Here is a 70554-nt window from a genome sequence, read left to right as displayed (position 1 = left end):
CTGATTAGTTTAAGCTTGAGCAAAATGGCATCCGTAAGGGGCGATGAAGAGGGTTTCACTGTAAGATCAGCTAATAAATAAGAGAACACCAAGGCTAATAAAATGAGTCTAGAATGTAAATAACCTTGCGATAACTTTTTAAGACTTGCATTAACAAGGTTTTTGGATATAGGAAGTAAGTGGATCTCTGATGTTATATTAGAGTAGCTAATGCTGACCTGGTGGTGCCTGCTGGTATAGCTTGTAAGTGGATCTCTGATGCTATATAAGAGTAGTTGATGCTGACCTGGTGGTGCCTGCTGGTGTAGGATGTAAGTGGATCTCTGATGTTATATGAGAGTAGTTGATGCTGACCTGGTGGTGCCTATTGGTATAGGGGGTAAGTGGATCTCTGATGTTATATGAGAGTAGCTGATGCTGACCTGGTGGTGCCTATTGGTATAGCGGGTAAGTGGATCTCTGATGCTATATGAGAGTAGCTGATGCTGACCTGGTGGTGCCTATTGGTATAGCGGGTAAGTGGATCTCTATTTGTATAAACGTATTATTGATATTTCTTAAACTAATATGAGCGTAGTCCGATGACTGGAATCACCACTACGATAATGTCTGCGCCCAAGAATTCGTTGGAAAATGGCTCGAACAATTTCGTACGTTATTGAGGTCAACAGCTCCGACGCAATTCTGCACCGACTGCAGTGCCATGCTATTCTCCGGAGGCAATGTCAATGCCTGTAACCTGCGTATCGCTGTGGATTCTTGCCAGCTGCGTGATGGACCTCGTATTTTCAGGCTCTGTTCAGACCTAGGTTAGTATCTTCGATCCACAAATATTTCGTAGGTCAAGACTTGCTAAATGTCCTCTCTTAGTGTCCTTGAAAGGGTCTGGCGACCGAGCTCCGGTCGGCTTCCCAGTCTTGCCTCATCCTCTGCGCTTCGCACCGCTTCGCGCATGGCTCCAACGCTGTGACGAGAGCCACGATCTTTGCAAGCGGCCCGATAATAAGCCGACAATGCCGACAAGACTTCTCCACGTGGTTAACTCAGATAACTTACGACTCATTTCCAGTAAGGAAATAGGAGCAGAGAAGTATATTGCGTTGTCACATTGTTGGGGCATGCTTGAGCCCGAGACGGTGCCAGGATATTGCACAACCATAAGCAATATTAGCGATCGGGAAAAAGGGTTCAAGATCGCGGATCTGCCACAGACTTTCCAAGACGCTATCGAGGTGGCGAGGGAGCTGGAGGTGCATTACCTCTGGATTGACTCGCTCTGTATCAAGCAGGGGCCCGACGGAGACTGGAAAGACGAAGCTAAGCGCATGGAAGATGTCTATTCTTCGGCTTACTGCACCCTCGCTGCAACATCGGCTGTCGATTCGAACGCGGGATTCCTTAAGCGAGACGCCAGCAGTGTCGACGTTCAAGATGGTTCAGGGCGACACATCTATGTGTCCACCGATACGTGCGATTTCGATGAGGAAGTGGAGCAGGCTACGCTCAACAAGCGAGCTTGGGCTATGCAAGAGAGGCTCTTATCTTGCCGAACCATCCATTTCGGCGTACGGCAGATGTATTTCGAATGTGGCGACGGTGTATACTGCGAGGATATGACTCGATTGACGAGGTAAAGACCTGTGAACCGCCGGAAATTGATGCGTTCTAACTGGAACGACTCTTTAGCTCGAATGGCAAGAAAAAGTATTTCAAACTCGACCCAGACTTTCCGAATCGGCTCCGCACATCCGGATTCCGCAGTACTATTTCTTTCCTTCAGTCCTTCTTAGAGGATTACTCAAAGCGTGGCCTCTCGGAACCTACCGACAGAGCTGTTACAATATCTGGCTTAGCGCAGCGTATCGAAAGAGCTCTATCGTGTGAAGCACGGTACGGCGTATTTGAGTTCTTCTTTCACAGAAGCCTTCTTTGGCAACGGTCGGACCTGGAGAAGACAGAGCGGATCAAGTACGAAGAATCTGATAAAGTGCCATCGTGGTCCTGGATGGCATACCCGGGAGGTATCAAGTTCATTGAGTTTGAGGAGGTCAATTACGGCAAGTTGGACCTATTCGACAAACTCAAGTTCGACCGAGAAGATAAGAGAGCTTTGATCACCGATATATGGACGTTCCCAGATTGCCATCTGAATCGGGAGGAAAGGTCAGACACCGGGCGTTACGAGGTATTAGATTCGGGCGAAGCGGTACGTGGATGGGCCATTTATGACGTCAAACATGGGGAAGACTTTGACAATGAACGGGCTGTTGTCATAGGCAGGACAAGCCCTGAAAAGAGTCCCGCGAGACAAGAATATCACATATTAGTTGTGAGGCTGAAGGCAGGGTCGAAAGCAGAGAACGAGTACGAAAGAGTTGGAATTGGAAGAGTTCAAGTGGAGTACCTATCACGGCGACAATCCGGCGTCCGAGTTGTTTGAATAACCACGAACTGCGGCTCTGGAAGGAAGCGGAGAAGGAAAAGGCCTTGGGACTGTCGCAGCACGATCTCCTTACGTATTTCTTGCCTGACTTTCATATACATGCCCGGTTTATGCGGCGAGATATTTCAATCTCTGCATTGCGTCCACCATGCTCTGGTCTAGCTTGTTTCCGATGAAGCCGATTGGTCGTATAGGACAGAGAAGCTTGATGCCCTGTGGTGTCGTACACCTAGACAGCTGCACATAGAGACTGGTAAAGTCGCATTGGAGGGTTGGCCATTGATCGTTCGGTTTCCCCGCAGCTCTAGGACCACGTCCGTGAAGCTTTTCCTTTGGGATTTGTAGCTAGTAAATAAGGACAAATGCGGGGGACAACAGGCAATCGACGTCGAGTCGCGGGACAATGGTTGCATTCGGTGAGACACCTCGCTGTCGGACGTGGAAGAGTCAGCAGAAATCTGACCTCGGTCGCATCGTCACTTGGCTAGTCATTCACAATGCCTAGGATGAGATTGCGGCAATTTTACGATTCTACGTAATCGGGTGGGGAATGTGTGGCCTGGATGGAGTTTGGAGGTCGATGTACTTGGGTTGCTCATGGAAAGTAGCGAGACAGGCGACTCGCCCTGGACTTGCACCCCGGCTTGCGGGTACTTGCGATACTTAAAAGTACTTCTGCCTGTAGCCAAAAATTGCTGACTGTCAGATAGAGGGTCTATTTCTAACAAAACGTCCGCTTATGGGATAGAGCCATGTACCTTAAAGTACCTACCCTAGACTCCATAAAGAGCTTGTTATTTTGAACAGGAAGCTGTGAGTGCTCGATACTGTATAGGCTTGTATAATATCGCTCAACTGTTAGAGATCCTAGGAGCATTCTCCCGGAAAATATTGTGGGGCCCTGAACGTCTTGTGTGTTGGTTAAGATATGAGAGTCGATAGCAGTAAGAACTGTAGAATGAACCTTTAAGGAGGATGGCTTTCCACTTGATAATCTCGATATCAGGTTGAGTGCTTCTCCCGTACAATGTCTTAGACAACCAGTGACCCCAAACCTTTATCCATGCATTCCTCGCGAGTGTAAAATGGACTTTGGTGTGTCGCTCAACCTCCTTTCACATGTCTGTGCTGTCCCCTAACAGTCGGTTTACTTGGCGGAGGACGGATGCTAAAAGCCTTGCAAATTTGCTCCCATGAGTAGCCTCCTTGTAGGCTACGCGGGTTGATGCCGTAGCATCTTCGTTGTTTAGGTGACCTCTCAATACCATCATCATCTGAGCCCGCCAGTCCTCTTCCAAAGGGGGAATAAGGCCAAGGGCAATCGTGAACTGCCTGAGGCCTGGATGTCCATGTAGGAGCTCCTAAAGTCCGTGAGTATGCTGCACCTAAAGAGACATAACTGTGACTTGATCTCGAAAGGCTTCGAGGAACACGTCCGTTTCCAAGTGAGGCGTCAAGAAATCTTCGAAGAGATGAGCAGAGTAATGAAGTGAGTCTGGTACATATTCAAAATCATCATGCGATTGGCCTAATGACAGGCCCAAAACTTCGATAGATGCCAACATCAAAGCGACACTATTGGCTAGTTTAGAGAACTTCTCTTATCGTAGTTGTTCCTCATCAACAAGAGCTCGCTCAGGCCAATCCGATTATCGGAGAGGGCAGTCAATATCAAGAAGACGAGCGTCCACTCCGAACGAGTCCTCCAACGGCCATAACAACTATAGCAGCCATGCGACTCCACAACCAAAGGCCAAAGGGCAACTCTCAACTAGTTCTTCAGGGGATCTTCTAGCGGCATCAGCACCGGCCTTTTGATCTGGTATTTTTTCATCGCTCATTTCACCCAGGTCATTCATCCATGTGGTGAACTCCCTATCCTCGCCCCGTTTGTTGTCACCGTCGTCTTCCTTGCCGCAGCATTGCCGCGTAGCCGCCCTCAGCTGACTTTTGGGTAGATTGGTGACATAACTTAGGCACACGTATGGGCTGAAACAAGTCATGCTCAGCTCCAGCACCTCACGAGCCGCTCCAATTCAACAGGTGCCTATGCCCTGTTCAGCCTAGCGTTGCCCGTAATGTAGCCATTCAAGATAGAAGACGGGTGCCATTCGGCTGTTGCGAAGTAGGCAGCATCTTGGGACAGCGATGAGCAGGAAGCTGAGCCTAACAAATGAGTGGGTGGGAAAACCTCCAAAGGTAGAGACTAAGACCAGGTCAAAGCACTCTACGGCCAATCAGGGAAGGGCGGCACAAGTGACGAAATATTCTGAGCGTATCGAGTCCAATAAAGACTTGACAACTGAGCGCGTACTTGACCAATAAACGTCGTTCCCATGTGCCAGGTTATCACGCGCTTCACTAACCATGCGTGACTTATGTCTCGTACACCGAGGGACTTCGCCTCCGCTCGGCAGGTATGATCTGGTTGAGCAACATATCAAGTGCTCGGCTAACAGAGTTCTCCATTCTCCATCCAGCTTCTCAAACGTGAGAACGAACATGTGAAGGATGCATTCCAACGCGATCGTGACCAGCCCCTATCGCTGTTGCCCGCCCCGTGCCACAAGGAAGCGCCAATATGTCACGGCCTGTTTTGAGAAGGAGCTCGACCAGCAGCGGCTCATCAGCATGCAGGCCCTGGCTCTGGACTGCGGGTCTGCCCATGTCGCCACGCCGCGTTCGCTGCATCACCAGACACTGCCAAGCGGGGAGATCCTTGTCAAGGAGCGGCTGAATATGCATCTCGTCTGGTCCGATGTTCCTCAAGCCGACGCCCCGCTTCCTCTGAGAGCCGAGTTCAACGGTGAACGAATGGATGTATGTGAGAGTCCAGCTGGTAAGAACCTCTCGTACGCTTTGATCAGTTTTCGCCAGCTTTGAGCTCGTCATAGGCATGGTTCCAAAAGTCGCTCTCGTGGACTCGGCAGCAACGAGGTATCGGAATCCGTGAGGTAGGTGGAGAAGAGGTTGGCTGAAATGTCGGCCGAGTGGTTAGTTGGGATGCAGGCTGAGACAGCGTTTGCGAAGGTGTGGCTACCGAGGCAGATTCTTGGGGAGAGGCTTGCAACAACCTTCTGGCCTTGGATTTCGTTTTCTCAAACAAGCTCTGCGCTATCTTCACCGACAATAGGATACCTTGGTCTTGCTGCGGGTTATCATAGTATTATCGAGGCGGCTTCTGCCCCAATCGATGAGTCGGGATGACGATGGAACGTCACGACTGACAACTTGGGCAGCAACATCTGCGGGATTTCTCGTGCGGGGAAGGGAAGCGTCAGCAGCTGAAAAAGACCCCTGCAGCTCGGCGCAGCTGATGAAGCCAGTAGGGTTGCCAAGTAATGGGATGTGCAGCTGCGCCAGGTCAATCGCAGGGCTCTGCCGTGTTGGGAGTGGGATGAGGGAGAGAGGTGAGAACAGGCTGGCACGATTTGACTCCGTGTGCATGGCCGGTTGTCAGATCATGTCGGGCGGGTAGCTTACCCCTGACCATTCACAAGACAGCTCCAAGGGGACTGCACCAAGGAAACAGCACTAAAAATTAACGTTATCGGCTCCGATTGTTTCTTTCGGCAACGCCTCCCCAGCTTTTCGCTAAAGAGCATAGCAGCCGGCGGTAGCATGGCGGTTGCCAGTCGTAAATGCGGGTTCACCCGTCGTCTCGGCGTCCATGTCTGCAATTAGCCGCCACCCCAAGTCGTTGTTGATGTGGGGCATGGAGCGCTATGGATGTGTTGCTAATTCAGGAGATCGAGCAGGATCGAGGCAGGCCATCGAGAAAGCGTAAAGCTATTGCCAAAAATATGGATAAGAGCTGATTGATGGGAGATAATGGCGCAAAATAATTGGCCCGCACTGGTCGTCGGAAGGACATATGGCGTGCTGGCCCGTGACTAGAGTCAAAGATACTGCTTCTAGATAAGCGAGCCCAGGCAGGGCGTCGCCCCGGCGGTGGAGTACCAGAGGCAGATAATGACGATGGCAATTACGGTGAGTCCTACCGCCTGGGCCATAACAAACCATGATATTCTAATAGTCAGTGATGAGTCTTTGAAGGTGGTTTAGCTTGTCGACCAGGAGCTCGCGACGAAAGAATGCGTGGTGGCTCTGTTCATAGGGAACTACGGTAGATGCGTCACCAGGCCGTGGTGTGGCAGAGTCGTTTCGGGGGCATTCCTCTCAAACATAGTCATTCAGGCGTAGCACCTTTTGTATGTCGCAACCTCAACTCATCAGACATGCAAATAGTCTCGTGCTAAGCTTAAGTCCGTCAAGACTAGACATCAAGGTAACCTGAATCACCACAGGATCACTCCTCTAACCGTGATCCATCCTCACATCCACCTGGCGTACTTGGCCCTATGAGGTGCGTCCTTCCGGGCGGAATAAATTTCGTTTATTCATTCATGCCTCGCAGTCGACATGCTGCCACCCCTCAGCTCTTGGACATGCCCCGACGTCGACATGCCCAAGCGACAACGGCCCCAAAGACACTCCCAAGGAGTTGCCGCCGTGTGATGGGCCAAAACTTGAATTTTTCGAGCACCATAGATGCCGCATTCGATAGCTTGAGAGGCTCAACAAGGATGACACGATAAGGATTCGCCTGCAGAGGGCTATGTCTTTCGCGCAAAGACTCGCAGTCGAGAATACGCAATCAAAGTTGTAAGAGGCAAGCAGTCGTTGGACATGAAGCATTGTAACAGTCTTAAACTCAAAGATTATCAAGACACGCCGCAAATACCCGCCCTTTCCGGTTAGGGTGTTGATGATACCTGCTGAAAGCTTTATTTTCCCACTCTAGTGAAGTGCATCTACACGAATGAAGTGGCACAACATCGATCCAACTGAGCCATGCTTGGTCTATAAATTTCAGTATTACTGAAGATACAGTCTCGGGCTTTCTACATTGGGTGACATGACACTAAAAGTTCAATGAGAATTAGCACTCTGCCTTGGTATTGAAGAAATGAGATGGGCGGTGTTGAGGCCTAGGTTGCTCTGCACCATCACCATTTGGGCGGCCCACCAAAGGGCAACACTTCATCTTGATGTCAACATACATGCCAGATAGCCTAAATATTGAGTTCTCGGATGCAGATACTGATTCAATGTCCCATTTCGGTAAACGGCATCCCGCACGTAATGTGAATATGCTTGGAAGCTTTGAATCTCGGGGCTGTAAGCCCCCTTATTGCGACCTGGCCTCTGAAATGGATAACCTTCCAAGCTAGTCTTGCCATCATCCACAACTGTTATAAAGTTGGCGCATAGCCCCTCGGAAGTCTTTTCAGTCTACCGTTTAGTACGTACACCAACCATGTTTCGTATTCATTTCCTCCTCTCGCAAAGATGACTTACGTTCACGGCGACTTGAAGACAATGACCAAGGCCGATTTGGACTACCTTGTCCATCACATCCTCTTGCCTACCAAACTTCCAGGCGGCGACGACAGTTCAGCCGATAATGAGATGCTACTGGTCGACTTTGTCCTGGACCCCTTGGTGTGTTTTCTTGGAGAAGGCACCTGAGTTGACTCGCGAAATCCTGATTAGGCTAGTGCGTGACCGCGAAAATCAAATGAAGTTAGTGTGCGACCGCTCCATCTTGGTTGGCTAGAGGCTTTAAGCACCAAGTCTAAAATAGGCTAGCGTGTTGACCGCGAAACTCAAAAAGGCAATTTCGACTGACCCAATGGCTTCGTACATAAGGCATATCACGGGGTGTAGAATGAGTAGAAGACAGATCGTTTGGGTGCCTTAGTTTCCATTGCCGAAAGGCCCTTTCTTGGTATTTATTCTCTGCACGATCGCAGGCGGGAAAAAGAGCGCGAAATTTACGAGCACTCCACGAAAATTACCCATCTACCGACGATAACGAGCTTCGCTGAGCAATGACGCGCCTCCTGTAGTGCGACGACGATGCCCAAACATTTCCAACACCGTCTTCTTCCAAACAAATATGCGGCCACATATGGGGCTTCGTCGGTCGACCCATCTACTCGTCAACGTTTGTGACGTCTCACTATGCCGAGATGTTGGACAGAGCGGTATCACCTTTGGCGCGACCGAACACCACACGCCCGGCATGCTACAAACGCTGCCACACAATAATACGATTCCCAGATTCAGAAATAGTGCATGTGTTCCTGCGATCGTTGTAGGCAAAGATAACGTCAAGGCGCCAAAGCTGGATATAACGCAAGTGGTTCTTCCTGCCTCTTTACATAGCCGGGCATGTGAAATGTCAACCACCTTATATCACTATACTTCTTCAAAAGCAGGTTCAATTGATCCCCAATACGCGTGTCTCACTCGTGTTCCTCGTCGCTATCTTCCTCGCCTTCATCCCCGGTGGACAGGCCAACACAGTCTTCGCCGTATTTACAATGCTTATCCTCGTCATCGCTATCTCCCTCATCGTAACCGGACTCGCTTGAAGACTCGCTCGCGTCGTCGTCGAGAAATTTGAGGCGTTTGCTCTTGTGGTCATCGCTGTCCCAATCTCGAGCCCGCTTGCCACCCACATAAAGGTCTGGCGCATCTATATCACAAGTCGTGGTAAGACCAAAGCCAAAAGGAGAACCGCGTCGGAACTCCTACCCTGCGCAAGATCGGGAATCTCGTCCTCGGTGAGGTCGACTGTCTCGTCTGACGTTTCGTCGTCGGTGTCTATAAGAATTGCAAGGAGTTAGCGGGATCGGGGAAGACTTGTTCCCTTGAGAACTCATACCAGTCGTGAGGTCGATAATATTGTAAATTTTATAATAATTATTGTGATTATTGCCTAGCTGGATACTTGCACGGTCAGAAGCTTGGAGAGTCCGTGCTGTGTTGGATGCCATATTGCTGTCGATCATCACGTCAACTGGCGCGTTTTGGCGGGTAGTGTTATGCGAAGCGCCGCACGAAAGACGGCGCAAAGAGAGTCAACGAGGTTTGGATGCCAACGCGCACGAGACGCGTTGGGCCGTCAGCACACCAACCCGGCTACAATCCTGGTGAAGGACCGGATAGTTCTCCCCGGCTTGTGGGGAAGTGGGGTTCTGCTGGAGAGGCGCTTGTACACAGGCTTCAACATCGGTTGGACACCCATCCTGTCTACGGACCTGAGCTAACTTTGCGTATGAGTCTTCCCACATCCTAATAGCTGACTCAACTCCATCCTCAACTCCATACTCGACTCTTCGGTGGAAATGCAGCTGATACAGATGGAGCTGAACGTCGAAGAAGAACCACTGGCTCCCCCACTCATCCGTTTGGGGGAAGGGGTACACGTGCATGGATAACTGGTGCTCCGTTGTTACGGTTAGCAAGCCCAGGAACACCGTTTGAGTACTACCTGGAACAGAACCGGCCTCGGTTTGTCGTGGCCTCACGCGTCTGGCGGTTGGTACGTAGCTGACGACACACAGTATGGCTGTTGTGGATAGTAGAGCGGGGAGGCATTCGCGGGGTAGTCGCAAGACTGCTCTCATCTTGGACGATGCTGCAGGTGGGACGTGGCGCGTAGCCAAACCAATTGTGGACGCCATTTTGTTGCGATTACTCTCCAGGGAAATCTGAGGATAGGCTGGGGAATGAGGTAGCCCAACAATGTAGGCCAGAAGCCGGAAGCCGGAAGCTGGGCTGTAGTATGGTCGCCGCATCGTCGCGTCCAACGCGACAGGTGCAAGCCGGGGCCGTGTTTGTGACAGGGCTCACTCCACCCTGTGTGCATCAAGTCAACACTATCTCGAGGTAGTCAGCTAACGGCAACAGAGACGCCCACTTGAGTGCTGACACGGGATATACATTGTATGGTACTAGTCGCGCTTCTATGCCCTGGGCCTGACTGGCGGGAAGGTTCCATCATCGATTAGGGACGAAATAAGGTCATGAGATGGCCTTAATCGAAGATATCCCGCCCGCCGTTCTGATTCTCTATCTGTACCACGGACGTACCCTTCGCCGTTAATAGACCATGCTTCAGCTGCTGGGGATAGGATGCTGAACACTTGGAGAAATCGGCCTTCAAGCAGGCCTGTCAAGCAGAGTCAAGCAAGCGGGGCTGGAAAGGAGACGAGCTGGCAAGAGTGGGGCTCTGTTGGGTGGTGCGGACGAACAGCGGGGAAGCGAAGACAGCTTAGCGTAGCCACCGGCCCTATGAGATCCGTTCTCCCGGGCGTAATAAATACTGATGCTGATACTGATATTGGGCCCTAAGAGCGGCCTCTAGACCTTTCAGAGCCCCTATTGCTTCAGTATCAAAGACTTTTGCCAGACCTAGACGTCCTGATCCAGAAGGAATGGAGAGGCCGTTTTCGTGGACAGTGAAGCCATACGCAGCAGCCCCCTCAGTGGACAAGAAGCCGTCTGGGTATATGTTGAAACCGTATGACTAGATGGTCCAATCTGCTGGTAGCTGGGATGTGGATACCATGTAAGGAGCTGTGCTCCTCTCAGGCACATGTAACTTAGACCTTTCAACAACTTCTACCTACTCCCACAGTATTGCTTTATCAGTATACGATCAAGGTGCTTGTTAGCACCGATCGTAGCCATTAATGGAGGGCCGTTGCCGATTCTTCCTTTGAATCTATCTGCAAGGGCATCATTTGTTCACCGCCGAAGCGCTGCGGGATGAGAAACATCATTTAACAGTCGACCTCCGAGAACACCATAGGGTAAGGTAGAGGTGGGTTCTATACCTACCCTGCACCCTCGGCTAAACCACGGTACATTGGCCGCTGCCGTGGAAACCAAGTCGCCCAAATAAACCCAAACCTCTTAACACGTCATTGCCAACACAACTACCAATTGCGACTCCAACGTCATCGTCGCACCGTCGCCGCCATTCAACCCATCGAGCTCCATCGCCAACATTCTGACCGCCTGCTTCCTATTTGTCTTCCGATGCCCGTACGGCCGCCGCTCGAGCCCCTCCCCTGACACAGACACCGGCGAACCCAACTACGTCGACATCCGGCATCCTGCCTACCCCGACAGCGAGCCGGCGCTGCTGCGCTTCGCTGCGATCGATGGCGATGATGGAGATGGGGTCGACTTTGAGGTCGCGCTGGTTGCATGTGGGATCATCACGGGCAATACCTGGCACTCTGGGTACATTGCGGAGATGGACGCTGGGGGGGAGTACGTGAAGATCGACCGGTCTACGACCGACGTTCTAAGAGGACGGACATATTACTATTTTGTTGATGAACAACCACCAGGTTGTAGGTCTATCTCATGGCCCTTCTTTGTTATGACTGGGGAGCTGACACCGTTCGCGACAGACAAGTACCCCGTCATCCCCTCGTTCGATCACTGGCGTTTCCCACATGGAAACCTCCCTTTCGACTGGAGCAACATCAACATACCACAAGCGAGCCGTTCGAAGCTCAAGAGGAAGATTGCTGCGCAGGACAGAGATGAGACATGCCGTATCTCGAGACACGCAAGCGCTCTCGAGGTGGCGCATTTCGTGCCCGTGGCAGACGAGAAGTGGTTCGTATCTAATAAAATGGACCAGTATGTTGTCGAGCCTTTGAACTTCACCCCTGCTGACAAGTCTGCCTAGATATGTCAAGTCCAGCTCCGAAACACAGCCCACAGAAGACCCATCCAACCTAATCACCCTCCGCCGTGACCTCCATTACCTCTTCGATACCCGCCGCTTTACATTCGTTCCAAAACATGACACAGCTAGCCAAGGGTGGAGTCTAGCCCTCCATGTTTTCTCCCCAGACGACAACCCAGACCTTATTCCTCTCTACCATAATCGGTCTCCCGCACCGCTCTCGGGCATTTCCATCGAGCATGTCTTCGCGCGGTTCGCATGGACAATCTTTTCCGACAAGACGCTGCGCTTCTTTAAGGGCGTGGCCGAGTATGCGGTCTTTCTGTTCGACCCTCAGGCAGGCAAGATGATCGAGACCAAGCTCAGATCGCCTGAGGTACGGATGTCGCTTAAGATCTTTGGTTCGTCGAGTCGCACGCCGAGTCCGAAAAAGAGGCCGCGGGATCGGTCTATGGAAGACGATCAGTTCTGGGCAGACGAGGTGGAAGATGATGTATCTGTTGCTTCAGATTGGGAACCACCGCGTGGACGACGGCGGAAGCGCAGTTGGGATTACTTCAACAGTGATAGTCCGCCGGAGTTGGTCCAGTCGTTTATCTCGACGGAGTCAGATCGGAGTGAGAGTCAAGACGGTGTTGCCGAGAGGTCAGAGGTGGAAGTGCGGCCCCATGACTCTCCTGATGCCGCGGCGATTCGTCATTACACAGCACCTGGGAAGATCACTCGTAGCGATGTAATGGACCGGCCACGGAAGCGAGTCGATATGGGGCCGACGAGGGATGAGAGCTGAATGATCCAATAAACTAACGTACTCCATAACCAAGTGCAACAAACAAGCGAGTGCAACAAAAATCCCTAAAACTCTCATCCTTTCATTTGATCATCTATAGAGGAAATTACAGGTAACTAATTTGTTATTGTGGCTTCGAGAGTCACGGCAGTGTATAACACAATCCAATTTCGACAGTTGCTTTCTTCAAAGGAAGAAAGTTCGGTGGCTTGATTAAACGGAGGCAGGGCGCAAAAGTCCTTCCCGAATAGTCAACACCACGACCTTCAATCCTTGGCAGTTGTTCATGACTACATCTCTTTCCAATCAGCCTAACGGCGGCCTCTGCCGGATGCCCTGTAGCTTCAAGATAAATAGCAAATGTTTGAATGAGATTGACTCATAGGATCTAGCTATGATATGGCGGCATCCAAGTGTCGAGCGAGTTAGGTTGAAGTATTTATTGTATCTACCAGCGTTGCGACATTGTTGCTTTTCCCTACGCAGCAACTTCCAGGGAGCCTCCGATAAGATAAAGAACATGTGAGAGTACCTTATTGTATGCTAGGATTCTACGCTTAGTAGTTTTATTACAGATTCAGAGTCTAGTTTGAGTCAGGTAAAATACGATAGTGGTGGGAGCGGAAGGTACTCTCTGGTGCGCTGGCAAAGCGATCGTAGTACCATTGTGCACCAGACCGCTGCGGGACTTATCCTGAGGAGGCAGCTGGCCATGAATCGAGTTGATCACGCGGACAACAGGGCAAGTAGAACACTCCTGACGAACCAAGTTTTGTCGTCTCTGCTGCTGTCGCTGCTGCTGTCGACGGTACCGGTTTCTCGCTCGCTCGCGTTCGCTCTCGATCTTGGATGGGTTTGTGAAGGCTCGGCGACCCATATTCGACCAAGTGCTCGTTGTTGACGATTTGATCATCCATCTTTTCCATCGTATTACCTAGAGTTGCCCTTTTTTTTATTCAATTGGGACGCCAGCTTTCTGATGAGCCTATGTGTTTGTGTTTGATTAATACAACGGCAATTGCGAATCACATCACCCACCAAGTAGCAGTCATCACATGGTGAGCATGGGTAGCGATTGGTCCTAAACACGACGCGAGAACGCGGATCGTGTTTGTTTGCGATCCCAGTGCCCATCATTGATTAAATTAACCATGCGAAACGCTCCTTATGCATGCTAATTCACAAATCAGTCGGAAGTAGATACCTGCAGGGATACTTCCATTTTAATCCAGCTTTCATTGGCTCATGGGGAAGAAGCAGGGATACTCTACACTTTAAACAGTCTCTGGTTGGCTACCGTCTGACAGTGGGAAAGTGCTCGATTTACCAGCGACTTACCCTATAGAAGCCTTACAATCATCTTTTTGGTCGATACAGATCGCCTTGAATGAGAAAAATGTAGTTTCTCTCAATAAATCAATTGATAAAATATTCCCCTACATTTTGGTATACTTTTTACCCCGTGTATCGCCGTGGTTGGGACCTTGGGCGTTGAGCTTCATTTTCTTGTCCTTCCCGAACACAAATGTCAACCCGGACCCCTCTAGCCATCATAGATGGCAGTCGTTGTAGCATCCTTGAAATTTGATAAGTTGTTCTGCTAGCTCTTGTGCGAGGTGCCCAACTGGATCTGGCTCGCTGTTCTCCATTTGTGGTGAGATCTCCGAGGTCGTATCGAAAGTAACGGCCTGGCCCACGCCCGGGCTCTCGTGTCTCGGGCTAGATACCACATCTGTAGCCTCTGCGAAAGTCCCAACATCGGTCATAACATCCTCTTCTATGTCTTGTAACGGTTGAGGATCAACTGGGGGTAGGAACCGAGAGATGTCTGTTATGTCTGGCTCTGGTGTATCGGTGGGATTGGTTGGGTTACAGAAGTCGCTGAATACGTTCACCCATCCGGCGCCTCCTCTTGACGGTAGAGGAAGCAGAGGGAAAACTAGGCTGTGAGAGTTGGCGTGTACCGTATCGCGTGGCACGGGTGCCGCATTCTGCCGTCTCGCCCGTCTCCGCTTTACACCCGCCGCAGCCTTGGCTTCAGATGTGGAATACCTTCGAGGCCTACCATGATTACACTGTGCTACAGTGGCGGCCACCTCCAGAGGCCGCCCAGCTTTCTACGTAAAGCCTTTGAGCACGACGGACCTTGTCGTGGCTAATGTGGCTTACTACAGTGCACAGCTTGCCTCATCAGGACTGTGATAATCCACTCCACCTCCTCAGAATTCCGGTTGCAGTCACATGCTGTCATTGAGCACGGCCGCTTACGGCCGTAGGAAGCATTGACATCTGTCATCTTCCATCCCACACGACGCGTCCAAAATATGCCACTTCGGACCCAACATGGCTCCCCGACTCGCTGATGCTGACTACGAGACGCCTGACGCGATGATTATACAGTACAGCGCATGTAGGAATAGGCCGTCAGTCAGGTGAAACCTGGCTCCTGTTACAGTGCTGACCACCTCCAGAGGCTGCCCAGCTTTCTCCATAAAGTCTTTAAGCACGGACCTCGGCGTGGCTAGTGTGGCTTATCGACAGTGCGTTTTGGTTGTGATAAAACTATGGTAATCTACCCCACCTTGCCAAAGATGCTTATTGATGTCACGTATCATCAAGCACGGTCGCTTATGGCCATGGAAAACACTGACGTCCATCATCGTCCCCTATACCGCGTCGAGAATACCTGAAGTAGTCGATCTTCATTCCCGTATTTGCTTTTAGTCTTATTTAAAAGCATTCAAAATCATGCAGAACCTTTCTACCTTGACTCCTTCCTTTTACCCCCTTTTATAGTCTTAAAATTAAGGATTCTAGCTTTTCATTTGACTATTATGTGACTGCTTACTGCTGCTCTTATACCATGCTGATGACGGCTTACGTCACGTGAGGGATACGTGTTGGTAGGATTAAGTCTCGTCAACCTTCTATTTCCATTTCGGTTTACACCCGACCAAACCGTGATGGCACCGTTCTTGCCACCAACGACGCTAGGGACGGGCCGCTCGGGAGCTGTTCCTTGGCTTCTATCAAGCTCTGCATCGGTAAGTCTCGCGCTTGCGAAGCTGATTTCTTGTGATGAAAATCAAGGATCTGCGGCTTTCCCAATAAGCTAGCCGCTAGCCGCTAGCCTGGAATGGCCTCTCTCTGTGGATTCGGAATCTTTATTTTCCGATAGTGACGATCAGCATTCTGGTTGGTGATATGGTAAGCTGATTCTGCCTTGGGCGGGTAATGCCCTGATATGATTGACTGCGAACCCGCTTTTGGGACAGGGATTGCTGTGGCTGTAAACCGAGAAATGCCTTGCGGGGTTAAAGCTGTTCTTTCCCACCCGCCCCTCGTCGCTGTTTTCCCATGTCCGTCCTGATCGGCACTAGGAACCGACAAGATCTCATAGCACCTTCGGAAATCTTATGTTTGCAGACTTATTATCTGCGCTTAACTTTCTGGCATACCTCGATAACTAGGTAAGCTATGAAGAAACTCTACGAGCGTCTACGTTCGGGTCGATCGCCGGCTCCTCCCAACAACCCACAGGAAGAGACAAGCCGTGACCCTGCGCCATCCGATGCTCCACGATCGATTGCAGACCCGAACCCGCCCGAACAACCCTTGACGCTTAGTTTTCCGGATGGGGTAGAAGTCTTGCACGACTGTCCCGATGCCACCGTCGACATATGCTTCGTTCATGGTTTGACGGGGAATCGCATCAGCACTTGGGCCGCTCACGGACAGACAGCGCCTTGGCCCAAGACCCTCCTTCCAGAAAAGCTAAGCAAAGCCCGCATACTGACATACGGCTACGATGCGTACATAGTCTCGAAAGGTGTGACATCGTCGAACCGGTTGATCGACCACGCGACGAACCTCCTCATAGATTTGACAAATGACAGAGCAGGCTCCCGCGCGTCGTCTCGTCCCCTGATCTTTGTCGCTCACAGCCTGGGTGGTCTTGTCTGCAAAGAGGCCATTCTGCAATCGCGAAATAACCCGAACCATCGTCGTCGTGACATATTCGCCCACCTCAAAGGCATCGTCTTCATGGGAACCCCTCACAAGGGGTCGTGGATGGCCGACTGGGCCAAGATGCCTGCATCAGCTCTCGGCCTGGTCAAATCGACCAACAAATCACTTCTTCGGATTTTGGAAACCGATGATCAACTGCTTGAGTCTATTCAAGCCCGATTCTTAGCATTGATACGAGAGCAGCGGGAGGCAGGGAGGCAGCTTGAGGTCACGTGCTTCTTTGAGGAACTCCCTCTTCCTGTAGTAGGGAAAGTTGTGTCTAAGGAATCGGCCACTTTTGAGGGCTATGACCCCATCACAATCCACGCAAACCATGGGGACATGGTCAAGTTCAGATCCGCCGAAGAGAATGGGTTCAAAAGGCTCGTAGGGGAGCTGACGGTATGGGAATCAGAGATTGGTATGAGAGAACAAGCCATTTGTGTAAGAGAAGCTTTCGCTAAAGGCATCCTTTTAGGCCAAAGCATTTCCGCACCGGAAGCCATTGCACCGGAAGCCATCGCACCGGAGGCTCATGTCGAGACGAACACTGCTATAGGGAAGGAAAGAGTTATATCAGCGAGTTAGTGCAATCAATAACTCAAGTACTTTGCTACTTCGTAGCTAACTCTATAACAGAGCATACTATGCATTATCTTCCATTCCCACGGAATAGAAAATTTGTGGGACGTAAAGACATCATCGAAACCCTTGAACACCTCCTCACTAGTTCAGATGAACAACGGATCGCTCTTGTCGGACTGGGCGGTATGGGTAAGACCCAAATTGCTCTGCAATTCGCGCATCTGGTGAAGAGCAATAGCAAGGAACATAAAAACTGCTCTGTCATCTGGATTCCAGCGCTAAGCATGGCGAGCTTCGAGCAGGCGTGTACTACGATTATCAATGAATTTGGCATCAAGTGCGCTGGCGACGAAGACCCTAAAGAAACAATTAGAGAATTCCTAAACTCGGACAAGGCGGGAAAGTGGTTACTTATTATCGACAACGCTGACGACATGAGCGTTCTCTATGGGTCAACGCAACAGCCAGACGGAATTGCCGATTTCCTTCCGGATAGCGATAATGGTCGCATTTTATTCACAACAAGATCTCAAGAAGTAGCCGTCAACGTTGCAGGAAGCTGCGTGGTTGAGCTATCTGAGATGAGTCCGGATGAGGCAAAAGCTCTTTTACAGAAGTCATTGATCAAGAAGGATCAAGCTCAGGATGATGAACTTGTCGGCGAGCTACTGCAGAAGCTCACACATCTACCCCTTGCAATCTCGCAGGCATCGGCGTACATGAACACGAACAAGGTGCCTATCAAAGAGTATCTCCGGCTTTTCCAGAACACAGACCAGGATATAGTTGAACTGTTGAGCCGTGGGTTTCGCGATGGCAGCCATTACGGAAGCGCCCAGGGCGCAGTCGCTACCACCTGGATCATGTCTTTCAACCAGATCCGCGACACGGATGAGGATGCCGCGAGGCTGCTATCTTTTGTAGCGTACATTGAGCCGAAAGCGATACCCCGAACCCTGCTGCCTCGCTTGGGCTCTGAACAACGGATGACACAAGCAATCGGCACACTTTGTGGGTATAGTTTCATGAACCGACGAGAAGATAGCGAGACATTTGATATGCATAGTCTGGTGCACTTGGCCACGAAGCTGTGGAATGCAAGTCACGACCCCGAGAGACAGCAGAGACAAGCAGCAACAATCCGTCTCGCAGAGGTGTTTCCGACGGATGCCTGGGAGAACCGTGAGCTATGGCGCCAATACCTCCCGCATGCCCTAAGAGTTCTCAACAGGGCGGTCAGCGATGAGAGTAAAGAGGTTTGCGAACTGGGATTCTGGGTTGGCCGATGCCTACTTGTAGATGGACGGACGAGAGAGGCAATCAAGAGACTAGAGCATGTGGTGGCGATTCGGGAGAAGACATTGGCGGAGAATCACCCAGACCGACTGGCATCACAGCACGCTCTCGCAGGAGCATACCAAGCCAACGGTCAGATCAACAAGGCAGTAGACCTGCTGGAGCATGTGGTGGCGATCAAGGAGAAGACATTGGCGGAGAATCACCCATCACGACTAGCATCACAGCACGAGCTCGCAGGAGCATACGAAGCCAACGGTCAGATCGAGAAGGCAGTAGACCTGCTGGAGCATGTGGTGGCGATTCGGGAGAAGACATTAGCGGAGAATCACCCTTCACGACTGGCATCACAGCACAGCCTCGCAGGAGCATACCAAGCCAACGGTCAGATCGAGAAGGCAGTAGAACTGCTAGAGCATGTGGTGGCGATTCAGGAGAAGACATTGGCGGAGAATCACCCAGACCGACTGGCATCACAGCACAACCTCGCACGAGCATATGAAGCCAATGGTCAGATCGAGAAGGCAGTAGACCTGCTAGAGCATGTGGTGGCGATTCGGGAGAAGACATTGGCGGAGAATCACCCAGACCGACTGGCATCACAGCACGAGCTCGCAGGAGCATACCAAGCCAACGGTCAGATCAATAAGGCAGTAGACCTGCTAGAGTATGTGGTAGCGATCAACGAGAAGACATTGGCGGAGAATCACCCATCACGACTAGCATCACAGCACAACCTCGCAGGAGCATACCAAGCCAACGGTCAGATCAACAAGGCAGTAGAACTGCTGGAGCATGTGGTGGCGACTCGGGAGAAGACATTGGCGGAGAATCACCCAGACCGACTGGCATCACAGCACAACCTCGCACGAGCATACGAAGCCAACGGTCAGATCAATAAGGCAGTAGACCTGCTAGAGTATGTGGTGGCGATTCGGGAGAAGACATTGGCGGAGAATCACCCAGACCGACTGGCATCACAGCACGCCCTCGCAGGAGCATACGAAGCCAACGGTCAGATCGAGAAGGCAGTAGACCTGCTAGAGCATGTGGTGGCGATTCAGGAGAAGACATTGGCGGAGAATCACCCATCACGACTAGCATCACAGCACGAGCTCGCAGGAGCATACCAAGCCAATGGTCAGATCGAGAAGGCAGTAGACCTGCTAGAGCATGTGGTGGCGATTCAGGAGAAGACATTGGCGGAGAATCACCCATCACGACTAGCATCACAGCACGAGCTCGCACGAGCATATCAAGCCAACGGTCAGATCGAGAAGGCAGTAGACCTGCTAGAGCATGTGGTGGCGATTCGGGAGAAGACATTGGCGGAGAATCACCTAGACCGACTGGCATCACAGCACGAGCTCGCACGAGCATACCAAGCCAACAGACAGATCGAGAAGGCAGTAGACCTTCTAGAGCATGTGGTGGCGATCAAGGAGAAGACATTAGCGGAGAATCACCCAGACCGACTGGCATCACAGCACGTTCTCGCAGGAGCATACCAAGCCAACGGTCAGATCGAGAAGGCAGTAGACCTACTAGAGCATGTGGTGGCGATTCAGGAGAAGACATTGGCGGAGAATCACCCATCACGACTAGCATCACAGCACGCTCTCGCAGGAGCATACGAAGCCAACGGTCAGATCGAGAAGGCAGTAGACCTATTAGAGCATGTGGTGGCGATGAAAAAGGAAATAATGGCGGAAACCCATCCTAGTCGGCTGGTGTCAGAGGAACTACTGCAATACTTACGAAACTCTAGACAGCTCAACTAACTTGAGGGATTGACTGCCCAATGAGGGCTGGCAATTCTTTCTTAGCACCCCTCTGGCATTCGTACGGTGAAGGTATTATACAGTATGTACTATACTACGAACCCTAGCGGGCAGGTCGGTAACTTTATGCTGCTTATTCTAGCATCAATTTTAAAGGTCGGAAGCACTACCGTATAAACTCGAGAAATTCAGGGGCTTGGCAAAGTGGGCCCGGCCCACTCGCTATGCCCCCTCGGGCCAAGCGGGCTGAGGCTCATCGCAAATGAGATATCAGATTATTCCCTCACCAAAGGAGTCAATTTGCACCCTTTTTTGACATTCGAATTGATTGAATATAACTTCAAAGGGCAGAGATGGTACTAGAACAGAGAGATCCGAATTCCCAAGTGACGCCGCGACGGAAGCGCGGTCCAAAGCCAAAGCCGCCTTCTCAGCGCGTATCAAAGCCATTTTCGCCACTCAAACGCAAGGAAGAAACGCACTCTCACGAGAAGAAGGTCCGGGTCTTGCTTTTTCTCCTCAATCATCGCATTTATGACCCAAAGCCAAATACGAGGGGATCTCGAAGGGTTGAAGTCATCGATGGATATCGCCAACCGTATATTTCTGAGGCATCGAAGTGGTTTCTCATCAAAGAGAAGACTATTGAAGTGTGGTGGAAGCATCGCGATCGCATCCTCGGCCTCACCCCTCACGAGACTGCTTGGAAGCCTCGCTGGCCGGAGCTTGAAGATGAGTTATTTCGACGCTTTATTCAACGTCGAAAGGAGAAGAAAGTTATCACCATACACTGGTTTCGGACTACGGCAAAGTCCCTCTTCGGAGAGCTCTATCCAGAACACGAGAAGCTATTCGGATTCTCCAACGGGTGGTTCCTGAACTTCAAGAAACGTCATGGAATCGTGAAACGGCGAGTCACTAACCAGGCCCAGAAGACCCCAGAGGAATACCGTCAGATTGTGAATAGCTTCCTTCGCTTCCTTCTACGAAATACTCAAAAGAAACTATCCCCACCTCTAGCAGTGCCCCCTAAGTTTCCCTACCAACTTGGAGAGAAGATTCCGGACCTTCTCGATTCCCCAAAGCGCCGTTTCCATAATAACTGCATCCTCAATGTTGACGAAACCCCGATTCCTTTCGAATACCTTGATGGTTCGACTTACGCCTTAGAAGGTGATAAGACAGTCTCTGGAAAGACCGACCGCAGCGGCTGGAGCAAGAGAAAGGCCACACTTATGCTGTCTATATTCGCTGATGGACTGGGCCGGCTGAAGCCAAAGCTTATCTTCGAGGGAGCCGAACCACCGAAGGGGAAGATCCTGAAGAAAGAAGGTCATCTTTACCACTCTGGCGTTTCTGTGGAGTTCAACCCAACGGCATATAATAACGAGAAGTTATTCCTGAGGTGGTTGAATGAGGAGGTTATTCCCTGCAAGAGGCCACACAGAGAATTTCTCCTCGTTATGGATGTCGCCAGCTTTCATAAGACCGATGACGTGACTTCTCTGCTGATGAAGTCAAAGATCCTTCCTGCGATGATTCCTCCCGGCTGCACAGCTCTTCTTCAACCGCTTGACGTAACTATCAACAAGCTTTTTAAGGCGTGGTTACAGCAGTATGCCGATGAGTGGATCACAGAGAGGGATAACGACCCGGATCGCAATTCCAAGCCGTGGACCCCTACTGAGAAGCGAGTCATGACAACACATATCGTCGGCCGCGCTTGGGAGCGCCTCCTAGAGCGGCCGGAGCTCATACAGAAGTCCTTTTCCACCTGTGGAATCGGATTACGGCCAGATCGAAGTGAGGAAGGCAAGATCAGCATCAAGGATATTAAGAAGGAAGATATCGACTTCAGCAACTGGGAAATAGCTTCAAACCCGGCAGAAGGGGAAGAACAACACCAAGAAATAGCAGCTGTATTTGATGACGAGGAACTGGGGCTCCCCGAAGATGACCTCATCGAGTCACTGACTTCTCTTTCCACCGAGGAGCTGGCACGAATAGCTTCAGAGAGGGGCCTCACGGTGGATTTCACAAGGTCAGATGTAAGAGAGGAACTGATCAGTCAGCTTGTGGATATTGGTACCCGATTTCAGCGCGAATTTACAAGTGAGGAAGAAGTCACTTTGTCACTAGGGACCCCTTCCTCGATCCAATAAAACGCAATTCCTTCTTGCCACTCCCTCTCGACCCCTAGCCCGAAGTCCCAGCTGATTAGTAATACAATCCAGCCAATAAGAGGCCACGTATAGATGATATCAATGAAGCCGGCCAGGTTGAGAGTCATATCGAAGGTGCGTTTTTGAGGGCCTCTTGGAAAGCTGTTGTGAAGCTATTTTCAAGGGCTATGATCAGAGGGATTGAAGTCAGATGATGAGAGACACGCTATTCCTAATCAGGTAAGGCTGGAGGGGAAATTAGCGCGGGCCCACTTTGCCAAGCCCCTGAATTTCTCGAGTTTATACGGTAGTCTATAATCTTGCCCATATCATTTGGTGAGAAGGTGCTGCTATAATCATCCATTTCTTTTTTAAATACGCGTCATCTTCGTCTAGCTCGTGTTCTAGCAAATCATCGTCGAATACTTTATGCATGCTCAAACCCAGAATGCCCTTCCACTTTGACCAGTTAAGGACCTTCGAGAGCATCTATTTAAGCACAACGGGATGCCGTTTATCACCAAATCCGAGCCGTCAAGTAGCGATTCCGTCGGTATGCCTCTTCGAAACGGACTATGGTGGTCGCATGCACCTAAAAAACCGAGGTATCTGATAACGCCCGTCGGACTTCATGCCCGTAATGGATCGCGACCTGCGATTTCCTTTGTCCTTTAGCAACGTCTTGGGTCATAGGGCAAGCAGCCTACCCGATGCCACCGAGCCCGACCAGCGCAGCCCGGCTACGCTGTTTGGTCTTGCAGCCAGAGTAAGATGTCCGTCCGCTCAACAAACTTGTGATCGGGTGGAAAGAGGACGGTCGAGAAGGGTCGGGTAGGTAGCTAGAGAATCAGCGACCCAGAGGACGAACATAGGTAACGGTCAAGGAGTTGCGTCTTGGGGGACATGCAGACTGAGGGCCAGTCGCTACAGGGGCTCATCCACTGATCTAGCTTAGAACACTACGAATGCGGTCGGTCGGTTTATTGAATCTAATTGTTCTTGTATGCCGCATGGTTTTAGTTTCCCGGTCGTTTTAGGCTTCTCGCTAAAGAATCGTGGGCACCATAAAGTTTGCCTTACTAGGAAAATTTTAGGCTGTAGTTAGAAAATAAATATAGTTCCTCACATAGTGAGGAATGATAAACAGAGTGAGAAGACAAATGTAGGCATCGGCTTGGCTGCACTAAATGGCATAATCGCGGACACGCTGCTTGTTTGTGCCCCACTTGCCGTCTAGCCTCATTACTCCGTACCAAAGAACGGAATGGTCTCCCTTCCCGGGCCCAATTCCTCGTCAGGATGCATGTCTCGAGCAGCACATAGAGGGTCGTTTGACCACTGACCACCGCTCGGGCCCCCATAAACGTGGCATAGCTGATCACGCGCCCCCGCAACCCCCAGTAAGCCATCTCATTCAGCCAAGGTGAGGTGTAGTAGTTTAGACGGCAAAGTGCATGACTGTTTTGGTGTTATGACAGGTTTAAGGCATTTCCGGCAACATTGGTTGGGAAAACACCACATCTTGCCGGCTTCATCTACCTTGGCTACTACTGGTAGATAAGCAGCTCATGGGTCTTCGTATCGTGTGAGGTAGGGCAGGAAGCTCCATTATAACCAGCACGAGGCGGGCCAGTGTGCCTTCTCACGATTTGATTTGACAAAGTGTGCGGGGTGAGCGATGGCTTCAGCTACCCACTGGTGCAACTTTCAGTGTCCGACTTGTTCGGCTGCCAGCAGTTGGGCCACTAAATGGCGTGTGCTTACATCCCCCCTGCTTGTAAGACTCAACCCCGACGAGGCGGCTGTGGTGGCTGCAGATGGTCACATAAACCGTCAGAGGTATTCGGGAATAGTTCACATCAAAATTAAAAACGGCAATAGATCGACGCAGTTTTCTCTTTCCGGCGAGGGTCCCCGGTCCGTGAGCTGTGGAAGCTGACCGAAGGGCCCGGTTCCTGCATCATCTCAACCGTTTCTATACTTCTGTCTACCTTCGTCATGTCTCGACCAACTACCTTCTCGAATACCATCCATCTGCACGACTTTGTCGATGACATTACAGATGATCCAACTCGGCAAAACGCTCCCCCCTACGTCAAAATCCAAACCGACATGAACATCCTCGAAGAGGACGGCTTCTGAGGCTCGCACATTGACATTGACCCCATTCACACCTGCATCCACGCTTATCTGACACGAGAGGAGCGGGAGCTATACACCCCTAATACCTTTTTCTACGCTCATGGCCGCTTGTCTGCGGCCCAGTCCCCTAGTAGCGTCCTATACATTAGTGTTCAGGCCCTCAGCCTAATGAGGTTCGTCTGAGTTGCCAGCTGATCTCACTCTTACTGATCTTCCCAGACACCCTAGTGACGATGAGTACCGTCGATACCTACCGGCCTACCGGGGCAGCGGTGCCCCATGGTGACCGTTATCGGGTTGATCCCGTCTACGGGCGACAGGACCGGTGACCTGTCCGAGCCTCGCTGCTTTACCGTCGAAACAACCGTCTACGACTCTTCAGAGTCCGCACCGGCGGCGTTCTCCGTGGCTTTCTTCTTGGAAAGCACGAAGCGCTGGCACAGAGTCAAGACGCGTACGGCGGGGGCTCTCTTGAGCATCACGGCCAAGATTGCTGGTCGTACCACCGACACCAACCAGCTGGCCCTCCTTGTCCTCGACTTGGCCTACCTCCCGAGGCCTGCGCCGTCCTCTACTCCGAATTCAAAGCGAAGCGGTCCCTCCGCTGGGATGGTCGAGCCACTCGGTCCACCCCTTCTAAGAGGCGACGAGAGCGCCAGCGCCGCAGGGCCTTCCTACGAGAGTCAGCTCCCACAAGCCACAGAGGTTCGCTCTCATCTATCGATTGCCGGAGAAAGCGCAAATCCGTCTGCTAATTCCCCGTCTCTATCGACCATGGCCGATGCTGACGAGCCTTCCATCACTTTGGCTCCTTCTCCGGGCCAAGACAGTGGGATCAGGCCGCATCGCAATCGCCATCCCCCAAAGTATTCTCTCGAAGACTAGGAAGTTGCGTTTATGCCAAAGTCCTCATGAATTTCCTACTATTAAAATATGCAACTCAGTCATGCAGTTTGACTCTCTGCCGTTTCTGCGACTTTATGCACACATTCTCTCTTGTGTCTCTTCCACAGTATCCTACCGCCTTACACCGACGCACTTTTGACTTCGTTCCCACGTTCCACATACCGCGCAACACGTGCCTCTAACCTCCGCCTCGCCCCCTGCTCCAGCCTCAAACATTTCTTCTTGGATGGCCTGCCGCGTCTCGGATTCGCATTCGGCCTTCCCACACACGCCATTGACGATAACTTCCCCGTGCTTGGCCTTCCGAGCACAACGGAGTTGCGGAAGACCGAGTCACGGGAATAGGCCGGACTATAGGCCCCCTCAAGTAGGGTTATCTAAGGCCTGTTCTGAGAATGCATATCCATGCATAACCGATAAACCGCGGCTTCTAGGACGGGATGATTCACAGCGTAACGTGCTATAGCTAGTGCATGCCTTGTTGGGTAACGAAGCGAATGGACCCTGGATAATGGTGCTTGATAACGCCGATTTCGTTGATGTATTCTTTCCGAGACGAAGTGCCCATGGCTCATGCGACCAACCGCTGGTGACGTTTATACCGGAGAGCGGCCGCGGATCGATCATCATCACACCCCACGATATGCGGCTGAGAGACTGGCTGGTCCGGACGCCATCTACAATGTGCTAGTCATGGAGAAAAGCCAAGCCCTGCAGCTTTTCCGGGTGGCCAGATCGTCATCCGGCAGATCCACAAGCACATCGAACGACTGGCAAGGGGAAACAGAACATGCTAAACACTAACACCACAGTTGACTACTAACATGTAACAGCCTCAGGTTGACAGACCATGCTTCAGCTGCTGGGGATAGGATGCTGAACACTTGGAGAGATCGGCCTTCAAGCAAGCCTGCCAAGCAGAGTCAAGCAAGCGGGGCTAGAAAGGGGACGAGCTGGCAAGAGTCTGGACGAATAATGGGGAAGCGAAGCCAGCTCAGCGTAGCCAAGGTTAGAGCGAGTGCCAGGGATGCTGTCTTGGCCCTGAGCTTTGAGGTGGCGATTTCTATGAGGGAAGTATACCCAGTGGCGCCAATGGTGGCGTTGTAGACAAAGGCGAAAAGCAAGAGGAAAGCCATAGTTCCCTTGATGGCTCCTGGGCTTCCCTCAACAGCCAGCCCACCAGTAATCAGATGAAAGGCCATGATCACAAACAGGCCAATCAGAGTCAGGGGTTTTCGGCCCACGCGGTCAATGAGGCCCCAGAAAGTGAAGTTGCCGAGCATTGCGAGGACCTGCCCGGCAATGCTGATCTGGAAGCTCTTCTTGGCCGTGTATCCAGCAAGCTGTGCGTAGTATACGACATAGCCAGCGGAAACAATGCCGCACAGGCCCTGCATAGACAGAGGCGCAACTCCGACGAGAGTGCGGCGGAGGTTCGAGTTTCAGAAACCATTCCATATAGGACGCGCTCTGGGTTTCCAGACGAGAGCGCTCGAGAGTCCATTTGATGACCGAGGTTGACTTTTCTGCCTTGTGGCGCGATTTAGATCAATATTGCTATAGTAGTAGGCCACTAGTACGGATATAAGTCCAGCGTTAGTCGGAGACTAGGTATGGACGTTTTGCACTACCATCACAATGATTGTTGGCATTATCGTCGTTGCTGGAGCCGCCTTGACTCTGATCAACGTTCGCTCCAACGAGGCAACCTACGTTCGTGAACTCATTCTCATCATCGCTCCAATCTTCAGAATCTTCAGAATCTGCGGGTTGGAAGATCCTCTTGATCGCTTGAGACAATGTGGGATGGGTTGCATTAGCCGAAAAGAGCTCGTGGAGCTCTTTGCGTATTATGTCGATTGGGTCGTCAAGGCCTGATTTCTCCAGCTCTTGTATCATTTCTACCAGATAGCAAAGTGTGTCCACGCTCGGGGGGATATAGGTGCGTTTTTTCCAGGTGTACTCCTTGGAGAGAAGTTGATATGGGTGAGCATGAGCTGAATTGAGAAACTTGAGGATCTTGTCACAGTTTTTCACCCTGGTAAGATACGGTGTTTTGGAGATGCACCGTCCCTTCCGGGAGGCGTCTTCGATGTCCTCATGGTGTCTCTTGTTCGCGATTTCTCGTTCCTCTTTAACCACGGCCGCCAGATCCGGCCAGGTGCGTTCCCAATAACCATGACTCTTATCAATCTTGTCCACAGGTACACCCTTAACACACTCGGGATACGAGTAGTACCCATTCATATGCTTACAGAACGGGCTTTCCGGAATACTCTTTTCCAGGGGCTTCTCGGAAGGAGTAGTGGTTGATTGAGGCCTAGGTTTGGCAGATTGAATTGACGGTCGAGGAGAAAGGGGTTGGTTTCGATCGTTGAAGTTTTGCATTGGCGCTTGCGAAGGAACCGGCTCGGCCTTGACATGTCCCAGCCGTTTGACTGGCTGGGCGTTTATTTTGCCTGATTCCTTGTGTCGGTTCTCCCCACCTTCTGTTGCAGGGTGAAGGGGCGCGTCCGAGGAGACAGTATCACCCCAAGTGGAGTGCGTCATTTGACTGATGATTGGATTGGAATCCGTGCTGGGAAGGGCACTGTTTTGTTCAGGCGTGTGGGCGGCAGCTCGTGGCTTGTGGTTATGACTGCTGTTCTGAACAGTAAAGTGCCATTGATGGCCGAGCTTCGCTCGCCGGACGGCTTTGGCCCGAAAAGGGCAGTCCGTCTTCCGGGTCGATGGTTTTCGTTTCTTGGCGGTGCTCTTGTACCGGACACCGCCGCAGTCGCAAACAAAGTCGTACCTGGCGGGCTCTCCGTTAGAGTAGTTCCCAGTACGTCGCGTGACAATTTTGTAGCCCTGGCCCTCAGCAGCGGGCTGAACGGCGTCTATCAAGTCTTTGAAGGTACTGTAGACACCTTCCGGCGGGGGCAACATATTCGGCAAGACGATGACTTGAGCCATGGTGGCGGTCATAATAGGAGTTGATGATATAGAGGTGTGGAAGCGGCATGAGAGACTTTGGTGGAAGGCACACAATATGGCTGGAGAGAGACATGGCCTTTATAGTAAAATAGGTCAACAAAGATCGTCGCCTTAACGATAAACCCTCTTTAACGATATGCCTCGCTTTATTACCTCTCAAAGGGGTGTCCATGCCCCTTTCGCTGCCCCACCCCGCTCTCATGGTTTAGGTATAGATAGAATGACTCCAGAATATGCTAACAGGAGACTGGCCCGACCACACTTCCATGCGCGGATATGCTAACTTAATTAGGGAATCGTCACAGTCGAGCGATGACCCCATGGATTGTTGAGATTAACAAGCAGCTACAACAGGAATATAGATCTAATCATTAGAAAAAAAAAGCATTCCCATGTTCTTTAGGCATTAATCTTCCGGAAAGGGCCATATAAGATAAGGGATCTTGGCTGTGTCTCTGAGGATCTACTACCAAATTGCTCCCTGGACTGAGGCGCTGACATGATTGTCCGGAGAAACTTCGGAGGTGAGACGTTGCTGTGGATACAGCCAATTTCACGCGATCATGATCCCCAACCTCACACACACAATAAACAGGGGTCATCGAGAATATCTCACGGCCTCACTTGTCCGCAGCAAAAAGTCTCCTATTACACGCTCCATCACGTCACTACAACATTTCACAATATGGAGCCCTTGCCTCCACTAGACCCCCCGTCTCGGAACGGACCCCAGATGTCCCCCGTAATCATGTTTCGGCACCCAGCCTACCCTCGCGATCTCCTGCGCTTATCCCCAGTTGATGGACCACAACACGACGGAGTAGACTATGACTGTGCTCTCATCTCCTGCGGCATCGTCACCGGTAATACCTGGGCGACCGGGTGGCTAGCGACCATGGGAGTAGGTAGTCAGTTTGTGCGTGTCGAGAGGCCCGCAGATGGCATTCTGAGGGAACAAAAGTATTACTACTTCATTGACGACCATGAGCCCAGCTGTATGAGTTCCCTAGCCTCCATGTTCGAGTGCTTGAGCTCACTTGTGGTGCAGACAAGTATCCCATCATCCCTTCATTTCACCACTGGCGTTTCCCACACGACGCGCTTCCAGACCTTTGGAAGGACTTTGAAATAGCTCCGCCTCCTGACATCAGCGTCAAACGGAAGGACGAGGCCGTACTAGCTCGCGACAACACCTGCCGGATGACAGGGCACAAGGCCGCCCGCGAAGTCGCCCATCTCGTGCCCCTCGCCGACGGACACTGGTTCGACTCGAACGAGATGCGCAGGTATACAATCAACCACCTCTTGACACTCCAGAAGCTAACTTAGTGCCGAGATATTGCGAACGGCAGCTTGAGCAACCGCCTGTCGACGACCCGAGAAATCGCATGGTTCTGCGACGGGACCTCCACTACCTCTTCGACCAGCGGCGCTTTGTTTTCGTCCTGAAACGGGACAAGTCACACCAGCGCCAACTTGTATTCCACGTGTTGGATGACTAGAGAACGGACGAGCTCATCAACATGTACCACAATCGGCTTCCGCAACGGCTCAGCGGTATCGCAGTCGAACTGGTGTTTGCCCGTTTCGCCTGGGCTCTGTTTACTTCGCAGGCATTTCCTCTCTTTGATGGCCTCACGAAACTCGCCGTCCGGCTTTTCAATCCAGAGACGACTGAGATCAATGACCGCCATCTCAACCAGATGGACATCCGTGACAAGCTGAAAGTCTGGGGGCCATACCGAGCCCGCAGCGCCAGTCCGACGAAACGGTCACGTTCTCAAGCCGCTGAGGATAAGGCATACTATGGTTGGGAGTCGGATCAGAGTGCGAGCGATGATTGTGAGCTCACTGGGGAGCCCGAAGAGTGGCCTGGTCGTGGGCGCCGCCGGAAACGCAGCTGGGACGAGCATTTACCTCCTGAACTTGTCGGCTCACTAGGAGCGCACAGCCCTTCGTCTCAGTCGTCGCACCCAACGGACGACATGCATCAGGGTGATGTTGCTGCTGCGGTATTTGCGCTGCACTCGGCGCATACGAAAACCGAGGATAGTGCAAGGCCGTCCAAGCGTGTCAACATTGAACCATCGAGGACAACCCACCTCGGCCGTTCGAGCCATTAAAGGCAAGTCCAGGCTCAGTATCAACAGTCCTTCCCAGTATAGCACCATCGCAGACGGAACAACGGAGAAGATCAAGTCACGCCGCACGAGGTCGGCAGAAACTCGACAGCGTCCGCCAGTGATGACGACCCAGGTTTGCTATCTATGGTGATAGCAATCGGGCTTCACAAGGAGACAAACTTCTGCGCGAAGAATCCCGAGTTAAGACCCTGACGGACAATGTCGCTGATGAAATCTGGGGAGCCATGTCTCCAATTTGAGGCATGATGTACCCACAGTAGCTCTGGGAGTTCTTCGTCGACGGCTATCTCATTCTCGCTCCCTGAGAGACAGCGTCAGGATATACCACGACACGTTTAGGAAAGCCCCGTAAGCAGGTTCTAGCAGCACCGAGGCGGCTTCATTCGTAACAGGGACAAGCTTCTCCCTGATGGACTTTTCTTCATATACTCCGAGTTGGGGTCGCTCTCAGGGCCCTGTTTAGGAACAAGTCCCTGACACAACTTCTCATCTCACAGCCGAGCCAGTGCTTCTAGCAAACACAGAGGGCAATGGGCGTGACGGGCAGTCACCTTTCCACGTATTTATCTCGATTGTAGTCACGGGGACTATCGTGCTTGAGAATCTCCTATATATTTTTACATATCAATGTCAGGAAATTGAGAAGAACACTTTTTACTCAAGTATTTAAGTCGGCAGTGGGGCGGTGACCGCAAAAACCAAAAGCGGCTGAGATTGACCGCTAAAATCTCATTGCCTGCAGCATTTGAGTTGACGACGACGTCAACAACTTGCAAGACGAAGAGGAAGAAGCAAGCCCCATCACAGTCGAGGAGCCCTCGGTCGAGATCGACCACGACGGTGTGCTCCAGGAACAGATTGCCGTGGGGTCTCACGTAGCCCGGCGCGAGGAACAGGTCCTCGGCCCCGGCGATTTCGGGGAGCAACTCCAACTTGCTGCCAGCATCCAGCGAGATGAGCCACGCCCGTTCCAAGCGCTGTTTCAGCGCCTCGCAGTCGCCGCGCTTCCCGTCCAATCAGGCCTGGAGCTCAGAAGGAAACCCGCGGGACCCCAACGGCGAGGGTATCGCCTAGCTCGTCTGAATCGCTGTGAAGAAAAGGTTGGCGTGTTAGTCAACCGGTAGATGTAAAGGGAGAGACGACTGCCTTACTACTGGTTCCAGAATATGTAGTACTTTCCGCCATACCGAAATGCCCACAGCCCCTTGGTGCCCATGGCAAAAGCGGCAGCGTCGTGTGCACTGTTTGGGTACATATATAGCAGCGCTAGTCGGATTGCATGACCTCGTAGCGACAAAAGGGCATAAGAGTCAACAGAGGCAAGAAACACGTATCAAACAATGGGGATAGTGTTGCAAAAGGTCCTCCTATGATCAAACAGTTGAAGGAAAAGAGATGAATAAATAAAATATTAGCAGGCGGGGGGCGGGGGCAAAAGACAGCCTGGAACATGGGGTACGGATGGGATGGCCCCTGTGACAATGGAGAGGCATGGTTGGTTGAAACCAAGGAACGGGCCCCGTTTCGGTCTTTGATTCTCAAGTAGCCTGCTTTTAGTCGCCCAACTCTTGACCGGCGAGTTTCAACAGCCTGCATGATTCATGAGCCAATGGCAAGACGTCCCTGTCGCCTGGTCCGAACACCCCCACTACTTAAATTTCACAATAGCCTCATCTTGTTTTCAAATCAAATCTTAGCCGATTGCATGAGTCATGGCTCCTTCTCCTCCTCCCCTCGATCGTTTACGCCTTGCCTCGCCGGCCGATATCCCGCGCATCGGCATCGTCGCTGCTTCTGGATTTCCCTATTCTCCCGTCTTTGACTGGGAGCGCCCAAATCATGCCAAGTTTCCTCAAGATACCCTCCTTTCGTATCGCCACGAGTTCTCGGCTGTCATCAAAAGTCCCGAGCACATCGTCCTTGTCGCCACCGACAAGTTTGATCCCAACGAAGGAAAAAAGACCAAGGCAATCATACCGTCTAACAATGGTTGGCCTACACCTAAACCTCATGATGAGGTGGTTGTCGGTGTGGCCTGTTGGAAACTCCCGCCTGGGTCAAACAGAAAAGGATCCTTTCAAAATGATGACGGTGCATATACCCATACTTTCCATTCCTCCCCGGTGTCTAACTTATCCAATCAGCGCCTTATCCTGAACTCCCGGAAAACCCAATGAGAGACATGGACAAGGACCACTGCGACGCGCTTGACGAGCGCTGTGAGGCGGCGGAAGAACAGTGAGTCACAACCCGAGCCTATGTTAACACATTTCTCCATCAATAAATACCTATCAGTCATCTTAGGTACTTCCAGGGTCTCGCTACAATGGAGATGGTTGTCGTACATCCCGCGTACTGGAGACGCGGTCATGGAGGCCGTCTAGTTCGGTGGGGCATCGATCTTGCCAAGCTAGACAAGGTTTGCCAAGGGGTCATTGCCGCCGAGATGGGCAAATCGCTTTACCTTTCTCTAGGTTACGAGGAACTCGAAGACTTGCACCTCGGGGGCGTTCACGTCTCAGCCATGCAATACCAAGTCAAGTCGGGCTCTGCTGTGTAGCGCCACGACTTCGTCAGGTCTGCCATAGAGTACGGCAATCCTTATTGTGCTGTGGTTATTCAACTGAAAGCTTCGTTGAGAAGGAAAAGAACAGTGTATTGGACCACCAAGATAAAGGAAAAGCATGCGATCGGTCAACCCTGTCATTGTCGACAGGGATGCGATAAGCGTGTTCTAGACGCATTCTTCAGCTTCAACGTTGAGGAAGATTGAAGCAAGTGCAAAGGCAAAAAGGGGGGTTCATGCCAGTTAAGGTCGTTCTGGACAACTGGTGTGTTGCGAATAATTTCGACGAACCGCTTTCCGTCTTCGACATTGGCAATCACGATGCGAGCGAGGATGTGGGTGTCTTCTTATCAATAGTTTCCGGTGGCTAGCACCAGTCTTTCTTCTTTTTTTTCATCAATAACATGCTCATTTCAACACGGCGGAGGGGCAGTCGCGCACGAAAAGCAAGCATGATGACCTCTATCGGGATGGTCGTTCAGCTCCTCAAAATTGAAGTGACCTGAAATCTGCATTAGTCTGACAGTGCGTTCACTCATGCAAGCCCACACCATCCCCTGGCGTGGTCAACACAGTGTCCACAATTTTCCTGGTGTCAGGCAGTGCGTGTATTCGTCCATTGGTCGAATCAGTGTCTTCGTGGTGGTGTGTTCGTGTTCTCGTCAAGTATCTGCCTCTAAAGGACCTGTCGCATAACATTCATGTGGTCTTGAGGCAATCGTTCCATGATGTCTTTAGAAATACTCTGGTCTTTGCCAGTGTAAAAAGTCCTGAAAGGCGATAGAACCTATCGTCGTGGGGGAACAAACATAAAGAGATTTTTCATCCCACTTTTCAAACTTCCATTGTTCAAGAACGTAATTAAGTGTCTAATGAGGGAGGAGCTACTGAGTGTAATTGGGAGTTAATCTGGAGGGCTAGCATTATAGGCCCTTTAGTTTGCCAACAGAAAAACTGCCGATATATTAAGTGAACATTATCTATGATGATGGAGTTAAGATATATTGATAGCTGGATCTATCTAGGAGCAGGAATGGCTAGGAATACTCCTGGGATAGAAAGAAAGATGTATGATTAATACTTTGGATCCTCGATTTTGCAAAATTCCCAGATAGCTGCACGACCTTTATGGTCTAGTGGCAGCAGACTTCCCCCGTTGTCGCATTTCAAAGACTTCAACTGTCGCACTACTTTTTCCGATCCCTGAATACTATATCTGTCCTCAGCAAAGATCGACAAGTGATAACCCCCTCCTGGTTGATGTGAGACTACTATGTAGTCCTGCTCACAATGCGAGGGATGTATTGCAACGATATTGCCCTTGACATGACCAAGATATCGTCCTGATGTGAATTCGTGGAACCCAAACCAACCATCCGTTTTGACACAGCGCCATCGAATACCTCCCCACGGATGAGGTTTCTCATGCAAACACGCTTTGCCATCGATGACTGACAGATATTTGCCTGATTCTTGGATACGAATTAAGTACCAGTGGCCAGGAGCAGGTGCAGAGTCGAAAAGCAAGATATCGTCTGGATTTTGAGAATTGTCTGTGGCAGGAGGAGTAGGGCATATAAAAGATGACGTGGATGACATCGTATCGGTAGTGTCGTTTTCACTCAACGGTCTTGGCGACGTATGAAAAGGTAATTGGCTCTGCATCGGTGGAAAATATCGTCAGACAATTGAGAATAGAACGCAGTTTAGTGATAACGTGGAAACGGGACGAGTTTTAATCCTTTGCTACCTCTACTCATTGTCGTCAAGACAATTGACAGTGTGAGCTTTTTGAAAGCCAAGCGATGATTGGCATCAACCGAAAAATACGCGAGTCTGACCATGAAGCTGGGTAGAGTTTATGCCAATGTCGGATTGAGTTTGAAGGCAGGGATGTCGACCGAACCTTACTCCTCATGAGCTGAGTGATTTAAGTCTTACAATTGCTCACAGGGTCTGGGGACTGCACCATGATACGTCATCGTCAGCAAACGTAGCTGGCAAGGGGATTTGACTCAGCCCGCGCTCGCGACCAGATCTGCAATAATGCTCCGACAGGGGACAGCACCAGCGTTTCAAGAGCAGCCAAGTGCTCGCACCTCAAGTCCAGCTCATGAGAATTCCACGCAATGGTAGCCGCAGGCTCCGAAACAGCAAAACCCTGACCATCTAAGGGCTGACTCACTGAGGAAGCGTTCTTATCATCGCCTGGATGAAAATCAGTAGATATTAGCAAAGGTGAAGGAACAAGAGGAAACCACATAGGATCTTCTACCAACGACTATGAAAATGGTGAGAAGTGATAAAATTGGAAGGAAATTGCACAGTTTCATTATGACGGGCCCTTAGCCGGGCCACAAATGCCCTCAGTGCGTTTGCTCGGCTCTTTTGGCTGGCGCTCCTGTCAGTTCTAGCAAATCTAAGAGATACCTCGTATCCACTTACCCGCATTGCGACCAGTTCCATTGAGAGGCTAGAATCTAACCAAGAACCTGGCTGCTCGTCAAGGAACCATCCCCTGCAAGCTGGATTGACATCAGTTACTGTAAGTTCTGCCTTGGTAATTCTAGCGCTCGGTTGGTGGAAGCTTCCCACACACCCTCTTTCTTGTTTTGCTTTCAGCACGTTGCTTTTTAGCTAACGTGACTTTGACGCAACAAACAGCAGCCGCCCCTGAAAAAGCTGGACCCGGAAGTTGAAGCACGCTACGGCAAACGCTTATCTTACGAAACCCAAAGCTATGGTTAGGCCGAAGTGAAGATCACATGCAATTGAGAGAAGTGCTATCCCCCTTCATCGCTGAGCTGCTTATCACGGTTTAGGCGGTCAAAACTATACTGCTTGATAATCCGAGGGAGTGTTCGTCAAGATGACGGCTGTACAAAAGACAACGTCCTGCGCCCGCCCATCCGTTAATGGACAACTCATCGAGTTCTCTGCCACCTTCTCGTATCGGTGATAGAAGTTTCGACAATGAGGGGGATACTTCGTGTCATTGAATTTTATTGACATAGAAGCCTTTCAGGTACTCATCTTTCGTCCCTTATCTTGAGCGACTTCGTACCTCAATGGTACAGGATACAAGGGAAACTTTGATAACACGGAGTCGGATACATACCATCGATATATGACGTGAATACTTCGTCTGCACTCCGTGAAGGCTTCTTCAATCTGCCCTCCATCTTGGCTAACCTCAGTTAGCGTCGTCATGTCTCGTTATCTCAACGACACCAATATGTGGGAGGCCCACCGACATTCATTGGGATCTCTAATGCACTGTGCTTTGGTCACTGAGCGAAGCATAAAGACTCAGTCAACTTTTCATAACCTGACCTCACCTCGGCACGATTCTCATCAATCTCAAGGCTAATGAAGATTGAGCCACGCTCCGCCAGCAAGTCCAGTCACATTACCAAAAACAAAATCGTTCCAATCATTCCCTGTTCTTGCAAAATGCCTTTCACCAAGGTAGGCGCGGAGAACCTGACAAACAAGGACGTGGAATATCTTTATCATCACCTCTTTTTACCAGCCGAGCTTCCAGCTGGAGATGACAATTGCCCCCAGAATGAGAGGCTTCTCATGGGCTTTGTTCATCACTCTTTGGAAAGCTTTCTCATGAAAACTGATCCTGAGGCTGGTGCCGCGATCAAAGCTTGCACAGTCATGATCGAACGTCTTCAGAAATCCAAGAATGCCCATGGGTTTCTGAGCGCGGGCGGCGTGCAAGACGTCTTACAGCGGCTTTGTCTTGAAGGTACGGTCCTTCAACATATCCTCACTCAAATATTGACACATCGAGCAATAGCCCCTTCTGCATTGTTTCACGTGCCAGCTCAGAATAGCGGGGCTTTCGTGTATAAGACTGCTGCCTCAGTTACCTTTGAGACATTCGAGCTATCTCCGTGCAACAAAGCGGTTATGGAAACTCGAGGCCGTCTAGTTCGCCGCTTTCCAGCCAACGCGACCGAGATACCCTACCAGGATCTTGAAGATGAAGCCTTTCAGGCCGCGCTGGCCAAGACCCTGGCAAAGATGAGTCACCAGACTGTCAAGGAGACGAAACATAAAGTCAAGAAGGCCAAGCAAAATCACATCGAAGACAGAGAGACAGTGCATCCACGAATTGTTGTCGATCTACTGCCCGGTATACTCCGTGGTACCGGAGATCAAGTCAGCGTCACTGGCATCAGCAAAAACACCCATGAGGAGGTCATGTGGGGCAATAGCAAGCTCCCATGGAGACGGTCACCGCTCTGGCTTCTCATTCGAGTTGGACTGCAGCTGACCATGGTCCGATGTTCATCTCGAGGTCGGGATGTGTACAAAGAGTTCATGGTATTCATGATGGCAGAAGCGCTTAGTATCTCTACAAAGCATGGTGCTGCAAGCGATGAACTTCATACGATGTTGACCAAGGTTTGCCGCAGACTTTGCAAACTGGACCATCCATGTGACGGCAGGTGGTTGACGCACGTCCGTCACATTCTATCGGAAACATCGCAGTCCCTGGCCCACAGATGGGACCAGATCTGCATGGAAAGCGAAGGGCCTCTGGATCTCAAAGCTATTGAAAAGTTCAAACTGGCCGATAGCATTCAGCTTTCTCTTCCGGAAATAGAGACATTTGTCGCCTCTGTCTCGGCAAGAGAGGAGACAATCGAATCTGCACACTTCAACCCAATTCCACATGTGCGATTACTCGATGACAACCGCCTTCCCACGATTGAAACCGGCGAAAGATATCTATCTTTCAGATTGGCTATGCTAGAATCATGGGTCGCAGCTAATCTCGACTTGTGGTTAGAGCATCATATCGGAGAGGAAGATGCATGTGGAGAACTGAAAGAGCTGATCCAGTCGTACCACCAGGTGGCTAGCCGTCAGTACTCTGGCCGCCCTCAAGGTGCATCAAGGATGCTTCTCACCATCGGCGAACTATGGGTGGCGATGGACAAGGCAGCCGTTCATGCTCTCCCCTCCCTGACACTTTACGAGCCCGAGGTCCCCATCGAGGTATGGCAAGCGCTATTGCTAACCGCTAGGGTTGAAGCAGAGAGACTCCATCGTGTTGAACAATACTTGCTGAACCGCCAACTTGTTGCCCAGGGGGAGGGAAGACCATCCGTATTCAGATCTTACGGCTGCCCACGTTCATTTTCGGTAGAGTATTTCTCTGCCTCTCCGGAGCATCAGCAAGTGAAAGCCAAGATTGAAGCTCAGGCATTGGCCCAAAGGCAAGAGAAGAAGAGGGAACTACGACGACTCAAGGATGAGTATAGCATGTGGATGGAAAAATACCATGGCAGGACGGAGTGTGACGGATACATCCGAGAGGAGGACGGTATCCCAGTCTGGTGCCATTCTTACGCCTGTCTCCGCTGCGGGTATCTGAACAACGCGGACAGCCTCCAGATCGATATGCACGAGTGGCCCTTGCCTCAAGACGACTTTGAGGCCCAATCGACTGTTTTTGAGCTTTCTGTCCCTGCCATCTTCTCGAAATGGCGAGACAGTACCCTGTACGTCATCAACGATGTGCTACGAAGCGAGCAATCCGAAACCCCTCGTCCACAATCATCTCACCCGCTGCGCGACTACCCACCGCTCTATGAGTTCTTTCGAACGGGCAGGGGCTACCGTGTCCATCTACTCTCTGAGACAAAGCCAAACATCATCACTCATCGACGAACATTGTATGTGCATAGTTGTACTGAATCCGATGTTTGTGTCAACAATGGGCTTCGCTACCAGTACTTTGATGGATCTCGAGGCTGGTTCCTTGAGGAATTCCTGCCAACAGAGGGGCTTTCACACCTCTGCACCCTCAGCCTTCCAGGGCGTGCTCACAAGCTGAGACGCTTTCTCATGCGTACTTGGTGTAAGCCAGAAGGAGAAACACCCAACGAGGTGATGGCAAGCCAGTCAGATTGCCCGGAGTACATGTCTCTGTCTGAGTACAAGGCATTGGCCGAACTGCCTTATGGATACAACATCCAGTGGAAGAGCATTTTGAACCAGCTCTCCATGCCGAGGATCGACTTCAATAAAATGGAGACCGCCATTTTTCTGCTTCAAATGAGCCTGCAAGCTGGTCCTAGATCTTCCGTAACCACAAGGTGCACACACACACGGCTTAGCGAGCATGAGTTTGGATGGAAGATACTCGAGAACCTTGTCAAGGGCGTTTCACGCATCCGAAAAAACTGGGAATCCTATACCGCCTTGTGTTCCTTGACCTTCTTGGCGTCCCGGCTCCTATCTCAAGTTCCTAGCGATTTGGTCGGCCCCTTCATCGACCTTATCGATCAGTGCCGTGTTGTCGCCTACCGATGGTTGGCTATCGTGCTTGAAAGAGCGCAGGCAGCTACTGACGAGGCCCAGCGAAGAGGCTTGTTGGAGGCGGTGCTGAGCATTGCGCTCGCATGTGTCGACTCATTCAATGTAGATGATTGTTTTCTGGCCAAGGTCCTAGCAGACTCGGAGCGGGCATCCATCTTGCTTGAATGCTCAGTCATCATCCACAACAATACTCCTGTACAAATTTCGGCTGACGACCCTCTCCAAACTGCCCTATTTGACAGATGGAGACACACCATGCACCGCGCCCGTGGTGTACTTGTTGAACAGAGCGCCCTCGGCAACTCGTGCTTCAATATTGCTGTGAAGCGATGCTGGCCAGCATTTGCTCCTGTCTCCCCTTGGGCGCTCGCTGACAAGACGTGCTATTGGCTGCAGACAACCACCCGGGAAGGTCAGCAGGTGCATCTTGATATTCTCACAGGGGAGTTGCTGGTGAATGGCTTCCCCCTGGCACGCCTTCCGAGAGAGTACGAAAGACATAACAACTACAAAAGACTGTTCGGCGGTCTTGTCTTGAAAGTCATGCCCAGTAACTTACCAGGCATGCGTTTCTGTACCACGCAGCTATTTCGAGGCAACACGGTTCACTTTGGAATGCAGGATCAGGACCTGCTCGTTAGGCTGGAGGCTGGCGGGTCCTATGCAGATTTGATCCCGCTGCGGACATTGAGGGGGCTGCTGCCACACTCGTTTGTCGACGATTATGCCCATTGGTATCATGCCCACACGGGCATCGTGGAATTTCGCCCGCTCAAAGATCCATGGGCTAGGGACTCGAGCAATTGGTTCCTTTCCCGTTCAGGCGAAGTCTGGACGTTGAGACAAGGTGTAAGCACGCGTCTTCTCGCCCCGTGCAGTGGAATGGCCCACTATTTGGCAACAGCATTATCGCCTCTCGAGGACTCGCTTTATCTCCACATGCTCTATGACGAATTCGCTGGCTCTGTTGAAGTCCAAGTACCCCGGTTGCAGCTCGACTTTTTCTTGAAGGCTGGGGAGTCAACCGTCCGGTCCCGACAGTTCCGTGGTATGCACATCGATCCGGACCAGTCGGTGGGGACGCTGGTGGGTTTTACAAGCAAGCTCATTTTGCGTAGTGACTCTGGTTTGCCAGTCAGAGTGTTGATCGTTCCAGAAGGACGTGTACATTTCCAGAGGGCTGGAGATCATGCTACTGCCGCTGTAGCCTATGGAACTGCTCGGCGTGTACAGAATTATCGGATCGATGAACTCCTTCGCCGTCTCGTCGCGAACACGAAGCTTGAGAGCAAGCTTTTTCTTGCCTATGTCCATGCTCTTACGTCCTTCTGTCTTCCAGATCCATTCCTAGGGCGGACAGGAACGGAGGAAGCCATTCGTCTCTTGGGTTCTGCATCTGTCCGAGCGCCCGGTCCACTGTCTACAACAGAGCATGACAGGTTGCAATCAATCGCTTCTCTCTCCCCGGTCCGGGCTTTCTACCCCAAGCACGAGAGAGTTATGCAGCAGGTTTCCTGGTCTTCGGATCTAAGTTTTCTCGCTCAAGACGACCGATTTTACACAATTATGAAGGGGATTATCGACCGATCTGCCGAGGTTAGCTTTCTCTACCCTGATACCGACAGGCCAGGCGAACTCAACCAGAATACGATCGAACTGGTTGAACGAGCTATCCTCAAGAAGGCTCGCCAGTGTGTGTCTGGCTATGGTGCAGAGGACTTCTCTGTTCAGCATGATGTCATCTACCAGTCAAGAGACAATGGGTCTTCAGATCGAGCAGCCCGTGCTGCGGAAATGGCAGTCCGAGCGTACAGCGGCCATGCAAGTCTGCTTAAGTCTGTCTCTGCCGAACTCTCCAATCATTTGTACACGCTCCTGAGCCACGAAGCAATCGTATCTCCGAGAACAGTACCCCCAAAGGATGATCTGCTTTATGACTCAAAGTGGCTCAGCAGCCCTGCGACCTTCTTGTCGGCGTACTGGTGCCAGTTGCACCAGGCATTTCAGAGCAATCAATCATGGCTCAACAGATTCGAATTGATGGTTTGGATAGCGACAGTGGCGTACTCTTCCAAGTACGATCAGCAGGTCACACAGGCACTTCTCTCAATTGCTCTATCTCCGTCAGTCTCTGCTGCTCCTCTGCCCTCTGAGAGCTCGTATGATTTATCCCACGGATACGAAGTTGAACAAACGAGGCTTGGTAGTATCGCCGATTCTGCTGCCATCTCATTCGACAGAACGCCCGCAGCTCGCCTGGTACCACGGCCACATGAGCAGGGCTACCAAATCGTGAACCGCCGCCGTCAAGAATACACGAACAAGAAAAACAATGCAGTCAAACTATTTAAGTCGGAGCTCTCCCTCCAATGGCCTTGTGAACATCCCCACGCACCGTCGGACAGAGATATCGCCCCTTACATCGACACACCAAAAGCAATGAGATCAGTTGTCGGAGAGTGGAGGAATTGGTATGACAATCGCGAATTTCGTGGATATCTAGTGAACTTGATCGAGAGAATTGAAGAGGTGCCGGTGGCCGGAGGCATGGCCAACGGCTCTCTCACGCAGCCAGCTATTCAGCCAACAAGCCAGTCATTGGGGTTTATCTCAGTCGATGACCTCTTGCGTCACAGTCAAGCACCAACAACGCCAACTCGAAGTTCCTTGATCAGTGACCTCCTCGAAGGAAGATCAATAAGCTCTGGAGCGATCACAAAGCTCATTCCTCTCCTCGATTTCCTGGATGATAAGGCCAAGCTAGGCTTTGAACGTCGCTACTTGGGGGAGCTACGACAGAGCCTGGACAGTTTGAAGGATCACATGAGTTGGGAGCTGGCCCAAGATCATGTATCAGCACTACCGATGGTATTCCAAGAGCATCTGGTGCAATGCGAGACGAATGTCAGGTCGATCTATGAGGCACTGTTGGACGCAGTTAATCAGATCCAACAAAGTGTCCCGGCGGCCATCCAGCAAGCGATTCAAAACACCCGTTACAGACCCCGCATCTGCCCCATGTTTTTTCTGGAGCAACTCAACACATCGCGATGGTTGGAGCTCTCCAAAACCTGGCAGGATGCCATTGCACAATACGGACTTGCAATCACTGCTCTTCAACAGGCGAAGCGCTTGGTATCTTTCTGTAAGGATGAAGCGGATCTTGTTCGCGAGCTTGAGAATTCTGGCCATGAGGGCTGGAGGGCCCATGAGTACCCGGAATGGCTCCTTCTGGAGTGCGAAAGCGAGATCATGATCCGACAAGTGCAACAACAGATTGCTCGACAAATGATGCAGCCTCCAGACGATGGTAACATTTCACTACAGTTGAATATGGGGGAGGGCAAGTCTTCTGTCATTGTTCCTATCGTCGTTTCCGCTCAGGGCGATGGCTCACGGCTTGTCCGTGTTGTTGTGGCAAAGCCGCAATCAAAGCAGATGTACCAGATGCTGGTTTCCAAGTTAGCCGGCATGCTTGATCGCCCAGTCTATCAGTTGCCCTTTTCCAGAGACATTCGGCTAGACGAATCTCAAGCAGGAACTATTCACAAGCTTGTCACCAGGTGCATGCGAGAGGGTGGAGTTCTCCTCGTCCAGCCGGAACATCTGTTGTCTTTTCAGCTGATGGAGCTGGAGTGCCATGCCGATCAGAAGAGCCAAGTCGCCGAGAGGATGGTGGAGATTCGTCAATTCTTTCACGAATCCTCAACAGATGTGGTGGATGAGATTGACGAGAACTTGAGCGTCAAGTTCGAGCTGGTCTACACGGTTGGCCAGCAGAGGCCGATCGATCACAGCCCAGATCGATGGAGAGTCATTCAGGAAGTTTTGGGCTTCGTCTTTCGTTTCTGTGCAGAGGCTGAAGGTGAATTCCCACAGTCCCTTGATATCACTGGTCAGTATCCTGGTCGGGTTCCCAGGGTCCGAATTCTTCGCCGCGGTGTTGAAGCGACGATCTTTGAGCGCGTGGCAAGTTTCATATGCGAGACCGGTATGGGCGGATTTCCAATTGCACGCCAGCCTCCAGTTGTCAGGGACGCTGTTTTCCGATACATCACCCAATTGGACTTGCCCGATGTTGAGATCGAGACGGTGAAGAATAGTTCCTTCTGGCATGAGAGCACTATCAGCCATTTGCTACTTCTTCGAGGGCTCTTTGCAGCTGGTGTACTCGCGTTTGCGTTTGTCCAGAAACGTTGGAGAGTCAATTACGGCCTGGATCCAAACAGGAAGACAGGAACGAAACTTGCGGTGCCTTTCCGAGCTAAGGACAATCCGACACCCCGGTCAGAATTCAGTCATCCCGACGTGGTGATTGTCCTCACATGTCTAAGCTACTACTATGGTGGGCTGGATGACGAGGCTCTCTTCACAATATTCAGCCTCCTTGTGCGGTCGGACGATGCGAATCAGGAATACCAGGACTGGGTCAAGACTACTACGATGCCGGACGCATTCAGACACCTCCAGGGGGTCAACCTCAGAGACTACACGCAGTGCAAGTTGGAGATCTTTCCTCACATTCGGTTCTCCAAAGCAGCCATCGACTACTTTCTTTCTCACATGGTCTTTGCGAAGGAGTGTAAAGAGTTTCCGTACAAATTGTCTGCTTCGGGCTGGGACTTGGGCAAGAAGAAGCCTAATGCAACCACAGGATTCAGTGGCACCAATGACTCTCGCTATGTTCTCCCTCTGGATATGAAGCAGCTTGATCTTCCGGAACAGAAGCACACCAACGCATTGGTACTGAATCACCTTCTGAGACCGGAGAACACCATTGCAGTGATGTCTGCGGACATGAAAGGAACAGCACTAGACAGCACTTGTCTCCTCTCCATGGTCGCCGGGATGAGCTCTCGCATCCGCGTCATCCTCGATGTCGGTGCCCAGGTTGTCGATCGCACAAATCTCGAGTTCTGCAAGGAGTGGCTCAAGTGCCACGACAGCGACGACCACACACGCGCTGTCGTATTTTTCGACGACTTTGATAATATCATGGTGCTCAATCGGTCCGGTAAAGTCGAAGAACTTCAAGGCTCGCCCTTTGCGGATCAATTGGACCAGTGCCTTGTGTTTCTCGACGAGGCCCATACAAGAGGCACAGATCTGAGGCTCCCTACCAATTATCGAGCGGCAGTGACATTGGGTGCGAACTTGACGAAGGATAGACTGGTGCAAGGTATGATCTCCCGTCTCCCCCAGCGGGTAAGAGTGATGAGTCTTGTTGCTAACTTGTCTCACAGCATGCATGAGGATGCGGAAGCTCGGAAAAGGGCAGAGTGTGGTGTTCTGCATTCCGAGGGAGATTGAGCAAAAGATCCATCGCCTGACGGGTCGGGTCCAAGCAGGCTCCTTCGACCTAACAGTATCAGATGTTATTTGCTGGGCCATCAGCGAGACCTGCCAGAGCTTACGGCGGGAAGTGCCATTGTGGCTCACCCAAGGCACACGCTTCGATCACCAACGACGCCTGTGGGATGAATTGGATGCTTGTAGCGATCATCCGAGCAGATTTGCACGCGCTCAAAGTTTCAAAGAGGATGAGGCATTATCACTGGACCGGCGTTATAACCCGCAGCAAAGCCACCCAAGTGTTTATTCACTCCTCGACCGCGTCGGGTCTCGCTCTGGCGCGATGATGTATGAACTCTGCCAGCAGTTCGGCCTGGCGGAGCTGCGCACATCTTCACTGCAAGAGGAACAGGAGCGAGAACTCTCACCCGAAGCAGAACAAGAAAGCCAAGTGGAGAGGCCACCCCCAGCGCAGCCGGCAAGACACAGTCTACATGCAGACGTGCGCAAGTTCGTCCAGAGTGGTGTTTTTACAGGATCCATCGCAGCATTTCAACCCGCTTTTGCCACCTTACACCTCACCTCGGCGGCGAAGAATTTCGACGTACGCGAGTTCAAAAACAATGTGTGGGTGACACGGGATTTTTCCAAGGTTGTCGAGGAATCATTTGGCTCTGATAACTACTCGGACTTATTCCAACGCTCCGTGCAGTGGATATTGACGAGCAGAGATGAGGTCCTCAACGAGCGTCTTCTGGTCATTAGCCCATACGAAGCTCAAAAGCTTCTACCGGATATCGAGAAGTCCCAACACGTCTCCCTTCGGCTTTACTCACCGTGGGTCAATCTCGGCTTTGAGTCGCTGGATCATCTCAACCTTTACACCGTCCCCAAACGCAGAATTGTAGCGCCATCCCACGAAGTCTCATTACACCACTCAACGTCTTTTCCGGGCAGCTGTATCTCCCAGCTTACCACGATTACATCCACCTTTGCGATTTTCTTGGACTTGCGTGGAAAGCTGCCGATGGAACCGTCGGCTTCGGGCCCGATGGCTGGATTCCACTCATGCTGCACACGGACACCTGCATCAACAGATCCGGGCTTTCCAAGAGTCCCGTTCCGTTCTTGAAGATTTTATTCGCGAAGATACGACAGGACTGCCAGTCAATCAGAAAAACGCACATGGGGAAGATATTAGAAGGGGTGCGACTGCACGTGGAGGATTGGGCGGAGAGTTGACCTTGAACATGTTCCACACTTTGCGGCTATTTTTCTTTCATTCACTTGATGAAGAGCCCGACCATCATGGGTCGCAATGGCTGAGGATGATGAAAACTGGCCCTTTCATTGTAGTTTAAACCGCCATCCGTCAAGCTTGACGCCTGTGGCAAGGCATCTTGATCAACGTTGTAGGGTATCTGCATGTATCTCTCCACGTCTACTGCGATGTCGCGTTGTGTCAACGCTCGGCCACTGCAACTTCCTTTGCACAAAAAAGAGTTCCAGCACTCAGCGCTAAGAATAATGCTTATATTTCCCTAGATTAGCCGAGCACTCTGGGGCTGAGAGCCTGGAGCGAGGGAAATGTGGGTCAGAACGGATCAAATATCTGGCCGTAGTACCCTCAGGAGCCAGGTGCTGACTAATATTTGTCAAGCAAAGGCGTTCTTGTTGAAACAGCTGTCCTTGTTGAAGCATGTGGTTGGCCCATCCAAGAGACCACTCCTTCTTCGACCGTTGACCAACAACGCAAGTCTAATTAAAGCCGAGGAATTCCACGTAAGTTGAGGAGCCCCTATTCACATCGATCGCGTTAGATCGATCATCCCGTCCTAATGACCTCTCAGGTATGCAGCCATGAAGAAACCTTCCCACCATCTTCTAGATACTCGATAGGTTGCTCAGAGACAAGCAATTTCGGTCCCATCGCCCGCACCGACCTCTTCTTCGCACATTCCATCATCAAGTTACTCATGGGTCGGGTTTGTAACGCCTCACAGGTCTCAACTCATCAGTCTTGTAGGCCTTATCCAACATGCTTTGCTACGACTTATCACCTATAATCTTGTACTATGGGCTAGGTTCTGGCGATTTATCGGGCCGGTTTTTAGCTCAGTTATGTATTACTTACTGTATTCTGTTATTGTGGCTGATTGCCTCCTCTTACGGATACCTGAAGTCAACAACACTATTCTGTAGGGGCCGAGTGATCGTTTGCTTCCAAGTGCGGGGATTTCAGGCTGATGTATTGATAGATGTTCTCACGATATCGAGGACTGAAACCACAGTTATTTGGTCGGAGGCCTGACTGTGTTGCATATAAAATTGATAGATTTGGCTCTACACTGTCTTGGTAGCCAGACTCGTGCGGCCGTTTTGCCAAACTTGACACTGTCGAAAGGAAAACCACCACTCTATGGTGCCATCCCACTCCACCTTGAACCACGAAATAAGAGTACTACTCAACGTTACCGTAGATAATTTGATTTCCGCAACGTAGGGACATCCCGCCTTGTTGTACCTGAAGCCAAGATACAACCACTGCGATGGGTCTGGTGTAAAAGGTGGACCAAGGTGGTCCAGTCGGACCTGCCCGACGCATGCCTTCATCCCATCCAGGTAGGAAATTAGGAGGCCAAGGACTTCGGATTGCTCATCGTTTTGACCGTAGCATGGGACTATCTCTGCAATCCCTCCAGCACATGCAGAAGACCAAAAGAAACCTTCGAGGTTTCTCGTTATTGGGGGAGTGGATGACGGGGCCGGAAAGTGCGGACGGCGTGATTGTTGAGGGGGCTTAGGAGACTGGGAAATAAGAGCACGGATGCCATAGGGACATTTTTCGAAAAAGAACTGGCCAGGCGCTTTTTCTGGCGTAGCCAAGAGGGTCCATGTATCATAAGTCAGAGATGGCATCGCCCAGGGTCCCAGTAGTATGGTGCGTTTCTTGGTTGTCTCGAAAGCGAGCGCAAGCTCTCGATCGAATCGCTGACGCCTGCGTATCCAAATATCTGAGATGAACTCATCCGTCTGGAAAGGTATGTGGATCCAGACCGAGTAGATAGAGGTCCCATCATAGAATGTCAGGTCGTCATCTCCCGGCTTGTGGGTGTGAAAATTGAAAGGCTCGGGTTTGCAACTGACTGAGTAGCCGGTGGTTCCTTGGAGATTGTACCGGAAGAGATCGATTTGGCGTGGCTGCTGGCTGGCCACCTTGCAGAACTCGTAGGACCAGAGTTGCTGGTCAGGAGACTGCGGTGTAGCCCATGAGGACTTGCCACGCGTACCAGATCGATTCCCATTCCCGTCGCAGCAGGTCAAGTCACGCAATTTGACGGCCTGAAAAAAATAAAAGTCAGTAGTAGCCCTCGATAGCTCGTAGAAGGACAAGACGCACGTCGCCATGTAGTTCCAAGTGACAACTTGGATTTGGTATTCTTAGCATCTTCCACCAAACCCCGCGAACATGCTTGACAGCAGGGGCGACCCCAGAGTCGGTTGCTATCACTTGTAGGATACCATGGTGATTGTGGGATACGTAGATGATGCTTGGTGTTGTCTTGGAGCTGCTCTGCTGGGGTTTGTTTACCAGAGAGCCGACATAAGCCTGACCTTGGAAATTGACAAGACGCTCAGCCAGTGGTGTCAAGAAGTTCACTGTTGGTCTGTTTTGGCTTGGGCCAAGACTCAGAGATCTCGTGACCGAAACGGCATATTCTTGGAGCAGGTAGCCAGTTATACATTGCCGCAATTCAGGTGGCAATGGCCTCGGTAGTTTAAGTCGTGATGCCAGTGTACCCTTGAGCCAGCGGGTCCAGGCCAGTTCCTTGGAAGCAGGGGGCTCAAACTGGAACTGATTGATTCCGAGGCTTCGTTCAAGAGGTGCGGGGGCCAGGAGATGCAAACAGAGAGTGTGGCACCCAACAACGATACCGCTTGGATGATGGCATGAGCTAACGCCGCACGCAAAATACTCGATATGGGATGCATCGTCTGAAAATGCTTTCTTCCTTTGGTATTGAAACGTTGTTGAATATTGTAGACCTGGCCTGACTTGTTTAGATTAGCAAATCACTCGAGGGGTATTTCTGGGAAGATATCGTGCCGCGTACTTGTAATAAAATGGTCACCATTTTCGAAAGCGAAGCAACACAGGCCGCATCGATGGCCCACGCAAAATTTCTGCATTTTCAATAATCCTACAGAGGAAAGAGAGAGTGTATAGAGTGGGATGTTACAAGAGAAACAACTAAGACAGAAAAATAAAAATTGCCCCTCACAACATTAATGCCTGAGGCACTAAGCTTCCGACCAACATGGAATTTACCCCAGTCGCTTGCACCAGTAAATGACTCCCTTGCGGCGATACTCGTAAATAGTCCGCCCGTCACGCTTCTTGGTGACCCACTCATCGTGTTTCGTGGTTCGTGACTTGCCGTGATCCTCAAATGTAATCTCATCCTTGTTGAATCTGTGAGGAATTCGTCTAACCCGCACCTCCACTCTCTCCTCTGTTTTGTTCCTCGCCCTTCTTTTCTCTTTCCCCTTGCTGCCGGGCTCAGCTGGAGAATCAGCTATGCCGTCATCCGAATCTTCATTTTCAGAGTCCTCCACAGGTGGCTGTCCAGCATCTCCCCTCTCGACACCTACACCCAAAGGTTGGTCATATGTGTAGCCTGTCGATGGCTGCCCGGTGAGGTCATACTCCTCAAGGGACATGGGATCTGGAAAGTGTTCATCCTGGCGATATGGAATGTCTTGGCCTGCGTCGTATGCAGATGTAGAAGAGCCTTCCCCATGGTGGTAGTAACCACCACTAGGGTTCATGTAGTCCAACTGGGGCTGTTGAGATGGAACCACGGGTGCTTGTCGCAAGGGTTGGTTGGTTTTGATGAAGTCAATCGTTTTGAGCATTTCCTCATACCCCTCATCTGACACTATGCTGAGGTACTCCTGCTTGTTATCTCGTGCAGATGAGCCGTGCACAGGTTCCAAGCGTTGAGTGTTTTCGGCCGCTACGTACCAAGCTCGGTACTTTAATCCCCAGGCTGTGATAGTGTAGACGCCAAGCAGGTTAGAATCACTGATTGCCCGTTGTGCGGCATTCAAGGCTTGTTCCTCGACATTACTAAGCCCAACACCCTTACGTTTGACTTCAACGAAGAGGAGTGATGACATGTTCCATTGCTCGGGGTTGAAAATATGGATGGTGATGTCGACCCGGCGTCTGGACCCACTGGATTCGTCTGGAGCTTGCTCAGGAATGACGATCCAGTCTTCTTCCAGAGGAAAACGTCTGTTGAGGAAGTAAAACCAGAAGCCAACAGACTTGTATTCAATGTCATGCTGGGCGCGCTGGATGAGGAAATGCTCGGCAGCGTTGAGTTGGGCGGGTGTAGATGTCATTTTGGAAGTAACAGGGTGGGGTTTAAATTATTGATTGAGATGAGAGCTGATTGTGAATGGTAGTTTTGAAATCAAGAGCCCATCAAGGTGCCATCATCAATCTTAATATATACTATCGCTCACAAAAAAATTCTGACATATCTCGACAAAGAAACATTGTAATGCAAGAGAGAACATGTTGTTGCAAGAAAACGCAACACCACGCAGCGGTTGAAGCTAGGGTGTGCTTCATGCGATGAGATTCATGGATGGCGTGTCAGTCTCCCAGTAACGATCTTTTCCCGCTGGTTTAGGTTGAGTGGCTACTAGGTGGGGACCGAAACCGCTTCCTGGAGTCTAGGCCCGCAGCCCATAGACGTAGTACATACCACCCGAGGATGAGCAAGAGTGTAACTGCTCGTCTAGCAGGAGGGCTATGCGCTTGGATTCACTACTCATCGATGAAGGAGCGTCGGAGCTGCATTGGGCAATTCATTGGCTGAGAGTGAGACTCTCATGTCATGCGGACAGCCTCACGTAAGACCCCCGCTTATCTTAAACTAATTAGGCATAGTCCACGGAGAAGAATGGGCCATGGGACCAGGGGCTATGGCTAATAAAGCACCCCACATGGAAGAATTTCAAATTTCCACAATCTAACAATCCAACAATCCAACAATCAATCCACCACTTACTTCCTTTCCAACCCATTCCTTCTTTCTCCTGGATTCCCGATGGAGGGATGCCCACCGCATCTCGGAAATTATGTCTCATTGTTCACAAGGTCAAGATACCTTGCATTTACAAACACGCCTAGAGGACTCGCCAGGGCATATCAAGAGGCAGCCAAGGCAGATGAGACAGCCACAGATAAGATATTTTTGGATACAGGTGGATTTTCGACCTGGTTGCCATACTTCCTGACCAATCGAGCTGTGAAAAGCACGACGCATTTTGAGGGACAGGCTGCTGATCAACAACTATCCGACTCTTTTCACACATGCTCACCCGAAGACCGACAATTAGTAGCTCAACACGTGTCACAGACCATCGCCGCTCCCATTAAGGAGAGATTCCAAGACATATTCGAAAAGACCATCCAACCAAGCCAAGGAAATGACCTCATGGTAGTACCACAGAAAAGGCGTCGTACGTATCCCCCCTTCCTTACTAGTTGTCCATCCTAACACAGTCAGGCATGACAGACCATACCGGCAGCCTGGCGCCTATCTCTCCCAGCCCAGCAGCATTAGCAAATAGCCCAAGCACATCTACTGAGCCATGGCAAAGCAGTAGTCACTTCATCGTGGAAAACCCTCCCATTCTGAAGGTAGCTGCCGTGTTCCCACGATACCTTGCTCAGGCGATCCGGAAATATCAACAAAGCCCAGGGACCCCATGGGTAGCTGCCATCACGATGACCTTTCTCGATGGCTCGTCTTTTGGGAACAAACTGGGGTCCATGATGAGTCTAGAAATCATGAAGAACAAGGTGGAGCGGCTTGCGGACATGTTGTTCGGCGCCGAAATTGAATCGACAGACGAGCATCGGTACCTCATTCTACCCACTGGCCTCAGAGTCCTCTCCACCTCAGATCTTATACTACGAGGCTGTAAACGAGATGTCATCGCAAAGGTATTCGGTGAGGACATCGCCAACGCCATCAAGGCAAGCCTAGCCTTCAAGGAAGAACATGACCAAGGAAACCCTCTCACGGAATGTGTGTCAATGTCAATTTCGCGCCTAAGTAATGATGGAGCCGTCATAAATCTATCACTGGACGAGAGGGAAGGAGTTCGAGTGAAAGCAAAGCTTTATGAATGACACAAGCTCATTGGCCTATCCTAAACATCATTGTCACCTATGCCTCTTTGATGCTTCCGCCCTGTCCACCAAAGATGACTTCGAGGTCTCCAGGCAATGTTGTCCATCCACTGCCTCTGGTATGCTCTTCTATTGCGTCTCGCTCGTTTTTCTTGTACACCGTGACGATGCAATGCTGCCAATATACCTTCTGGCCCTTTCCCTCAACGAGGTGTGGACTTGTCTTGGCGTTCGAGAAGTCGAAGTTTTCTGGGAGTGGTTTAATGTCGAGCAACTATAGACAGGTCAGAGGGTGTCTGGTTGGAACGGGGAAAACGAACCATCGAAATCTGGACGCAAGAGTGACCCGGGTGTAGGGTAGTCTGATGAACAAAAAGTGGTGGTTTCTTGGCGTAGGATATGTCGCTCTCGTGTGTTTTTGGCTATCGTTTGACTGACTAGCTGGAGGCAAAGGTCACGTACTGGATTGTGAGAAGGGTTTCAAATGACATAGTGGCTCGCTTCAATAAAAAAATTAAATAATTTTCGCATTTGGACCTTGACTCACGATTTGGGGGGGAGAGATTCGCGAAAGGACAGACAAATGCTTAGCTGCCTGACAGGGGGAACGTGATCCTTTAGGCAGGAATACCTTGCGGGGGAAACGCATCACTCGCGCGTGAACAGCGATAAAAACCAGATCACGAGGCCTCATTTCAACGGAGACCGGCTTGTGTACTGCATGTGAGGGTGGGGCCACCAATGAGTGCATTTGAGGGATTTGATGATTAAATAATGGGCTACTTGTGGGATTGTGGGATTGTGGGATTGTGGGATTGTGGGATTGTGGGATTGTGAGATTGTGGGATCGATGTAATTGGAGGGTTATCCTGACTCGGCCGATGCGACTTGCCGGGCCCACTTCCTGCTCAGCTTCTCCCATCATCAACGCCGTCTACCTACATGGGTCTCGAGGGTGCACCCTCGCATTAAATTGCTTCGCTACTGAACAAGCAATTAAATCTTGACTGTAGATCAAACGAGTAGAGTTTAGTAATGCTCAACTTGGCTGGGCCTGTTGGCCCGGCCACACTGTTCCGCCCATGGGGGGTGGAGCGCGGTATAGCTTAGCTCATGAGGACTCCCATCTGTGATAATAGCTTCTGCATGGCCAATAGCTCTACCATCATGGCCTGCCCCTGACGGAACAAAGTGACCGATTGCTTCAGGTCAACGCAACGCGAACGAGGGCGTGGCCAACGTGCATGTAACTAGGCTGCGATCTTCTTGCCTTAGACAAAGGGGGCATAATAGGAATAGGTTTCTGACGAGTTTATAGCAGACTGTCGGTCAGTCGTGGCGATGGTGGCTGTGAACTGATGCGTAGAGGGGGTGTACAATTAAAAGTCGTACCGGTGCATAACTAGGCAAGAGCCACTTGTGCGTGTCTCCGTGCCGACCTCTGGCTGATCAGTGAGTGAATGGGTTTGTCCCGGGAAGTTCTTGAGAGACAGTTTGGGTTGAGACAGAGCTGAATGCCATGCAACCAGGCATTAAGCAAGAACGAACCGAGCGAGCAGACACAAAGACTGACCTGCATGCTATAAACTCTCTTCTTGACGAGGTTGCGACAGGATCTAATCCAGTCATATCAGGAATCGGTCCTTGTTGTCTCCTTAGAGCGGCAACATCTTGACCTAGCTCCGTACAGGTTGGCAGGGGCTGCGCTTGGTATCTTTGGCCTGCAGTAGCTGTTCGTTCTTCAAGGCGGACCGGTCAATGGCACGACTGGTGAGGAATAGTGGGGGATGCTGCATGTATAGACTCCAACTCACCTGCTCACTCTAGGCATTGGTCTTCGTCGAAGGAGTGCGTGGCTTACAAGGCTGTTAGACGCCTGGAATGAAAATGAGGCTGATGGCCGACATGCAACTGCAGAAGCGAACTAGTGCGGGCCGGATGAGAGGCCGCATCAGATGGTCTGCGTTACTACGCCGTGTCTTCAATTGAGCAGTGTAATCTAGTTTACCCCTTCCTTTGGTGCTCAGGAGAGCCTTGACACGTATTTGCTGCAGCTGCAGGTCGTTGTGGTGGCCATGTTGGCTGAGCATTGCGACCTACCAGATATTCTCACCCAAGCTACCAGGCTGGATAACTCTTGTCGATATAAAACGCGGGATTGCACCTCCTGGAAGTTGAACAGCAAGACCTCAATCCATTCACGAGGACATTATTCTATAGCCCTGCTTATCGTGTCATCCACTTCCCCATCGTCAGGATATATCCATTACCTAGGTAGGTTTGCGGGCTCTTCCCTCGAGGCTATGAAAACTCTAATGTCCCATCCCAAGCCATGCCAGAAGACTCGAGCTCCACCCCAACCACTTCATCCAGCACATCCGGCAAAGATAGCGGGGGGCAGACCACTTCGCAGACTGGAACAGATGAGAATGGGGGTCAGTCGGGGAATGAAGAGGTACCGGCAAGCTCAATGCCGACATTTAAGACCTACTCAGGGGATGTGTGGGCAAAGGGAACGGAAACTTGACTGTATTGAAGTCCGGCAAGTTCTTGGCCAGGAGCGGTGCCTAGTATATGTGTCGATATCCAATTTGACACCGTACAAATGACCGCTATCATGTCTAAGGTTCCTATGCTCCCCTCTCGTAATGTATGGATCGACTGATCTGTGATTGACTTCACCGGCTGCTGTCTCCACCAGATTGTTTGTCTTACCTGCCTAGCATAGCACCGGGAAAGAGCGACCCTAGAGAAGGCCAGGGTAGTTTGATTTGGGTAGATTAGGTCTATTCGGTGCCCTCATAAGATCCTCAAGGCGCCGGCTGGAGAGGCAAGGTTGTCGAGTATGATGTTAGCCAGACGGAACACCGGCTGACCGAACCTGTCGGCGTTGTTCTATTTGTCATTCTATTTTTACCTCTTTTGGCAATATCATGGATTCCTTAGTCGATGCTATCTTCTTCTCTATACTGTCTTGTGGTCACTTAGGTCCTTTCGTCTACGGCAGGCCCAAATGCTGCGTGTTTGGCTAGGATCCTGGGTAGCTGTTCAGGCTGTCGTCATCGTCATCTCTTTTCTACATGCCGGCTCAAGAGTCCACCTGGGAGGGGTCTGTGGTACGCTACTATACAACAACTGGAGAACAGTTTGTCTCCTTCTCATCGCCGTTTTAGAGGTATCTCGGCCCCATCAGCTTCTGACGTCGTGTCGACACTCTAATAGAAGCAGGCCTTGGCTCTTAGGCCCACAATTGACATGATTCCATGGACGAGTTCCGTGGATTGAGCATCACCAATGGGCAATTGTTACTCTTCTCGTCGAGTGCGGTATCATCATAATTTTTCTGTCGATACCTCGTTACGAGAGCGTCGAAAGAGTTGTCTTTGCCCTTACTTCAATCATGCCTATTTCGAACAACGTGCTGGTGATGGGTGCCGTGTGGGCTCGTTGTTGGATTATCCCTTGGGCGGAGACTTCTTGTGAGAGTCAGTTGAAGATCTGCCGGGTTTTTGCTGTTGTAATATGCGTGGTTGTATTCTCCGGGGCCTTAATGGTCGTCTCAGCATCAGGGTTTTACGTTGGCACAATCTTGACCCAAAGACTGATTTATCTCGTAACCCGGACGCAGTTGACGACCGAAGATTCGCTGGCCGATCAAAAAGATATGATGCCCTTTAACCGCCGCTCAACTAACAACCCACCCGACACTGGATCGCCAACAGGGCCACAGACTATACTGTAGCCTGCCTTGACGGTTCCCGAAGGCTCTCTTCAGCTCCACCTTTGGACTCGCGATATTGGTTGGGTATTCATGGCAATGCAGGGTTTGCCATCCGCTCTTGACGCGATCTCACAACAAGAGCTATATGAAGAAAGTGGATGGGGGTCGAGGGAACTGTCACTACTGCCTTGACTTCACGCTCGACTTGACATTTCAGTGTTGGAGAGGCCTAAGCAAGTATTTGGCGCTTGTACTATTAAATAGCCAACCAATGTTATACACTACCTAGGGCAACCTAAAGGGTCACTGGTTGAAAAAGTCTTGACCGCTGAACATAAAACGGCTAGGCATCTCGCCAGCTGGGCAGTCGACGTAAGTTGGTTGGACTTGTGCTCCGAAAGGCAGTGGGACTTGTACTCCGGATGACAGTTGGACTTCGGTTCCGAAGGGCGGTTGGACTTGTACTCCGAAGGGCGGTTGGACTTGTACTCCGAAGGGCGGTTGGGATTGTACTCCGAAGGGCGGTTGGGATTGTACTCCGGAAGACGGTTGGACTTGGGTTCCGAAAGGCGGTTGGACTTGGGTTTCGAAAGGCGGTTGGGTTTGTACTCCGGCACCACGATTGCCCAACAAACCAGTACACAAATCAGTCCACATTCCGACACGAATGTATCTCATGTGGCCCGACGTATCCCGTGCGCAGATGACGGCTTCCCGGAGGAGGCGGGCATCGAGTTGCCTTTCGACGCCGCCTATGTCCTTGACCATAACGAGGGTTTCTGGGGCCACACCGAGGGATGGGTGAGCGAGAAATCCGTTGGCAAATAAATACTGCACTGCTGTGCACGAATTTGACGTAGGTTTAATATTGTGGAGCCAGCCTATCCAAAAGCTTTCCAACATTTCAAGAAACTTTTTAGCAGCGTCATCGTATTTTTGCATCATGCTGATATATGGAATGCGCTTTTGTAACTCGTCGATACCTGGAATGTGCTCAAACGTAGCTGTGAGGGTTGTACGATTCACCCCAGTGGTTTTTCGCCTTTCCTCAAATATTTAGAATCGTTGGGCAAGGGAGAAAGAAAAATGTATGGGTGACTCACCGTATAGGATCCAAGGTTATCAAAAGGAATAGGACCCCAGGGTGATTGGCCATAGCCAGATCATGATACTTTTGACCGGCTTTTGCGCATAAGTCACAATTCTGTCTTACCAAGGTCTGTTCGTTCTCCAGCTTTGACATATGAGTTTGTAAAAATACTCGCAATGGGTCTGATGCGCCCGGGCCAAAGAAATATTTCTTGAACGCACGGCTCAATAGGTGATATTGGACGAGACATAGCCGACGCTTGATGGTGTCGATCTTAGGTTCTGTTGACGATGAATGGATTTGACTGTAAATCGCACATGCCGGGTTGCATCCCGCAGGCATACCGTCGAAAAATTTATGCGGATAGTCTCTCCATTCGTTAACCACAGCAGAAATCTCTGCATCCTCGCAAAGGGGCCAGGCGCGCCTGACAGCCTCGGACTCGCTGACCACGCTCCAGTTCTCGTGGCTCAGAGGCGCCGGATGTGAAGCGTTGACAGTCTAGGCAAAGGCTTAGCATAAGCTTGACTTGTGCAAGGGAACGTGTTCAACCTCGAGCACAGGGTCGCCGGACCCTTGGTTGGGGAGAGCACCTGGTGCTGGGGCGTTAGCACCCGACGTGGAATTCTCCGGACTCATTCTCGATCAGGTACATTGGATGTTGGCGGGGGTAAGTTTTGGGGCTGTCAGTGGACACTGTGCAGGCTGAAGATGATGAGGAAAGGGAGAAAAGGAGAGAGATGTGGTTCGTGATGAGGTAGAAATAGTGGATCGGTGTGTCGCGAAGGCGAGAAAAAGTGGATCGGTGTGTCGGCTGGTGGGTCAAACAGTGGGATTTTCGCTTGTTGTCTCCAGCCGCAATGTCCGAGCGTCATGTGCTGGACTCCGGAAGATCTAACGGCCCGAGACATTTTTGCTGAGCCGCGATCTCATTGAGCCTAGTCATTGTGGGGACGCAACCTCGGCAGAATCCTCACCAACGCCTCAGATCCGGCACTGAATCACACGTTGTTGCTAGCTGGTTCCGCTTCCCTACGATCTAAAATGGATATGGTTCAGGTGACAAACCTGGATAAATGTGATAAAAAGCAAATGCAGGAGGACCTGGGCTCACCCAGCGACTTGCAGCCGATTGAACAACAGGAAGAGAATGGTCTGCGTTATTATGCAATGTCCCAGAAACATGAAAACATTATCGAGTTGTTTCAACGTCATGCTGTGCGTCGGAAAGTCCTGATACAGAACCTCTGCTGATTATGCGATCAGGATATTGCTCTCCAGAAGAGAGTCAAAGCAGCTGGGCAATATGTATGCGTTGACGTGAAGCACCCTTTCCGGCTTTCGGTAGGAGCCAACCTTTCCGCCCAGCCTGGTCAACTTCTGGTGCTGCTTCCGCTGTACGAAGAGGCCTTTTGTGTTCAGTACAGGTCCCCAAAGTCCGGCGAATGGAGGGAGTTGCCATGGGAACCAGGGACGTATGTTAGTATTACAGGGGGCAGCGCGGTACGCGTCACCTCTGGGGGGGCCGTCTATGGCTTGTCAATTCTTTTTATCTGGAGAGCCACACCGAGCAATCCCACTTAAATTGAGTCGTGGCAAGGTTCAACGTTGATGGAATGGCCCTGCTTTGATTGACGTATGCCATCCAATGCAGCATTCAATACATTTGCAGTCTCTTCGCCCAACCCCCCTGGTATCTCGCGACTGTGCCTTCTTACACTGGGCTGCTGGTCCCTGAAGCACCCGGACACTGGTGTGGCTAACGACATGCGTCGTTTGGCACGCATGCTGACGGTGAGCGCTGGGAGCTTGGCGTAGAGGAAGCAAATCAGGCCAGTCCTGGGCTTCATTCGTGCAAACCTGGGCCAGGCTCGCCCTGCCACGCTCCATTCATAGGTCTGGCCGGCCATTCCTTGCTTCTTTGGCAGTCCTGCGCACTGTGTACAGCATCTACCGCCGATGTACCAGCTGCGACGAACGAAACCCCTTGCCCCTAGTGAGCAGATCGACGGCAGCCACTGGGCAGCCACAACTAGTCCTGGAAAGATCGAGATTACAGGGCCATACAGGGGCTCTTCTATTGCGGGCAGTGTGCTGGCCAGGGGCGTAGATCAGTAGGCTGGATCGGGGACATGAGGACCGACAGGTGGGAGCCCGGCCCAGACCAACGGCCAAGCAGTGTCGGCGCCAACCGTGGGCGTCTGACCCGTATCGCGTTCCACCATTCGCAAGAGAAGTGCAAGAATATTGGGAAGTGAACGGTCTTACGTTTGAGATATTCTGGTCGAAGGACAAACACTTGATAACAGCCCTTGAGAGCTGCTCAAAGGTGAGAGTTATGGCTGGCCCAATGCTGGTGTCATGCCGCAAGGAATTATTGCTTTCAATCCTGATATGCAACAGACCGCACCGGCATAGTCGCGAAGAAGCGGTGTTTGGCAAGAAGCAAGGCAACCTGTTCATCAACATCCCGTTTCAACATGAATTAACACGGTTCACCTTCGATCCAACGTGAGCTACATAACAAGTCCTTATACGGCACACTGCCGATTTCCACTTAACCTGGAGTTGCCAGATGAGAACTGACCTTAACAGGCCATCATGGGACTTACAAAGCCAGTTGTTTCTATCTGCTTCTAACACAGGCCCTGTCCTGGACATGATTGCGTCGGTTCTGCTATTTTCTAGGCTCAATGCCAACACGGCAAGGTCAGCTCCCTCCATAGGGTCGCTCGGGAAGGTCTCTTTATGGAAGGTCACCGCTTCTACCGCCTTCTTCCGATAATTCGTAAAGGTCCAAGCAGCAATAGAGCTCTGTTTTCCTGTGTCAGCGCTCCTGATAATAGGTAACGGTCAAGGCGAGGGGCGGTATATACCGGCAATGATCCTCTCTTCCCAGACGCCATATTGATAGTCAATGAGTCCATAACATTCAATCCCATCACATAGACGTATTAACTCGTCCCCCATCTTCTTGATCATAGCCTTAGATAAGAGGTGTTGTGATCTCAGAGGCTGCCGGGACGAAGTCATCGTCTCGATCTGCATCTGACTTGATTCGATCTTCGCGAAGATTGTCGTCGTCAAGATTAAGACCTCAAGGAACCTGGTTAGCTATACCATTCTTTCATCAGAGTTCTACATCCACCCTTGCTTCAGGGGAATCGCAATAATACATACCAAGCTCGACTACGTCAGACAAGAACTTGCTGGTGATTTTTAGCAAGCCCTCGGATGCACTTTCGAGTGATCCATTCGAGGTATCCCGGCATATGGTCCCTAACTGTTGCTGATAGCAGATCAAACCCCCCTCGAGCGTACCGTCGGGACAATCGTAATCATCCGTCGTGGAAACAAGCGCACTCGCGGTCGCGCTAATGACCGACATGTTGCTCGTGTTGTTCATTGCACCGTTCTGCTGGCCTTGCATCGATTGTTGTTGTCTTGGGTCACCTGCGCTTCCTGTCTCGAATCCGGCGTGTGTTGAGGCGATGTCTGGTGTCACCATCACCGTTTCAGGTCGTCGCGACCCGAGTTGCTGCGCATCGTAGGCGGGGTTCTGCACGTTCCCATGAGCAACGTTGTGCATCATCATTGGGGACGTATTATAGCCTCCAAAGTCCTGAATTTGCTGGTGCAAATCCTGCCCATACTCGGAGACACAGGTCGGGGCGGCGGCAGGCATGTTTGCTGTTGGGAAAGATGTGCCAGGTTCCTGAAAGTAGCTGTCGTAGTTTCCTGCGCCTCCCATCCCTCGCGCGAAAGATGATGAAACAAGGGACTCCGGGCGAGGTCTGTGGCCAGAGATTCCAGCCAGCGAGCGACACTGCTGGGAAAGAACTGGCAATTCATTCTGCCTGCTCAATCGATCTGACTTGCCCATCATCAGAAGGCTAAGTCGGAGCAAGAAGACCTGGTGTTGTGGAATCCCTTGGCGGGCTGAAATGCCTCAGTAAATCAATAAAAAAAAATACTCAAGACTAGTATGTGATGGCAACAGTTTCGTGTCTAAACAATATGCTAGGCTTGTGGCGAGCTATAATAATCTACAACAGATGGCCTGTGGAGGGGGGAATCGGATCGCGGGGTAACGTCCCTTAAGCAGGACGTAGGCCTCTCCCGGGGACTCGGTTGTGTTCAGCGACGGGAGCAGTGAATGTGCATGAGCGAAAGGAAGCATGCCAGACATGGCCCGCTCATCCAGCGTTTGGGAAAAAGAAGCCAACTTGGAAGTCTGCCGGCCAAGCTCTCGACAAGCGGAAACGTGACACGAATTGAGGTCTCTAGCCCAAGCTCAAGCAGTGCTTCGCTAGGCGATGTCATTATGCGTATCATGCGCTGCAGAATCGAAATCTTTCCCCGTTCGAAAAGTGTTGCAGGGTCGACAGCAACAGGCCATCCTGCCCTAGTTGCCCCATTCTTGTCGTGGTGGGGGAGGGGATGTACCCTGGGGCATGTCCACTACGGCCACAGCTCCCCGACACCAGGCCTACGGCTGAGAAAACTTTCAGTAACCCGCTCATTGAGCCGACCAGTTTGTCTTCTCTCCTCGCGCCTCCTAGGCCGGGGGCCGAGGCGTTGGTGGGCCGCCTTCTCAAGCGCATCAAACTCTGAGTAGTGGTGAGTTTTACCTTTTCGCCTCCGTAGTAAGCGGACATGAAAAGTGGATCGGTGCTTCTGAGGTGGGTCCAAGAGTGGATCGGTGCTTGTGAAGTGGGTATAACAGCAGATCGGGAAAAGATGGGAGGCGGGTAAGACACCCCTGCATGCCGAGCAGTCAGCTCGTACCCTGGGACAGGCGTGTCGGGTCCTAAACTCCACCGTCATCAATCCCTGCTCTTAGTGATCAATTCGGGGCGTAAACAAAGAGCGAGATGCCAGGCTTATCTGGAAGGATATCCCGTCATTCCACCCAGTAACACGTTAGCCGACGCACAGATTATTGACCAAGTCTGAGCTGAAGCATGGCATATCACGTGATCGCGCGTTGAGGCATGGAAGATTTGTCTTGGTTCCAACTAGCGTCTTCGGTTTCGCAGAGCTCCGGCCATTCTAAGCCACGCTGATCTGGCTGGGATCGCCATCTCACGGCCCCGCCAGCGCCCACCCCCTTGTTGTGCCCACTCGTCGCGTCTGGAAGTTATCAATAGAGTGGGGCCCGACGTAAGACCACGGCCCCGCGGGGGCCCAAAAAGCAAACCGTTCTCGAAAGGGCCGCGGCACAGGTGCTTGTGGTTGGGGGCTGACCTGCTGACGCGCTTCCAAATATTCCCTGTCCCTCCATCAACAGTCGACGCTCTACGCCAGCTTTTATTTCAGAGTCGCCAGTCCTTTCCCAACTTATTACACCGTTACCGAGCACGTCCCATTATCTTTAACCCTTTGCGATCATTGATATCTTTTCTTTCACTCCCAGTACGAATCGCGAGCGCAAGCTCTTTCCCTCCCGAGCACCATAATGGATGCACTGAAGAACCTTTCCACAAACGTCCCAGACTGGCTCAAGCGTCTTGACAACCTCAGCGGCCAGATAGATCGTCGTCAGGCCGAACTGGCCGCCATCGCTGCTGCCGAGGGCAAGAATGCAGAGACAAAGTCCCTCCGGAGCAAGGGATCGACTGAATCTCTCAAGCCCAAGGATGACCTTCCTGTAGTTCATGCCGAACCCCCCGCTGGGGATGCCATTCTCGAAGACCCTACCAACGCGGAGCAGCCCTCAGAAACTCACGCAGAGCCTCCGAAGCACACACCGAGCCCCGAATCCATCCAGCAGCAGCAAGAACTCATCAAGGCAGCGCGGGCCCGGGCACGAGCCCGGGTCGGGAGGGGGCCCAAGTCACCGTCCATGATGTCGAACGAAGATGCCCCTCAGCCATATAGAACACGCAGCTCGACGATTGTGTTTTATGATAGCTATGTACAAGGGTTCTTTGACGAACTTGTGAGGTTTGTCTCGTCAAGCCGAAACCTGATGCGCAAGGCCAAGATGGCCGCCCGAGTTGCCCAGATCAAGAAGCTCGCTGAGCAGGATGTGCCAGAGGATGGAAGCAATGGCGAGGACGATCTCCCCTCATTGCGATATATGAGCAGCAGACGATTCGGTCCCATGTCAATATCCCAAAACGGTTCCAACAGTGGACCACCCGATGTATACGACAACCTGGATAAGGGTCTTGAGTTTGTGCAAATCATGTGCGAGCATGGCGCCCACCAGTTCCTCCGCGACGGAGACTGCAACGACGAGATCTCCAAAGTTCAGAAGCGACTCGCCGAGGTCCTAGAGAAGGCCAATAAGGAGATGGAGCGTGTGCAACGTGAGGAGCCTGAGCTCGCAAAGGAGACAGGTGAGATGGGCAAGGTCCGCACGAGAAGGCCCATCACCATGCGCCGGGATATGAGTGTTGGCCTCAAGGGAGGCAGCCCGACACCTACCAAGGAGGAGAACAAGCTGGAGCCCGCCAAGGAGGAGCCAGGCAAGATAGAAGCTGCCGAGCCAGCCCAAATGGATCTTTCAGCGCCGCTAGCAGTGGATCCAGATATCATGGAGGCCGACGAGGGTATCGGCATGGAGATCCCCAAGCTACAATATCGATCGACCCGGGCGATGCGGAACCGTGGACCATAGAATGGCTAGCAATAGCCGCCGAGGTGCTGGGAGAGGCTGTCTTTTGTGACTATTAAACCCATGTATAATACCCGTATCTAGTTATTTCCTTTTTAGTCGGATTGTTTGAATGGTGTCGATGGATAAATTGTTCTTCATTCTTTCGGAATACTGCCCTGGATAGGGTGCTGAGCACATCTAGCTGTGCTGGAAATGCTGACACCAGGATGGCTTTGGAGCTGCGGTGTGTTTTTCATCTTTGCTATTTCCCATCCTATCTTTCTTCCCCTGAATCTAAAAGTATCTATTCAATCGTAAATTTCCGCGGCAATTGCTTCGTCTAGTGGACGATGATTCATCTTGTATCCTGTCTCGTCGATGTGTTGGGCGAGGGCAGATTCACCCAAGGAGCGACTGGCGCAATTATTGAAGCTTCCTCAACGCTCATAAATGACAAAACACGCATGAGATCACAGGGACGAGTATATTGGTCTTCCAGGCCTCTTCGTGGCTGTGTGCTACCGCCTGCACCAAAGCGGACAGCCATTTCAGTTGGACAGAGTTCCTTGTACACGGCGCCATACTCTCGCGAGTCTTGAACTGGGCTCCCCTGGAGCGATGCGCGTCATTGCTTGTCAGCCGTATGACTTGCAGTACGAAGCAGCTGCATGCGGACCCTTGCTTCTCCAACCCGAGAAAAGGCACAGATATGACGTGCCGAGAGAGCCCACTCCTCATTTCCTACTCTGTCATGACTGCGGTTCATGTTCCGCCTGGGTCGGTGGTCCCGCAGTGATGTCCCCTTGGGATTGGGACCAGGGGGCTTGCGGGCCACAACGAGTCATTGCCTCCAATGCCGAGCCACCGCGGTCCCATCGTCGATGCAAATGAGCGGCACACGCGCTTCATTCGATTCCTTTCCCGGCACAGTCGCGTCCAAAGTAGTAGTGTCTGACCCCTGCACGTACATGTGCGTTGATCCAACGTCCCCGCGAGGCATGTAGTGGAGCAGGAGAGAACAACGCGAGCCAGACTAACATGGCTTGCCACTTGCTGGTTTAACACCACCCGCACCAGCGCTATCTTAGCAGGGTCGCGCCATCTACGGGTCAGTGAGGGTAGATGATGACAAGCCAACAGGGAGTGCGATGAATAGGCAGTCGCAGTGCAAGTGTTCATCATGATCAAGAGCCAAATTCCCAGATGGTGACACAAGGAAGAGAACAGCCTGATGTTCAATTGGCCTATTACAAGGCTGTCCTGGTGCAAAGACAAATGGGAAGCAAGATAGAGCAAGACTCAGAGCAGGGTACCAGACTCACCTGAGCATCCCACCACTTTCCAGGCTCATTAGCCGACACACAGGTCGCCAGTGTGGGCGGTATCACTTCACGCCTTTGCTTGATCCGGCCGAGCTTCAGTTCGTTGATAATCGGCTGACATTAAGAACGCCATTCAATCTTGAAGCTGTTGGACCGGCGATAAGCATTGCCATCCCAGTCGCGACGCATGACACCTGATGGATCCAAGCTCGGAATTGCTGCACCTCGCCGCACATGGTGGCATGGCCAGACGCTGTGTCGGCTCGAACCCAGGGCATGGAATCGTGGGGGTCGGGATGAGAAGGTACCAGAGGGCAAAATCAGCACGCTAATGCAGTCGCTGTGGGTTATTTGATTGCTTGCTTTTCCTTGCCGGAACTGTGAAGCCGCTCGTTAGTGTCAGCAGGAAAGTTTTCATGCTGAATCACAGGGGGGCTATTCTTCGATGTGCGACAGGGGTGCTAAGAGCAGCGCGGAACATTCAAGGACATCTCACGCAGCAGGGACATCGATCTATAAATACAACCTCTCCTCCCTCAAGAATATTGACAAAGTTTCATGCTACATTGAGTGTGCCTTTTTATCTGAAACATGAACCACCACATAGCACTCACAACACGCCGTCTTCCTAGTTTCCAGAGCCTCCTTAACCCGCCGCAAGACTCAGAGGATGCCGGAAGCACTTGTGCAAATTCTGAATATGAATCCCCCAATGCCCACTCATGTTCGAACAGGGATAGCAAACCCACCGCGAATACGCCATCAATATCTGAGCCACGATCAACTGTGCAACTTTCCGGACCGGGTGAGCCTATGTCAACAATTCCAACAGCGCCAGTTGGTTCCACGCCCTCCCCCGGTGGCTCTTCGTTGGCGAAAAGCTCCCAAGTCAAGAACCGTCCATTCCCTGCTATCAATGACCCAAGGCGCACACCGGGCCCGGAACAATCCCGGCAAATTCCAAGTCGCTACCGTCTGCCACCGCCAACTCCAGGGCCAGGTCCCCGTCAGCCAGCCCTCAAATCCAATGTCTCTTCGGCAGAGGCATCATACGAACACCAGGTCCTCGAAAATGCGAGACTACGATCGATGGACTCCCAACTTGCCATTGATGCTGCCAGGAGCTCTCCCGTACTAAAATCGACTGCTGCAACATCGCACTCTCAGCCGTCCATGGCGTCTCCCGAGACGCACATCCCTTCACCGTATGCTGCAATCTCGCCCCAAGACGTCCAGGGGATTCAAGATCCATCCGCACATCTCCCGGATATGCAGTCATATCTAGGCACGCCTCCATCGGAAAATGTAGCACCGCCCCGGCACGAGGAACTTTTTCAAGCACCTAAAGAACAATATTTCATGACCCTCCCAGGAAGCAACGATCGAATATCCGTCCCGGTGGATGACCGGGGGTCGAAGAAGGCGCAAGAAAGGAGGAAACGAAATGCTGTATCATCAAGAAACTCTCGAGAGAAGAAGAAAAACCAACAGGAACAGCTGTCCGAGGCGGTGAAACAGCTTCAGATGGAGATGAAGGGAATGGAAGAGCGTGTGTGGAAGATGGAAAAGGAACAAAACTCGTGTCGGGAGTTCATCAGGAACCTCATCATGCAAGCGCCATGGCTAAGCCATTCGGTTCAAGCACCGGATTTTCTGCCCCAGACGAGCAACACTGTTATAAGAATGGATGACTTCGCGGCAAGGCCCCAAAGCTATGGAGGCGGAAGTTCACTGGGCGAACAACTGTCAAAACGCCGCCGAACCAACCAAAGTCCCCGGGTTCTCGACACCCGCATACGGAGCTTTCGTCAATCCACCCACCGGTATCGGGTCTGAATTGCCACCCAAACAAAACCTGCAGAATACTTCGACAAGGTGGGTTATGTCTCAGAGCGCTGGGGTATCGTCCCCATCAACTATGGTGGCGAGTGTTCGGTAGAACTGAGCTATTGGAGAAGTTGTGGACATTTTTGAAACATTTCACCTACTCGGCCCCTGAAGGAAAGGGGTAGGACGGTTTGTGGCAATCTTGAGAATGCACGGGTCGGCCTTACTCAGACGATTAGTGTTTACTTTGCGTCAACTATTCAACTTGCACTCGTGGATTTCACGAAACTGCCTCTGAATTTGGTGTGTCCAACAGATGGAGTTCTCGTGGCATATGGTTTGCATCGAATGTTGAGTGTATTCAAGACCAGGGCTTTTGTGATGGTTGATGTTCTTTGGGGGACAACCCAGATGCCCTAGTTTAATGTTGATAGCTGAGGGCAACATTGCCATTCTTAAAAAAGAGTGCCACGTCTGACAATGGGCAATGCAGCTTCTGTGGCCGAGTCAAGCCAGGTTCTATATAACGAATTGGCCGCAGGTGTACTACATATGTTCCAAATCATTTTAGGAGCCCGTGTCTTGAGTGACTCCTGTCGGTGCGCATGGTATAGGGTATGGGTGGAGTGATATCTGACGTTCTGGATCGTGAGGGGCGATCAATTGAAGGGATACTGTGGAACGAGTCTAGGCTAGTCGGTTTCTTAGATGACAGATATATCGAAGATTAAATACACACAAGTTGCTGGAGTGGGGCAAGTTCATGCTGGACAGTGGTGTTGACAAGACGAGTAGCTCCAAAACAATACGATGGAAGAAGGTGGAGAAGGTGAAGGTGGTAACGATGATGGTAGCCAAGTCAAGAAAATATCATCTTCCCACGATATTGAGCCGTCTGATTCCTCAAAACCACGCCCCAAACGCCGTAGAGCTTTGAGGTAGCCGAATCAGGGAACGTGACGCTGACGATGTCTAGGGCGCCTGAGTCATACCAGCAGTTCTATTGTCATATGACATGTCAAAGCTGTGTTGAGTGCCGGTTCCCATGCTCATTGTCTGATAAAGCGGAGGGCCCGACGTGATGAAATATGAGATGCTCTCATCTCCAACCCTATAGGGCAACCACTCTCCCGATCTGCTTCTCGACGGGGATGACGCAACAATGTCTGGGTCACTGCAGACAGACTCCTGAGAGGGCTCAGATGTTTCGGGTTGTACTACACTTGCATGGTCAGGGTTTGTAGTGCGGGAGGGATATTTCGGAAGCTTAGGGAACTGGAGGCTGGGATCAAATGACAGTAGGGTGATGGGCCTCAGTTGGCCAGGAGCTAGTTCAGGGGAGTAGACGAGAATTCTCTCATCCATGGCCTATTCGGCGCTGCTAGTACTCTGTGATGTGCTGATGATCTCGTGAAGCTGATCCAAGGCATCATCGGGTTGAGAGGAGCTTGGTTTCCCTGGCCACAACTTTACTGTCTGTTTCTGCTCCACAATATCCACTTCTGGGCGTACTCTGAGCTGCAAAAACTTTTCGGTGCTGCTTTCTTCGTATACAAGATCCACGAATGCGTCGCAAGATGGGTTATAGGTATGGAGTGGACACCGTGAAAGGGTGTAGATAGTGGCATCGCTTTGATTGTCGCCGACGTGGATGTTCTCAAAGTGGCGTATCTGGCCCCACCCTCTCTTTTGGTGTGACCCAGGCTGGTGGCTTGTCAGTGTCGTGTTCAGCCATGACTGGACCTGGTCACCAACAAAACCACAACCCAAACTCCACGCAGAACCGCAGCGTCGTCATTTAGGCTCCGCTGCCATCAATACCTTCATAAAAACCGATCCTCCTCTCCGAAAGTGTCGGCCTCACTTGCGGTTACGGAGTGGTCCAAAGAGCCTCTTTTGTGGTCTGAAAACAGAGCCAAACCGGGGAGGATGAATACGGGGGCGCAGAACAGCGGAATGAAGACCTTGATGGCGCATAACGGGGTGACGAGTCAAAGGCAACTGTGACAAGCTCGCGACTAGAAGGGACTCGTATAACAAACGGATGTATCGTGTGCCGACTCTGTTGACTGTATCTCAGCGCCGCAGAAAGAATACCAAAGGGTGCAGGTAGCTAGGCGGTGTCATCTCTGGTATAGCAGTAGCTCTCCAAGGGGGCCGGGACCACAGGGTAAGGTCATTTCGTCGAACATTGAAAACGTTAAATATTCTAACCAGCCAACACTTCTAATACCCGACACCCGTATAACGAGGCAGCACCCATAAAAATCTGCCCATAAGCAGCTAGACCTATTCCTCACTGGCCGTTTGCCTCATACTCCATCCATTCAAAACATCCTACAACCGATACGATACATCTTTCGGCGGGTCAGAGTTGAGTTCCGCAAGCTGGGGCGGATAAGACTTCTGCCTCGGAGTGCTGGCTTGGCCGGGTCCTGAGGCATAAGTATGGACGAGGCTCCCAAATTCCCATAAATATATTGCTTCCAGATAGAGCGAGATAAGACTAGATTGGGAGGGTTCTTCGTCGCCCATACCCAGCGGAAATTTACGAAATAGGTGACCGAACGTTCTCAAGGTGAAGAACAATGCATCGATAGATAATTCGTCAAGGCCCGGGTTCGTATAACCGGTACTGGGCTGGTTGTAGCTCTGCGGCTCGATAAGTGCTTTTGACGTTGTGGGCTTCGGTCGCTCATTTTGCGGGCACTCCTTAAGACCGTAGGAAGTCTGGATGCGCTCTACGCGTTGCTGGGGCGTGAGGGTAGATTTCGAAGGCAAGGGTAGGGTGGATTCAGCATCCTCGAGCAGCGTCAGAATAAAACCCGAGGTGCCCAACCGCTCAAGGTTTTTGATATCGCCTTCGGGGTTGATGGGGCGTTGGGTAGCGGCTTGGTGGGCGTGCAAATCTCTAGCAACGGCCAGGTTACTTCGTAGTTGGAAGGAGAAGGTGATGGTCGGCTCGGCATCGTTGGACCTCGGAGCGGGAACCTCTGCGAAGAGCAGGCTGTGGAGAGACCGGCTGATTTCTTCTTCCCGTGTGTCGGTGGTCGTTTGCGAGGCTGCGAGGCATTTCCACAGCAGTTGCGTCTGGTGTTGACCATGGTGGCTCTGGTGATCAAAGGGGGCGCGTGGTGGGCTAGATGGTGCAGAGAGGAGAGGTGGCTCAAAGTTGTGCTTCAAGTGTTTGGCATCTGGAAGTACACTGGATGCTGATGTAAGCCAGAGTCCGTAGGCCATTGGGACATGGTTACCAAGCCCGGCGTTCCCATTCCGGCCGGTGCGCGTGTCGCACACGAAAAGCAAGCATGATGACCTCTGTCGAGATGGTCGTTCAGCTCCTCGGCCCAGAAGCAAGCATAAAATTGGAACCTGCATTAGTCCGACCGTGCGTTCACCCATGCAAGTCCACCATTAGACCCTTTCGCCTGGCGTGGTCAACACAGTGTCCAACACAGTGTCGAGAATCTTCCAGGAGGGGGTCCATGATTGATCAACGCCAGGATGGGATTGCATCTACTAGCAGCAAGCCCACCCCGGTGTGTCAGGTAGGATTGACAGACATGCACCCAGGCGATCCCGGATGGCCCCCGCCTCCTGGTGGAGAGTCACATCAGCGGATCGACGCCACTTCATCGATGCTCAGAGATGGGCCCTGGCAATCACGGATGTTGAGGGGATCCTTCCTCCAAGTCTCATGTTCAACGCAATATTGCCACAGTAGCACAGCTTCATTGAGGATATCTCCATATCATCGACTCCTGGGCTTCGGGAACCCCCTCGTA

At 51.4% G+C, this 70554-nt stretch overlaps 9 protein-coding genes across 9 annotated transcripts; 5 read left to right on the top strand and 4 right to left on the bottom strand.

The window, feature by feature from the left end:
* Positions 1-8754: 8754 nt before the first annotated feature.
* LRP88_00081 (uncharacterized protein) lies at positions 8755-9288 on the bottom strand (the record flags this gene model as incomplete). The annotated part of the gene is made up of 3 exons (XM_083236801.1): positions 8755-8987; positions 9047-9115; positions 9177-9288. The coding sequence occupies 3 exons, from the start codon at positions 9286-9288 to the stop codon at positions 8755-8757; spliced, it is 414 nt and encodes a 137-aa protein (XP_083107418.1).
* Positions 9289-11309: 2021 nt separating this feature from the next.
* Positions 11310-12792, top strand: LRP88_00080 (HNH endonuclease signature motif containing protein; the record flags this gene model as incomplete). The annotated part of the gene is made up of 3 exons (XM_083236800.1): positions 11310-11658; positions 11719-11953; positions 12003-12792. The coding sequence occupies 3 exons, from the start codon at positions 11310-11312 to the stop codon at positions 12790-12792; spliced, it is 1374 nt and encodes a 457-aa protein (XP_083107417.1).
* A 3477-nt stretch (positions 12793-16269) lies between these two features.
* Positions 16270-22624, top strand: LRP88_00079 (uncharacterized protein; the record flags this gene model as incomplete). Its single annotated transcript, XM_083236799.1, has 4 exons — positions 16270-17221; positions 17279-17383; positions 17440-20342; positions 21083-22624. 4 exons carry the CDS (start codon positions 16270-16272, stop codon positions 22622-22624), a joined length of 5502 nt encoding a protein of 1833 aa, XP_083107416.1.
* Positions 22625-26595: 3971 nt separating this feature from the next.
* Positions 26596-28639, bottom strand: LRP88_00078 (uncharacterized protein; the record flags this gene model as incomplete). Its single annotated transcript, XM_083236798.1, has 2 exons — positions 26596-27063; positions 27386-28639. 2 exons carry the CDS (start codon positions 28637-28639, stop codon positions 26596-26598), a joined length of 1722 nt encoding a protein of 573 aa, XP_083107415.1.
* A 694-nt stretch (positions 28640-29333) lies between these two features.
* On the top strand, positions 29334-30771 carry LRP88_00077 (HNH endonuclease signature motif containing protein; the record flags this gene model as incomplete). The annotated part of the gene is made up of 4 exons (XM_083236797.1): positions 29334-29643; positions 29697-29934; positions 29985-30090; positions 30151-30771. The coding sequence occupies 4 exons, from the start codon at positions 29334-29336 to the stop codon at positions 30769-30771; spliced, it is 1275 nt and encodes a 424-aa protein (XP_083107414.1).
* Positions 30772-37024: 6253 nt separating this feature from the next.
* Positions 37025-44952, top strand: LRP88_00076 (uncharacterized protein; the record flags this gene model as incomplete). Its single annotated transcript, XM_083236796.1, has 4 exons — positions 37025-37115; positions 37167-38374; positions 38582-44872; positions 44944-44952. The coding sequence occupies 4 exons, from the start codon at positions 37025-37027 to the stop codon at positions 44950-44952; spliced, it is 7599 nt and encodes a 2532-aa protein (XP_083107413.1).
* A 4366-nt stretch (positions 44953-49318) lies between these two features.
* LRP88_00075 (uncharacterized protein) lies at positions 49319-50401 on the bottom strand (the record flags this gene model as incomplete). The annotated part of the gene is made up of 1 exon (XM_083236795.1): positions 49319-50401. One exon carries the CDS (start codon positions 50399-50401, stop codon positions 49319-49321), a length of 1083 nt encoding a protein of 360 aa, XP_083107412.1.
* Positions 50402-60002: 9601 nt separating this feature from the next.
* Positions 60003-60701, bottom strand: LRP88_00074 (uncharacterized protein; the record flags this gene model as incomplete). The annotated part of the gene is made up of 2 exons (XM_083236794.1): positions 60003-60112; positions 60338-60701. 2 exons carry the CDS (start codon positions 60699-60701, stop codon positions 60003-60005), a joined length of 474 nt encoding a protein of 157 aa, XP_083107411.1.
* Positions 60702-62474: 1773 nt separating this feature from the next.
* LRP88_00073 (uncharacterized protein) lies at positions 62475-63641 on the top strand (the record flags this gene model as incomplete). Its single annotated transcript, XM_083236793.1, has 1 exon — positions 62475-63641. One exon carries the CDS (start codon positions 62475-62477, stop codon positions 63639-63641), a length of 1167 nt encoding a protein of 388 aa, XP_083107410.1.
* Between the last annotated feature and the right edge of the window lie 6913 nt (positions 63642-70554).

The sequence above is a fragment of the Fusarium phalaenopsidis genome, assembly GCF_050370095.1.
Source record: "Fusarium phalaenopsidis strain FUZ10S chromosome Unknown contig_32272, whole genome shotgun sequence".
Classification (NCBI taxonomy): domain Eukaryota; kingdom Fungi; phylum Ascomycota; class Sordariomycetes; order Hypocreales; family Nectriaceae; genus Fusarium; species Fusarium phalaenopsidis.
This window is presented reverse-complemented; position numbering and strand designations above follow the sequence as displayed.